This window comes from Cupressus sempervirens, chromosome 11, assembly GCF_028749045.1.
Source record: "Cupressus sempervirens isolate cs-2001-9-10 chromosome 11, ASM2874904v1, whole genome shotgun sequence".
In the NCBI taxonomy this organism is placed as follows: Eukaryota; Viridiplantae; Streptophyta; class Pinopsida; order Cupressales; family Cupressaceae; genus Cupressus; species Cupressus sempervirens.
This window is the reverse complement of record NC_143128.1, coordinates 248,568,780-248,640,868: the sequence shown is the minus strand read 5'-3', so window position 1 is coordinate 248,640,868 and position 72,089 is coordinate 248,568,780. Positions and strand designations below refer to the sequence as shown.

The following is a 72,089-nucleotide window of genomic DNA, read 5'->3' as shown; positions in this document are numbered from 1 at the left end:
ATATAGACTTTGAGGTATGGATTTGGAAATCTCTAGAGAAGCTTTCTTAAAAGTAGCCATCATGGTATATATTGCCTCCTCCACTTGATTCTTCTCAACTTTTCCAAGATTTTCAAAATCAATGTGAGAGAAATCTAATAAACCAACATTGTTTCTAACATTCTCACATAAGTTATTCAAATCTAAAGATGGATTATGACTCACCACTTGGAATTAGTTTTTGTCATCTAATTAAGTCCTTTACTCATTAGATTCAGCCTGAGCAACATATTTTCTTCTAGGTCTTTTTTGTGCTTTACCTTCCTGCTCTCTAGGCTTGCCTTTCTTCATAGCCTTTTGTGTAATGACTCATGTTTTGGCCCTTGTGGTAGGTGTTTTTGGTTTGGGCTAGTTTGGTTTAGCAACATTTTTAGGTCTTGTCATTGCTTGTTCCTTGGCCTTTCTCTTCTTCTAATCAATAGGAATAAGTGCTTCCTTGGCTTCTTCTTCCTCAGCACCTTCTATTGTCCCTGTTTCTTCATCTTGTTGATCCTCACCCTAACCTTGTGTCAATGCCAAGAATCCTCTTCCTCTTCTTCTTCCTCCTCTACACCTTCACCAAATTTTTATTTTAGTTTCTTCACTAGTTTATCCTTCTTCCTAATCACTGAAGCAGTCTTTAACTCCATAGTAATCTTTCATTTGGCCAACTCCTAGTTACCAAAAGCTTTGGCATCTTTGTTCACTTCTTCTGCAAGTAATGTTGTGATTATTACAAAGGCATCATCAACATTAATCTCATAACCTAATGGTCTTAGCCATCTCACTCTAGGAATTGTTTCTTGAACAAATGTTTGACCAACATCAACTAAGAAACAAACATCGTCACAATATATTTCCACTGATGATACTAGAATTCTTAATCTCTTTGTCATGGATTGTTTGAAATCCTCAAAATAGCTAGTCATTACTAACTCAAAGTTATCACCTAACTGTTCAATAAATTCTCCTATTTGAACTGCAATAGACCTATTTGTCTTCCATGCAACATCACCAAATGTAGGAAATGTGTTTTGTACATAAAAGAAGATACATACCAAAATAGATCCAAATTTACATTAAGCACTCTTTGATTTCCTTATTGTTCCTAGATTATCAATCAATTGTTGTAGCTATAGCTCAGCAAGATCATATGTATGATCCTTCTTCATAATCTTGTATCCCATATCCACTACAATGTAGGGTACACTATTCAATCTACTTGATTGATAAAACTTATGTACAATTACCCTCACTGCAAAAGCTATCACAGGATCTATGATTGTGTCTATGGTCATTCCCCTCTTGTTCCACACAACCCCTATGTTCTTTTCAATAACTTCTCTGGACTCACTTCTCATAGTCTTTGGCCGATCTAGGGTTGGATACCCTATTACCCTATGAATTATCCTCTTTTTTATTTTGATTGGCTCATTATCTAACCACACTGAGCTATCATGAATTCTACTCAAAATAATCTTGATCCACTCAGTTTTGAAAATGTTAGGGAAATCTAGGGCACGAGTTGACCCTTTCTTTTCTACAATCTTGAATTCTTTCATCAAAATACTATTTTCACATAATCTTCCATACTCCTCTTTGTTTTCCATGTCACCAATACTCCCTATCTTAGAATTATAACACATTCTAACATCTTGAATCATTAAAACTTGCAATGCTATCATAGATAACGCACTAGAGGGATCTTGTTTGTATGATATGTCTAGAATGACCTTGAAAATAGGTGGTTTTATCTCATTACTAACTAATTGAACATTTAAAAATTCTTTTCCCTCTACACCTTTCACTTTTGAAGAACTAGATGCCATTATATGAATATAGGGTCTACATATTTGAAATAGCATAGCTCGACACATGATAAATACCTTATAAATCCTGATGAAATGATGTCAAATGGCTGCTCAAATCTCTTGCAAACACTTTGGATGAAATTTATAGATTGCCTTTAGCTCTTCTTTCTCCCTCTCGAATTTGAATGATGTTAAATGAGCAAAAATCAATCAAATAGTCCTTTAAAAACTGCAATTAATGCTAAGTGCTTACATAGTTGTAAGCTTGGCATCAACTTATTTATAGCTCACTCAAAATCCACTTGTCTTCCGATTCACTTGGTAACCATTATGAGCTTGGCATCAACTAACCAATCTATTAGCTCAGCATCTACTAGCACTTCACTCGGCAACCATAAGAAACTTTTCATGCTTAGCAATAACATGAAAACTTGACAAAACTTAAAGATTTTTCCTTGATTCCTAATAACACTTTGCATCTTTATTCATGCTTATGTAATGTATTCAAAACTAAATACTTGGAACTGATGTATGATGCATCATTTTTAAATATTAGTCTCACATACCTCTTGATTGCTCAGTTTGATGAGGTGTGATCACCTTACCCATTGGGTGAAGTGATCCCTTCTCCACTTGATGTGTTGCAATCCTCCTTTCTCTTCCATGTCTTGTTCATTTCATTTTTGACATTTTCAATATCTGCCTTGCCTTTACCTCTGTTGAACTCACAACTTGGTGCCTTTAACCTTGTTGGACAATATCAACTGATGTGACTAGTCTTCAAATAGCAAAACCATGTGGTTTGACTCAACCACCTTTTGTAGTCACTTCCAAAGTGTGTTCTAATACAGTTTTCAAGAACGTGTCCATATTCTTGATGGTAGTGACAACTATACCTTGTATTATAATCCCAATTATAAAAGTTTTCATTGTTCTTTACCTTTGTTTGCTTGTTTGATGACCACATTGGTTTGGATCTGCACTCAAAAGCTCTATGTCCATACTTCTAATAGTTATAACAATATCCTTCAAATCTTTGAGTGTGCATGGTCTTAGTTTTGCATTCATGTGCTTGACGGCCTTATTTTTTGCACTTATGGAAGTGACCCATGCTCTTCTACTTAACATTTTGATTCGCAATCTTGCTCTTGCACACATTAGCAGTATTTCCTTTCTTACCATAATTATGATAACTAGGTTTGGAATTCTTGCCTTTATTACTCCTTTCTTCAACACTTTAGGATGATTCTCCTTCTTTAGTACTTGTGTATCCCAATCTAGAGGTACCATTGTTTTTTATTAGATAAATAGGTTTTATAGGGATCCTGAAACCCAAAAGTTAAAACAAAAAAGGTTGATAATAAGCATTAAAGTCCAACCAAAAAAGTATAAGTTTAAAGGCTGATAATAAGCATAAAGCCCAACCAAAAACTAGAGTTCTGAGAAAAGACTAGGAGAAAAAAAAAAAAAAAAAACCATGGCCTAAAGCCAGAACAAAAAGCCAAAAAACAATGAGAAACAAAAGAACAGGTGAGAGTTATTCCTCATTCTTTCGCTCCAGCTCTTGCATAACCTAAGCAGCCTCAAAGGCCAATTGATTCTCCTCTACTTCTAACTGTTGCACCCTTTGGTTCCCCTAGTCCTGATTAGGAATGGTGTTAACCTTTGTAGATTCATCCTCCATTCTGGCTTCATCCCTATCTTTTCCTTCCTCATCATCTTACATTTCTCTATCTTTGATCTAGCCCATAAGAGAGATGATGTTGTTGTTAGTGGAGCTTAACAAAGAGAACATCTAATTCGGAAGGTTGTGATTGTAGTTCTCTAGGTTATGTATCCTTTTTTCTACTAGACTGAGCCTGTCAGTTGAATTCGTCCTCCTATTAGCATCCATCCCTTTCCTTATTGCCTCAAAATGTTTCACTTGGTCTTTAACCTCCTCCAGCTCATGGAAAAGCCATTTGATTGATCTAAATTTTTTAATAATACTGTTACAAGAATTATTTAGGAGGTTCATCCCTGTCTCCCTGGCTCTGTCTGAAATAGCCACAATCATTGGGTCAATGAGTTCTTCCAACCGTTGTTCTTCTTTATTTTCCATGAGGATTTGGGGATTCATGGCCTCCCTGAAGATGCCCATCTTCGAAGTCTTGACATTGAATTTTATCCAAGCTTTCCTCCTATCATTGGTCTGCACTTCCCCTTCCGCATACCTAGCTTTCTCCTCTTTTTTCTCCTTAGATTGGAGATGGACAAGAGATAGGGGTAGCAAGGACACTTCCTCAAACTGAGAGCGTATTTCCTCCAAACTCCCCCTCTTACATTTCCTCCTTCCACTTTCCTCCTTAATATCCTCCTGCATCTCCTTAACCACCTCCTCAGACTCTGGCTCCTCCTCCTCATCCCTATCTCCATCCTCAGCCTTCTCAGGAGGCTTCTACCCGAGATCCCTAGGGCTTTTCTGCTAGGGGTAATGGGGGAGGGCAATTTTTTAGCTTGGTAAGTTACTGCTTTCCTTGAAGAAGAGATCCCACCTTTCTCAGAGCTAAGGCTCTGTATTTCATCCGAGTTAGAGGAGTAACTAGAACTACCAGACTCCACATTCTCTACTTGAGCGAGAGTGATACTTATAGTCTAAACCTTGAAGTTCTCATGGATAAGTAGCAGTAGCCCCTTGTGTAGAGCCAGGTTTGCAGTGGGCTTCTTTTTGAAGTTGTCCACCGCCTTGCTCATAGAGTTTAATAGATAATAAGGAAAGGATTTTTTGGCATTATGCTGGAAATGATTCAATATAAAAAAGTGGTGGGTATGAGCTCTATCAAACCTAGGGTCCAAAGTAATGTACTCGATAACAGCTTTCAAAACATTTCTCCATCGCTTCTTCATGGAGTCGAGGACATAGTAGGTATCAATCTTTTTTAGTACCTTCAATTCCTTCTCACTCTCCACAAAGTCCTTAACCACATTGATCGAGAGCTTCTTATCCTTGAAGAGTTTAAAACCTTCGATAGGGATTTCAGTGACATTCATAATCACCTCCTCTGTTATCTGGAAGTAGACACCATTCACCTTCACCCTACCATCCTTCCAGAACCCCACCATACTTTTGGTCACCTCCTGATCGAATCCATGCAGCTTCATGATATAATTGGTAACCCCACCCTTTTCAAGCTTTTTCCAACACTTTCGGCCTACTTCTCCATTTCTCAAAATCTCCCACTAGATCCTTTCTAGATCTCTCACCTACCATTTCCGTACACTGCACACCCTCTTTACTCATGTGCTCTTCACTCTATGACTGAAATGGACCTCCAAGAGTTAGCAATGAATAGAGAAAAATAACCCTGCTATTGCCCTAGAAGTGATTGCGAAAAATAACCCACAAAGCATGTCGATTAATCAATAATGGAAAACTACATTTACGGTTTCCCATGCTTTCGTCTTGAAAAGTACCCTTATTTCTTAAAACCTTCATATTCATAATTATAGCTTAATTTTCTTTGTACTTCCTTGGATTTTATCCAAGTCGATTAGACTTTTAACGTCTGTCGGCAAACAAGTTTTGGGAAGCCAAGTCATTTTTTGGTCTATGCAGACCCCTATATTCGCAAACCTATCGGCAACCGGGTTTGCTTCCCGAAAAGTATGAGTGATGTGGATTCTATTAAATTTGGCAAGGGTCACACGAGTCTCATCAATAAGATTTGCAATCATCCAGAGGTACCATTGTTAGATCCAGGAGATCTCATCAATTGCTAAAAGTATTTGATAGCTTCATTTGGTTTATTAAAACTTTTAGCAAATTTCTTTTCCCTTTTTAGATCATTGCACAACTATTCATTCTACAACTTCAATGTTGTTATCTCAATGTCCTTGGCATTCATCACTTGACCCAAAGTTTCTAATTGCATGTTAGCAATCCTAGGTACCTCTGACAATTTCTCTTCCAGTTTGTTAGTCAAAACTCTTTTGTCATCTTCGATCATAACTTTTTATTCCATAGCTTTCTTTTTCCTATTCAATCACCTCACATAGTAGTATGGCTTGTGCTTCTTTCTCTAAATTAAGATTTCTAATTTCTTCAGTTTGAATTCTATTCTTTTCCATTAAATCTACAATTGCTGCATCAAATTCATTCGAGTCTCCATTTGTAAATACCTTAGTAGTGTCTATCTCTTTGTATTGTGTGTTATTCTCTTCAATAGAAATTTCCTTCCTTCTCTTTAAATATTTCTTTAGATCTTCTCTTGCTTCATTCAACTAATGTAGAATAAGATGTATTTCAATCTCCTAGTTCTCAATAATCTTTCCCAACTTGTAGACTTCCATTTCCAAGATATTTTCTCAAAGTTGCAAAACTTCACTTTCAGAGAACAAATCTCTAATACCAATTGTTAGAATTACAATAGTATAGGTAAACTTCTGAGGGGGGGGGGGGTGGGGTGAATCAGTGCTTTAAACTTTGACTCATAAAAAATTCACCACACATCCATCTCATGCATTCAACAAATAAGTTGAAATACCATATAAATCATATACATCTAAAGCATGTAAACAAGTAAGTATTGACAGATATATGACACCATATATGATTACCTAGAAACCCTCCAATGAGAAGGTAAAACTAGGGTGGGGATGACACCCACGAATCTTCACTACTATAGTAAAAAAGTGTATCCAATGAAGGTTGCAATGTTTGATCATGAACCATGATCTACCCTATGAAAGGTCTGCCTTGTTAAAGGCTTACAAATATTATTAGATCTCACCCTATTAGAAGTGTGCCTTGTTAAAGGACTTCAACTCACAATTAAGTAAACACCTTGTTAGAGGATTTCAACACGGTCTATTAGGACTACTCTGTTAAGAGATTTAACTAATTCACCTATTAGAATGTCTCAGGATTGATCCTTCAGTTAGCACTTTGTTGCTTGATGACAAATCAGCTCTAAAATAATGTATACTTGATCCTTCTTGATTAGATGTCTCTCTAATGTTCATTATTTCCTTCTTCTGTTCTCCTTTAACTAATTATGCAATACAATCCAGATCATAATACCTTGGCCACCATGAATGTCCTAGTTTGCACATGCAAAAATCTCCTTGATCATTCATTCATTCCCTTTCATGCTCATAGAAAGTTTGGGGTTTTTCTTCCTTAAGAAGACCTAGGTGACTTAGGGTTATGTATGAATCAATGGCTATGATTCACCCATATTGCCTCTTAAACCTTCCCTTTACCTAATTGAGTGCATGTAATACATAGGGATTCCAACGTAAGATTCTTACTTATCATTAGAATATCGTAATTCATTCTTTAAGTTAGCTCAAAAATAGTTTACATAGTAGTGTGTGCCAATACAAAAAACTATGCTAAATTGTGTTACTCAACAATTGAAGTCCTTGGTGCTTGGTACATACTAACTTCAATACTATCACTCAACATCTAAATGACTCAACATGCACTGCTTGCTCAACTCTTGAATCACTTGAAACATACTATCTACTTGGCACTTGAGTGACTCAGCACATGAGTGACTCAACACTCACTATTTACTCAGCATGCTTCAACTTATATGTTGTGCTTGGCATATGTTACCTATTTGGCATGAACTAACTAAATGACTTAAGTGTATAGATAATCACTAGTCCAAACCAATCTAAGATTGTAAAATCCTTTCCATCAACTAAACATACTCTAGAAGCACTACATTCCTTTCCATATGTATCCTGTAATGGCTTCAACTTATGTTTCACTCCATCCTTTGTCAGAGTGTAGGTATTTACATACACATCATGTATAGCATGTATGCCAAATTACCAAGGCCTACCTAGAAACATATGACATATGTCCATAGGTATGATATCATACAGTACCTCATCCTGGTAGCTTCCAATATTGAACTTCATTAGGAATTGGTCATTGACCATGACCTTGTGGTTATCTTGCACATAGGGAATATGGTATGGATGTGGGTTTTTTTGCCTCTTGAGTTTTAAATTTGTGACCATTTTTTCTAACACCAAAATCTTAGTACTACCAACATAAATGATTACATTACAATAATTATCTTTGCATTTGTACCTTGTACAAAATAGGCCCCTCCTTTGACTAGATTCAATCTCACCACTCAATAGGACTCTTCTATTTAAAACTAGGACTTCTCTTCTTTCATCATCTTTAGAATGTGATGATTGCTACCACTGGCCTCATCCTTCTTCTTTAGATATTTATTTCGGCCTTTATAAGACAATATACCAAATCTTCCACTGAAACCTCTACCACTATTATTGTTATCAAACTTCTTGTTCATCTTTCCTCAACTCTTAGGGAAAATAGGTTTTCCTCTTCAATATTATTCATTTGAATTGGACTCAATTCCTCTTGAATACTTGGCCTTAACCCATTAAGATAGTGGTAAAATTTCTCCTTGTTAGCTTCTACATGGCTGATTCTAATGAAAAAATCATAGAACTTTTATCTATACTCCTAAACATATATTCCCACTTGATTCAACCTTTTTTCTTTGGCAAATCAAGATTATAATCCATGAGAATGAATTTTCACTTTAATTTAGCTATCATCTAATCCCACCTTGTGGTTTTTTCTTTCGCTCTTTTTTTTCACTCCAACTAAATCTCCTATTACCAGATCTTTACATGACCCTTCAATTTGACCTTTACAAACTTGACCCTATTAGGATCCTTAATATCTTCATACTCAAAGTATTCCTCCAATTCATTGATCCAATAAATCAACTCCTCTGGGTTAATATTTCCCAAAAATGTTGGAACCTCAAACTTAGGTCTTTTTCCAATCTTGGAGATGGACCTAAAAATTATCTCTGCTTTTGGGTTTAGAACTGCCTCTTCTTTAGAATATTTTTCTTCTTCTCCTCCTTTATCCTCAATTTCATCTCTTACAACAAGATTTATTCCTTTGTGCATTTTTTCTTCCAATGCTTGTATTTGTCTTTGGAGGGTTCTAAAATCCTAAGGTGTTACACTTATGACTCTTCCACCATGCTTTCTTCATGGAGGCATTTTTGCAATTTCACTAAAACCCTAGTGTAAACTACCTCACAATCAATGATATATCTATAGGCTTAACCCAAACCATGACCCTAGTGCATGTAAGGAAACTCAGGTGTGGAAACAACTTCCTAAACTAATCCCTTAAGGAAAGTATTTTGAAAATTCCTATTAAATCCATACAATTTTAGATTTGATATTATGTAAACAATAATATTACAATCAACCATGAATATAGAAAATTGATAGAGAAAGAAAACACATAAACACAAAAATATTCCTGTGGGGAAAAACCTTTCAGTAAAACAACCCCACCCCTCCAAAACCTACACAACTTATTATCTTCAACACAAAGGTTATAACACACTTGCAATGCAATTTCTTTTAGGACATAAAAGACTAATCTAGTAGCAACATATCATACCAACTATACTCTTTCTCACCCTTCTATATGCAACCCTAAAAATTCTTATATCATGTGCTTTCCATTTTTAGGGAAACTTCCAAAGAACAACTGTATTAGGGTTTTACCATTCTCCAAAAAAATAGGAAACCAAAAAAAAATTGAGCCCCATGCATGAGTTGGATACTCGAGTGTACAGTACTCAATGATCAATTGCCACATGTCTTCACGTCTTCACCCATCATCAAATCTTCTAGAGATAGCTCTTACGTGTCATAGGAATCTATCATAACCATTTCATCCATGATCTCCTTACACATAATTCAAGATGTCAACACATACAAGTGGAATGATACATCAACATGCCAACTAGACATGTACACTCACACTTAATTACATTATTTATAAAAAAAGTACATTTACAAAAAAAAATATTAAGAATAGGAATTATCCAAGGTTGAGACACCTTATTCCTAATAGTGCAAACTAACTAATAGTCTATGATATTTTCACACACTCAAGAACTCCTACTCTAATACCACTTGATGAAGAGTTCTCCCCTTAATACCACAAACACATAACACAAACAAAGAAATAGAAACAATCTACGAGAATAAAATATGGGCTTCTTATTATCACTACAAATACAAAATTATAGAATTTTGAAATACAATATGCAAACCCACATGGGCACCTTCCTTAATTTACAACATAGAGTTGTGAAATATCACCCAAATCTATCCTAGAAAATCTACAGACCTTGTTTATATAGGTAATTTTATGTCACCTAGGAAGTTTCTCGACATCAAACCCTTAACCTTGACGTTGACCAACCCTAAAAATACATATAGAGTCAACACAATATAATTATAACATTTATTTTAGAAATTTTGGCTAGACCAGCTTCGGAAGACCACAAATTTTGAACTATTTCTTTGATTGACTATTATAACCCCATTTTGAAATCCTCAACTTCTGATCCGCAAGGCTAGACTTGTGTAAGCTTCAATTGTCCCCATTTTGGAGCCCATTCAGAAACTCTAAGTCCTTTAGAAATGGGCGTAAAGTTTTTTTCACTAAAATTGCACATTAAAAGTCCACAATAACTTCACAAATACTCATGATATGACACTAATCCTCAACTAGAAGGTTGATATATCCAAGATGAACCTCCACCTCTTAAATTAGGACATTTTAAGCTTGAATGATTGACTTACTAAGTAGAAAGCATCAATAAACAACAAATCTACACTGAGACAACCCTTATTCAAGAAACTTAAAGGAAATATTTTTGGGTGATGCAATATGTCTCTTACATGTAGAATTCTCATGCATTAGTTTCATATCTTGTCATATTTAAAATTTATCTTGTATCGTCACGTTAATAGTGACTGAGCTATGGGCATTATGCTTCCACTCCTTCCCTCATTCTTTTATCGTAATGGGTACGCCAGTCTACTAGTGGGTGCACTAGCAACACTTTATTACTTCTTTTAAACCAATTACCAATCAATGAAAACACATCCTACTGACTCAATTCTTGAGTTCTTTGGTCACAACTTACCCAAATGATGTAACTTATTCCAACAATCTCCAACTTTTTTATTGATGGAAAAAACCTTTTAGACATAAATATCATAGGTTAACAAGACTTGTAAGTTGAGACTTAACATATCTTCATGCTGCATGTTTGTGGCCTACTCCCCCTATTAGATTTCTTCCTTGTCTTCACTCCCCAAGGGTTTTTTTCTCCTTTTTTCTTGAGTGGATTTTGTATCTTTGTTCTCTCCCTTTTTTTTCATATGTATATTCTTAATGTAACTCTCCCCCTTTTTCATCAATGAGAACATGGGTAGGTCAAGGGTACCAGTGGATTTTCGGTTCTAGTTTCATACCCCCCTATGATTTTGATCTTTGTTTTCCATATCTCTCTATAGCTTTTCAAAAATATCTTTGTATTTTTCTCAAGTTGAATTCAAAAGAGTTTCCCATGACTCTTTTAAGTGATTGAGTGCAAGTAATATAATCCTAAGTTATCCCAATTTCCTATAGATTGTGTCATCTATCTCTCTTGGTGGAAAGGAAATATGAGCTTATCTTTGCTTTAGATGTTCACTGATGATTCTAATCATTTGAGTTAAGAGACATTGAAGCTCTATTAGTCTGATATTTCTTTTATATTCCTCTACTTGCAACTAATGCACTAGATACATTGTATCCTATATTTTTATGAGAAATTTTGTGACCGATTTAAAGAGTAGATCATATACATAGGTGGCTTCATCATGTTCTTGCTAAGCCTTTATATTTTTCGGCTCCAAATCACCTGTTAAGGTGTGTGACATTCCTGGTGTCTAAATTACTAGGGTAATTTCCTTTAAAGCTTTTGGTATCTCATCCTCTAATGTCAATAGTTCCTCTTTATTCTCTATGATGGTTTTATATTCCTCTTCAAGATGTGTCATTGGAACCTTTTGTTCCATATCATTTGAAGCTTCCATACCATTTCATGAAGATGTCATAGACATATTTGATCTGGCTAATCAGATCATCATCCTCATTATAAGATGCTCCTTCAATAAGTCCTTTCATAATATCAAGAGCATCTACCAGTGTATTGGCCCATTTATACCTTTTTCTATTTTTTTTCATCCACTTATGTCTCTCACTGAGTCATTTTTTCTTGTTAAGCTCTTTTGATTTTATACCTCAAGTTTTCTTGCTCATCTCTTCAACTTTCTCGCTAAGTTTTTGTATTTTGGAATCTTTGGTTGCATTAGTTTCATACAGTGCTCCCTTATCTTCTAATGTGTTAGACTTTTCCTATTCTTGGGATTTCTCTATCCCTTTTCCCTTTTTCTCACTTCTTGATTCCTCTAAATCTCTTTTTTCTCTTGTATTTTCTATTTTCATTCTTTTTGGCACTCATTTATCCCTTTGATGGTGTCAAGGATAGCTCTATCCTTGGTATCTCTTGTAGTTGAGTTAATTACAAGGTTACTTTCCTTTTCATTAGTTATGCCTCCTCTGCTTGTCCTTGTTTGATTTCTTCATCATGGCTAGTTTTGCCTTTTTCTATTTCTTCTCTCCCCTTACTCACATCAATAAAATTGGGTTGTTCTTTGGTTGTCTAGGTATGATCTTTTCATTTCTCTAATGTAGTAGATTTTGTCATTGAGGCTCATTACATTTCCCCATTCTCCTTGAGTTCTTTATTTAGCTCTTGAATGATTGTATATTTTGTTTGAGGTGTGTAGCAGACTATTCTATTATCTTCTTATTTGCACTTATTGGACTTGTTGTTTTGGGTTTCTTTTTTCCTATTTATTTTCCTTCAGCTTTTGGTTCTCAACCTTTCCCTTTCTTTAGTATTTCCTTCCCTTCTTTTTGTAGTTGAGACCACAACTTCTTTTTATTGAAAATGTATCTCTCTTCAACTATGTAGTTATCAAAGCTATATTTACTGGTGGGTTGGTGTTTTGTCTACATGAAACTACAAGATCCATGATGTATTTTCTACTTAGGTTGGGTTTTAAGTTTGCAAGGGCTTCATCCAACATACCCTTCTATTCCACTATGTCTTTAAACCATTTTCTTTTAAGTATCTCATATAGTTCCTCTGGAACTTGTGACTCTAGCATTGTTGGTATTCTATTGAATGCTCTCAGGCTAACTAGCATTGCATGTACAATCTAATTCTTATTTATCTTGTTGAGCTTTGAAAATATATCTCTAATTGTAATATAGTTTCCATTAATTTCAATATCATTAATAATATTTTGAAGTAAAATTTTCTTACCTTCCTTTGTGGATTTGGGGCTTTTTGTCTTAGATTCTTGTTCTTGTTCTTCTTCCTCTGGTTGGGTAGGAGGTTTCCTCTTCCCTTTTATCATATCCTTCATCTTGTAAGTCTCTATTGTTGGAGGATTGGATGTTTCTAGTTTCTTCTTGTTTATTGCCTCTTCTTCCTCCTCTGACTTGTGTTCTAATGAGGATCTATCTTTGATATCAGATTGTGGGCTTTCTCCACTTCCTTGATTTGTCTATTCCTTGGCCTGTTATACAACTTGTTTTGTGCCTTTCTTCTTCTTCTTTTCTTTGGAGGCTTCTACTTCTTGCTCCACTATCTTTTTCTTCTTTTCCTTGATCTTGCTAAACCCTTGTTGATCTTTATCAATAGGTTTCTCCAGCAACTTCCTAATGAGGCTTCTTGTTGGGCATTCTTCAACTTCATAAGTAAATTCAATCAACCACTAAGTTCTTGGTTTGTCTGTCTATACTATGTAGTTTTCTATTGTGGTTAGGAAGAAAATACTGATTTTGTAGTTATTGATTAGAATAATAGGTATTCTTCTCCTTCCTTTCATATCAACTTGGAGTTTCTTGAAGTATTTTGGTTCTTTTTGCTTTCCTTAAGCATCAAATTGTGACAAAAACATTAGTAAAACAATCAAAACAAGTCCAAAACCTTATGGAAAATAACATAATAATATGACATTTTGTAAAATTACAATTACACCAATTTTTATACAAAAGGTTTACCTTCACTAAAGAAAGGTTGGGAGCAACATCACTACCTCTATCATCCGATGGATCCATGAAATTTCTCTATGACAAAGAATATATATAAAAACATCAGCATAATGAAATAAATAGTCAACTTATCAAAAAAACTTATTAATAAAATGGTATATTGAATATTGGAGTTATTAATTGGAAGTAATTAGTTTAATATTACATATATACCACTTACAAGTCCTATGATAGTAAATTTCTTTGTATCTATGTGATTCAAATTGTAATCTATTAGCAACTCTTCCTTTGCACTTATTAATTTTATCGCACATACAAAAATATGATTTACCACATGCACCTTGAAAATGAAATTGGGTTGCCTATTAGTTCACCCAAGACACGTACTATTTATAAAACCTACAATGTTCCCTATTGATTTTGGCCTTCCATCAATGTACAAAGAAAGTCTTTTACTTTGATCATTTTCTTTCCATTGTAGATAACTTGCTGATAGTGCACACCTACACATACTTTTTTTTTATTGAATTATCCACATGCAATTATTGTATTATAACAAGGTCCTACATACTGCATCAATTCAAAAACTTTTTTATAACTGACCTTTATGTCATCCATGGAAAATAGGCCCAAACCATGTAATTATGATGGAGCTATTCGATATATCCTCTCATTAACACAAAAATCCATGTTAATTGGAGGTAATTACTACAAGTTAGAGTTGTAGATGCATCAAAAGATCGACCTGTCAATGCCTGATACAATCACTAGACTTATAGAACACATGAGGTAGTTAAGCCATGTCATGAATCCCAAAGGGGAACATTGGCAGTTAATCTAACAATCCCCCCCTTAGCATTACCCGAGGAGATTCGAACCTATGACCAAGCTCTGATACCACTTGTTACAAGATAGAGTTGTTATTGCACCAAAAGATCGACCTATCAATGCCTGATACAACCACTATACTTATAGAACATAGGAGGTGGTTAAGCCATGTCATGAATCCTGAAGGGAAACGTTGGCAGTTGGTCTAACAGGTAATTCCTTGGGTACCCATTCTTTCTAAAGATGTGTATACCTCAAGAGAACCTTGATGTCTCCTTTTATCTCATCATCATAATAACATAACCCTCCTTGAAAAAGGAAAAATTGCATGCATTTATTGAATTTTCTTCTAATCTTTTGACCTCTAGTTTGTCTCTCTTTTGTATACCTACTATATGTCTCACCATCCTCTTCTATTCCCACATTTCACTCACTCAAGGAAGAAAAATCTGATAGATGCCTATTTGGTGGTATCTATAGCCCATCAAATGAGAGATATAGTTGAAGGAGAAAATTATTTTTCTATAAAATGATGCTAATATTGATGATTTTGGCCTAAAGTTAATGTTGAAGGTAAAGAGAAAGAAAGCATGTAATAAATGTATACCTCTCAATCCATGTCACTGTGTAGGATCCTCATCAAAGGGGTATAGTTTCTTGCATATGTAAATAATTTATCTTAAGTTAGTTAAAAATTACATGATACTTATGCTACAAATTACATAGAACATAACATGAATAATATGCATACATCATAATCATTATATATTTTTAAATTCATTGCCTCTACAAAAAAATATATTATAAGTAATCACCACCAATAATTGAGCATCGTAACACATATTTAAGGATCGTAATATATTAATCATGATAGCTTATAACAACTTAAACAAATTTTCAATGAATATATCAATGCCTCTTACATTTTATTGATCATACCTAATACATTTCCATTGATCATGTCATTGATCATCTCATCATCTTGAGCATCATCATTATTGCTATCATCATCATGACTATTACTATGACCATCGTCATCATCATGATCATCACCATGACTATCATCATCATCATCATCATCATCATCACCATCATCATCATCATCATCATCATCATTATCATCATCATCTTCACCACCACCATCACCACCACCACCACCACCATCATCATCATCATAGTTGTCATCATCGTCGTTGTCATCATCATCATCACCACCACCATCACCACCACCATTATCATCAATGCAATCACCATCATCATCATCATCTCCTTCTTCATCTTCTCTATCAACATCATCTACTTTATCTTCCACTTCGTTGGTATCTTCTTCTTCAATCACATTATACTTTACACATCTTCCTCTTGGATTGTGTCTAACAACAAATGACCAACCCATTTGATGTGAAATGTCAAAGTAAAACACTTTCTCACTTGGGCTTGGAAGAACATGGGGTTCATTTCCAATTGGCTCATATGACCTTGTATTAATCATTATAAATCCATTATCATGTTCAATAACAATTCTATTAGAATCATTTTGATTCAATTGTAAGCTTGTATCATTTGACAACGAATAGAACTAGTTTGAAGGAATTAAAGTCACACTCAATTATATCTTCCAAAATGCCATAGTATCTATTTTCATACTGTTGAGGGGTGAATACACAAAGTTGGGCCGCAATTCTGTGAAAGTCAATTCTGTGGAATGAGACTTCTTAAGAAATGGGTACCTAATTTTTAAAAATGGGCATCCATATTTGGCTCAAGTACCCAATCCTAAATTTAAAAAATGGGCACCCATTTTTTATTTTTAAAAACTGGGCACCCATTTTTTTATTTTTAAAAACTGGGCACCCGTTTTTTATTTTTAAAAACTGGGCACCCGTTTTTTTTTTTTTTTTTTAAATAGGTACCTATTTTTGAAAAAATATTTTAAAATTTGAATTTTTCAAAGTAAAAAATGGGTACCCATTTTTTAATTTCTAAAAACGAGTACCCATTTCTAAAAATTTTAATTTTTTTAGTTTTGGGGGGATTTTAAATGCCACTTTTAATTTTTCAAAATGGCTGCCCATTTTTTGAATTTCAAATAACAGGTGTCTATTTCTTACATTGAGGGGGATTTTTTTCCCTGCCTCAGATTTTGGTTTGGGATAGGCTTGGTAAGACCAAGCCTATTCCTTGACCTCTCAAGATTTGGCTAAGGCATAGAACTGACAAATTCATCCCTTGCCATAATTTTTAGAGGGTCTTCCCGATCAAATTTTTTAATAAAACAAAAACCCATTAGAGCTCTCACTATCCTAATTTTAGAAATATAAATTTTATAGTGTTATGATTTTATTCACTATTTTTGTATTATTTTTTAATCAAAGGTGGTAACTAAATATAAAATAATAACATTCACTTAAACTTTAATAACTTTTTTATTTTATGATTTTTCTTAAATTAATTTATATGTCATCAATCTACATTTAATTATTTTGAAGTTTTAAAATTTTTATAAAAAAATTGAAAAAAGTGAAATTTTGATCAAATTATGGTGTTTGTACATGAGAGATTTAAAAATTTACCTTTATAGCCAATTAAAAATTAATATTAAAAATATTATTCAACAAAAAATGAAGGAAAAATATCGCCATCAATATTTGGTGTGTTAGGTAACATTTTTAAAAATGATTTACAAAAATTCATTTATTTTTGTCAAATTATGGTGTTCGTACATGAGTGTGGTATGGTCTTGAAACAAGCATTTTGAAAAAGTGGTTTTTAAATATCCATACTAAAAAAAAATCTATCAAATGGGTACACAAATAAATTAAATATTCAAAAAGTAGATTCTAAACACTACAATTTTTATTTCTGAAGGTTTTTATATTCAATCTCTAAATGCATCAAATTTTTACATCAATTGACAAGAAATTTCAAAAATAGGAAAAACACTTCCACTTTTTGCCCAAAAGTGAGACCCAACTTCTTGCACTTACCCTGAGGATGCATTTCATTTCTAGATGAAATATTAGTGACCTCAAAGACTGTAGTTACAGAATCACAAGTTCTCTCTGTGTTATCCAGCTTTTTGATGCAAAACTTATGACCATTATAGTACATAGTTATTTGGTGCTTGACTTATTATTTTTCAAACATGTCAAAATTATGCATCCATCCATGAGTTGATATTAAACATATAGTTCATGATAAATTAAGTTATATGTACCTTTCTACCTCTTAAACCATTTTCTAGTTCAATCACCATTGGCATAACATTAGAAGCTCCATTACAATGAAATTTTTTAACTAATGAAGAAACACCTTAACATGTTGACAAGTGATCATTTTGTTGAGATAATTCAATCCATACTATCATGCAATCAAAGATTGTTTGCAATATACAAATTAAGTGCATCTCACTCATGAGCAATTGTATAAAATAAATAGACCAGTTAGAAACAACTTACATTGATGATGGATAAGAATTAATTAATTACAAAAACATCTTATAATTACCTCTTACTTTCCTCAATCTACATTTCCCCATCAAGTACTCCCTTTCGAATATGTTAATGGAGTTGGGATCCCAAATGCGATCTACATGGATCTTTACTGCAAACTTGGGAAGATATTCACTAATGTACACCATGGTTTGGTATACCATATATCCCTCCACAATGGAACCCTTAGGATGTGCTCTTTCTCAAACCAAACCCTTCAAAAATTTCAAGTGCCTCTCAACGATCCACATGAACCTAGTTGGTATAGGTCCACACAATTCAATCTCCTCAACTAGATGTATGAGGTAGTGTTATTGTGCATTGAAAAAAGTTGAAGGTAGACACTTTTTCATCTCACACAAAAGCTGAGAAATTTTGTTCTTCCAATTTTTTATGTCTTTTTTTATCAATTTTTTTAGATGATAACCGCCTAGAAGATATTCATCACACAAAAACATATTAATGAGACTCTACAAAAAATTATACAATAAATTATAGAAAAAGAAAAGAAAGACACAAAAATAATATCTATACAACAAATTTAACAAATAACACTTCTAACCTCATGTATTTCCCAAGATCATTTATAACTTGTTTGACACTCATGTTGTCAAAGTTGTGTGTGAGAGATAGAGGTAGAACATACTGCAATAATAAAAAATGATATTTTCAATATATTATAAAATAATACAATAAAAAATACATGATGTTTTACAATTTTTTTGTAAATAGAGAAGAACATGACTTTCCTTGATGAAGGTATGCCAATCATGTGTTTTCAACCCTGACCCAAAATCACCTTTCTTTGATATGAGACTAGTTAAGTTTGTAGCAAATCTTATGAGAAAATTGGTTTTTTTATGGCTTCAAATATGGCATCAATTTGTTGTTGCATTAATAACCAAGGAATGAGACTTGTATTAATCTAGTTTCTATTGCTATTTGATTCAATGAAAAAATTCAATGCATAATTGGATTCATGAATGTCATTACAAATTTTGATCAATTTTTCTTTGTCACACCTTCCATCCAATATTTTTCATAGTGTCTTTGTTACATTCTTTCCAATATGCATACCATCAAACAAATGCACAATTACGAAGTGTTCATAGTATGATAACCTACTAAATTGTCTAGGATATCTTTTTAGTCCTTTTGGAAGTTGCTCATCAATGCCTTGACAACCTTCATGAACATCAATTACATCATTACTAAACAAAAGATATTATCCACATTTTTTTTATATACAAAAACTTATATCAAATGGAATGACATTACCTCAATGATTCAATCTATCATATTCCAACTTCCACATATGAGGTGTCATTCTTTGTGGCTTTGATGTTTTCTCTTCTTCCCCATTGAAGATATGTTTTTTTGGTAATTTGATACTTGTGATTATTGTGGAGAAAGTGTCTCTACTCATCAAACACCTACTTTCCTAAACTTTTTGAATGACATGATTTCATCTTTGGACCACAAATTGGACATGCCAATGATCCCTTAGTCTAAAGACATACAAGCTTGTGTATAATTGGATGACATGTGTAGAAGATTCATATTTACAATTATCATGCACAACTTAAACATACAATGAAATATGCATTAACATTTTTACATAATAAAAAATATGTGTTAGCACTATTACTTACTAAAAATATGCATTAACATTTTTACATACCACAAAAATGTGTTAGTCCAAGGGCATCATTTATAGTCCATACAAGCATTGCATAGGAGTGAATTTTTTCTTTCACCTATTGGTCTAGAGATGTCGTAAATAGTGACCCTATTTCATAAATCCAACAACTCATCAATAAGGGACTCAATATATACATTCATTCATAAACAAAACATAATTATTATGGTCATTTTGATATGGTGTTTATAAATTAATTAAGATGACTATTAAATGGAAAAACACCTATTACAATCATTCCCAACATTATGTCCTCCCTCTTTATGAACATCCAAGGAGAAATGTTATTGTTAATAACAAAAACAAGCCAAGTCGAGTAAATAGATCTCATCCCTCCAAATGGATTGACACCATCTACTACCAATGAAAGCTTCAAATTATGAGGATCTTCTTTAAATATTGGTCACCTATATTTTATGTCCTTAAATGAAAAACCATCTACAAGTATTTTCATAATGTCATCTTGACTTCTATTGTGTGCATGGTAATCTATAAATTGTGCCAAGCTAGTGCGCTTGAATAATCATTGCAGATGTGGAATAATAAGAATGTACGAAAGAACCTTGTGAGGCACCTTTTTTATTATTTGATCTAATAGATATCTACTAATGTGACAATCAGGACATTCTTCTACAAATTCATTTTGTTTATGATATATAATATGATCATTGGGACATGCATCTATTGTTTAATACTCCATCGCATTATCTTTCATAATGGTCAATAATTCTCAGTAAGAGCAAGGTAGAATTTTTGATGATGGTAATAAACACTCACCTATCAACCTATGGAAAAAAAATTTTAATATAAAGAACATTAATGGTACACTAACATAGAAGATGACAAAAATGACACTATACCTTAGCATACGTGAGATTGCTATGTTGGATATACCATTCATAACCTTGACGTTCACCAACAACAATATAGTAGAAAGAAGAATTTTTTGGGAGCCTTGGTACAAGGGCTCATATTCCTTTTCAATTATAGGTATATAAAGGTTCTCTTCATCATCATCATTGGATGCACTACTACCACCGTCTTCATCATCTTGATCAATTGTGCTAGTAACATCTTCTTCAATCCTGCTCTTCGACACATGATCAGTTGTGCCAATACCAACATCTTCAATTGTGTTCTTTGCCTCAAGATCATCTTATTCCATGGGAGCATTACCTTCTTCTTTTATATTCACACCTCCATGTTCCCCCAGTTGGAAATCCACATTCACCAAAGGATGAAAATCCTTTCCCCTTTCAATGTGATCATGTTGCCTACAATGTCTCTAATTTGTTGTGATTAGAATTCGTTTATTCTTTAAGCCCTTGCATTTTTAGCAAGGACAATAATATTTGCCATCACCTTTTCTTCTGAACTAAGACCACAATCTAGCAATTGTCTCCTTATTTTTTTTTGGGTTCATATTGTTAGGCGTGGACTTTCTTCACAAGAAAATATTTGGGCTATAAAATTATGTCCAATATAAACATACAAGCATTAGTAGTATCTTGTATATAATAGAAAATAATAAAATACTAATACTACTTCTTCTATAAGGGTGACATCTAAATAGATTAGATAAATTATTATTATTATTATTATTATTATTATAAGAAAATATTTCATTAAAAAAAATCACTTTAGAGACATAGATCACAAGGGCACAACAAGAGACAATATATATATATATATATATATATATATATATATTCATTGTTAAATTAGAAATGAATGAATGACTAGAAAATCTAGGTGGGGGCATAGTTTATAACTTAATCAATTAAAATTTGATAACTTTTAGTTTCCCTTCCATTTCCCCAACTCAACAAAAGTTTCCATTGTGTAGCCCCCTAATTTGTCTTTATCATTGATTTATGTCTATGTAATGAGGAGAGAGTGAAGAGCCTATGGTCAGAACACCACATCAAATTTGAATGGCACTTTAGCAATGGCCCTTCCTATAAATTGTTTAGGTAAAAAATTTCTCATGAGATAATGTATTATGAGATCTTCATCGGTGAGATAGAACTTGAATCTAGAAGGCAATTGTGCATCGCTCTTATCATGACTATAACCAAAGTTAAGAGCCTCCATTATTGAATTCTCTTCCCATGTATGCTAAGGTGGCCCTACCCAATTTTCCAAATGCCCACTTAGCCTTTTGCAAAATCTGATATGTATTATGGGGAGATGTTGTGTTGACTTATTGTATGGGTGTTACAAGAGGTGGGAAAATGTCATGGGATGGGATATGTGGAGACGCACATATCAAAGATGAAGATGAATCCTATTGCCTATCTAAAATGGATTCCCTCAGCCCAATGCATATATGTGTGTAAGAAAGGCATTAAGAAGAAGATCCAACTATGTATAAGGATATCATGATCCACTTTAAGGTTTTTTGTTATATTTTATAACAATGGGGTGTGTATTTTGTTTGGTCATACTTTTTTTCAAAGATTTACAATGTATGAAAGTTTTGTGATATAGGTTCTTGGGAGCATTGTAATATCAAGACTATACATTTATATGTTCAAAGGCATTTGTTGATTATTGGAAAAACTTGTGAATCGTATAGGAATGATTATTCCAATGAACAATTTCACAAACTATGTTTTGGTGTTTTACTCCATACCTTGGCCCATTGGCATATTTTAAGTTCCTATTGAAGAAAGATGAAGGTAGTTGGCAGAACAACTTGTATCTCAGATTTGGTAGTTTGGTTTTACACTATATATAAAATTATAATGCTTTATGTTTGTCAAGAAAATAGAGTACAAATGTCTAATAATATGTAACCATCAGGTGTTTTAATGTTATGATTTGATAATATTTGCATGTTGATTTACTGATAGCATGTTGTTTACATTATATTTGGGTGGTTTTCATTATATTTTTGGCTGAATTGAATAATAAGTTTATCATAATAATTGACCCAAAGCTTTATCCTTTCTATCAATTGTAATGTGATCATGCTCTAAAGAAAGTACAATATTCCATTAAGTGTTCTTTAATTTCTCAATCAATGTGTCCTTGATAATGTGCCTAAAGGAAATCATTGCAATAATTGTTCATTGTATAGCAAACAAAAAAATGTTTATGGTAATTGTTGATTCCAATCTATCTACATGCTCTTACACCATCTAGTGGGATTTGTCACATAGCTTAAATCCACCTAATACTAACTAGTTACATAGCACATCTAATTGATTTCTAAATAAATATCATAGGATTTTCCTTTATAGTTATAAATATCTACTATATTATTCAATCATAATTAAATTTGACTTAGAAGTTTGAAGCCATATGTTCATATCATTATTTATGACAAGTATATATTTTTTCACTAAGAAACATTCTCCAAAATATTGGGCAGAGGTACCATCGTAGTTCAATTAAATAGAAATTAGTAAAGGGAAAAGAAAAATATTTAATATTATGTTATAGAATTCCTCTAATTGGCTCTAATATTTGGTCAAATAAAAATTAAAAACTTAGTGTGTACAATGTAGTGGAAACTCTTTAGAATGAATATGGGCCCTACATATCAATAATAAACACCAATGCAACATGGCTTGAAGACAAGTAGAAAATAAACTATTGAGAAGGAAATAAGTTAGGGAAGAATTCAATTAGATGGTGATATTCAATAGAATACTTTTTTATGTTTTGGGGAGGTAGAAGAGCTAGATAAGGCAATAGAAGAAGCTATGGAAAAAATAATAGAAAAATTATTTCCTTCCTTTTAAGTTTTTAACTATGAACTTTGCACATACATTGAGCTCTAAACTTGGAAACAAAAATAGTGGAGGTTGAAGGGGATAATTTAGATACACAATTCTATATGTGGTATGGAGAGGAAAAATCCCTCTCTAGCTCTCATATTTGAATTGTTTTCTAATGACTATATAGTTGGAGTTTTTGAATGAAAGAGAGAAAATGAATCCAAAATAGGGGATTACAAGTGATGAGGATTTAAATGTCGATAATATCTCCATGACAAGTCAAATTTTGATATTCATTAAGAATCAGCTATGTAGTTTTTGAGTCAAACATATTGACCTTTGAGTTTGAATTGAAAACTACACTATTGAATGTTGATAACAACATTTTAATTTAAATTTCATAAAAAACAATTGCAATATTATTGAAGCTCTATTTGTAATAATGTTTAATTTATTGCAAATTGATATGGCACACTGAATCATAAACATAGGGTGTTTTAATCAGAGGATGTCACAAGAGAATAGGTATACAACGCCACCTAGGCTCTTTCACATGATGAAGAGAGGTATAAATGAAGAAAAATAGGGATAGGTAATCAACATAGATCTTGAACTCATTGACTGGTCAGCCTAATACCTTAATAACAAAAGATTGGACATCCTTTCAAAGTGATTCCATGGTCATACAACATCATGTGGTTTACTTAAATTAGTACACTGACTCCATTTAATTTGTCAACTCAAGAGTGTAAACTTGAGAGGATGACTGCAAAGTGTATTCTCTAATTCTCCTTCAAGTCATTACAACTAAAGTGAAGGAAATGCTAAAGAAAACCTATGCTAGAAATGAAAACAACAACTTAACTCAAAGCTTTAAAATAATGATGCAACAGTAAATCTATCTATTCACCTATGTTGCAGGAATAGTTCATTGATTTTGTTATCAATGGTTGCAGGAGCAACATAATTCTACCTTGCAAGGAAAGAAAAAAGGAAATGAAATATATTCTAACAAAACAGTTCACTCACCAAGTGGGCCCCCTTGGATGAGTGAACATAAAAGACAATCAAGATAAAGGAAATAAACTTGAATGACTCATTCTATTCATTCATGGTGAAAGAATTAAACTTGATTAAAAACTATATCACACTCTGCTGCTATGAAAATCAACTTGTCCTCTTCTTCAAAAATTGCACTTAAAGATACAATAGATGTTATTTAAAGGAAACTTCAACTACTTCCTAACTCCATGATCACTCCTTTACTAAGGATCAATTACAGAATCATAAAGTTTGAAACAAAATCAACATTAATCAAGATTAAATCCTCTAAGAATGTAGCAAGTTGTGGAAGCTACATTCATGTGATGTTCCAACAGAAAGCATATAATGACTTGCTCCACTCATGATGGTTCGACAATCTGATTGTCTCTGACTTTAACATTGATGTGTTGACCCTTGAATATTCGTGGCAAGTACCTAAAAAATTTCAATGTGCACACAACTTCCACATACATACATTCATTTCATCATCAATATTAGACAAGGTATAAGTTCAAATTATGACTCTTACAAATCCTATGGCTATAGAAGGAAAACTACCCAAGACATAGCATAAATTGGGAAACATTTATCTGCATGTAATATTACTTCATTATACCATTATTAGCCATAGATTCAAACAATTATAGCATATTTTAACTATCCATACTTCTACTTAATGTCTTAACATATATATAACATATACATAAAAACATAAGTTCATCTACTTAAAACCATAAAGTCGTGACTATTTCTACAAGATAACTACTTAAAAACAAGATAAAAGGATCTTAAAACAATGGCCTTTTAGAGGCCCATCATTCCCCACAACTGAGCTATTGCTGGTCCCCAACAACCATGAAGTTTTTTATTCTAGCTTGAACTCTCCAATTACTGGTTGCCCTCTCCCTTGGCTCATTCTTAACATAGTCAAAGTACCCATAATTTTCCTTGAACCTTCTCCATTGCCAAACTTCTGTTGTCATATCATGATCCTTTGCATTTTCATTTCCTACTAGTAGTGGTTGCAAGAGAATAAGGGGTTGATACTTTAATGGAAGCCAATATTTGCACTGGTTCCTTCCCAAGTCAATATACCATTAAATTCTAATAGTAGCAAGCGTTAAATTGTGAGGAGAGTGGGGTTCTCTTATCTTCAGGTCATGTGGCATCCATGTCCACCTTTGTCTTGAAGCAACAATAGTTGTCTCAATATCTCAAGAGAAGTGTTGTTTCCAATCCACAAAGGCTTGTTCTCTAACTGAGTATACTTTACTAGCTCCAGCAGAGTTTCCTAGAATAGGAATCCAATTTGGAAATGTTTTTCTAGAGTGTTGAACTTCTGGTCTCATGAGCAGAGGAACTATCATTTCATTGTTACTGTAAGGTATAGCTTGATGTTCCCTACTTATCTCATTCTTAATCCAACATATCACTACAATCAGTTGCACATCCCTTATATACAAGAGTGAGTTCCACTCTATGTCATTAGGCACTGCCAAATTATGGAGATATAATTCATACAATAAATTTTGCAAAGGCATTAGAACAGATTGAAATGCATCATAAAACTTGTGTGGGGTTCAAATAGATGGATTAAGCCCTTCCACAAATCTAGCCAATTTAAAATTCACAAGCTTCTCTTTGAGGAACAATGTATACACTAGTGATGGTGATCTACATTCCATTAATTCAAGAATCAATCCTATAACTTGTTCAATCCTCCTTTTTAAAGCTTCATTTTGGTCTAATCTCTATTTCAACTGATAGCTCTATTCATTAATAACATGTTTCAATTTTTCTTTTTCCAGCTTCCATTGAGCTCTTTCCCATAATAACTTTTGAAACAAATTGATTCCTATGGACAAGGGTGTAGATAGATTGGGTGGTGGCAATGGTTTCTGGTTAAAAATGTATATCCATTCAGAGGTCAAATGAGGAATTTTGTTGACACTTTGTGGTGTGGAGCATTCTCCTTCACTTATGGAAATTGTTGTCACCACATTCTCTTCCTTATTAGATTCAACTGTTGTTGTGGCCAGTGTATCTAGTCCATCCTGATTGATCTTTTCCATTACTTCCTCAACAATTTCTTGCTTGAATTCTAGATAGCCCTCAGAAGGAAGGTCTTCTAGATTCTCACCAATATCCAATGTAATAGGGCTTTCTTCAAATTCCTCAGATGCTTTAGGCTCATCAGACTCCTTGTCACTATCAACAAGCACATAGTTAACACTAAGTTCAACTTCAAGTTGTGGACTCTGGTTACTACACTCATTATCAGTGGCTATGTTTTGTTACAATTTTCCCTCTAAAGAGGACTCCTTCTCAACCATAGGAGATTCTAGGTTAACCATTGGAATAGAGGCTTCAATAATCTTACTTCCTTCAAAAATCCTCACACTTCACCTCGTAGGAGGTGTAGATAGGCATGGAGGATTCTTTTTTTCCCTCTTGCTTGAAGACATTTCTATGGTAGGTGCTTCAGGAGGTTTTTTTGAAGCTTCCTCTTCTTGCGAGTGTAGGGTTTCATTAACATTACTTTCATCATCAGGTTGTTGTTCTAATTTCTCTTTGTTAAGCCCATGCCTTCCCTAACAATAGACCCAGTCTTAGCAGATGATGGGGTCTTGGGGGTACTAGCAGCTTCTGTATTTTTTCTTTTCTTTTTGCTAGAGATGGAGGCATCAACTTTATAGATTCTCTTCTTAGTTGGTCTAGATCTAGAGGGAGAGGCCTCAGGAACATTTTTAGTCTTGGGAATAACCTTACAAAAACTAATAGATGTCCTTTCCCTTTGTCCAACCCCTTGGCCTCTAGGGCCAACCAACCTAGGCTCTACCTCTTTTAACAGTAAAAACTCTTCCCATGTCCCAATTGATTATTTGTTCAATTCTCTTTCCACAACTAATTTTATCAAGCAATGATGGGAGACAAACTGATCCTTTCCTAATTGTACTAAAGAAGCTTACTTCTTAACAATGTTAAACAAGAAATTGGGAAGATTTACCTATCGATAATCATATCATGGATGAGCCAAAAAATTTAAAATGTAGGACATGCAGGTATTTGTAACAATCTTCACATGTGAAGTATTGAATGATAAATTTTGTTGGCTAGATAAACTCCAAAGGAAACGATAATCTGGAGGTACCCTTCTTCTTGTCAATGTCTAATGGAGGGTCAAGATGCATAGTGAACTATGCCCTAGTCGTTCATAGGTCAAAATCTTTTGCCCAATTTTCTCCTTCCTGGGGTAACCTAGTGACTTCAGCTACCATATCTTATATAAATTCAATTATGAGGTCCTTAACCATTGCAAAGTCATCCTTCAAGGTGCTCAAAAATTGATATTAAACCTCCTCATAAAATCCCTTAAGCTTGAGGCAATAATCTAACCATCCTCTTCTTGAGAACATCTCGCAACTGATCATATCACCCAACAAAACTCTATGATCAATTGGTTCATACCTCTGGAGACCTCCACCCATTGTTACTAATAGTAGAATTTTGTGTGGTATTTTTCAAAGGTCAACAATGGCAAGTTAATAGAATTTTCAATATTATGGCATAGGACAAATAAAATGGTGTTCTATCACTTTGTGCTTCATAAATATTTTTAATGCATGCAATCTCATGATATCCTTCCTTAGATCTAGTCTCATAATTTTTCACTTGTGTATAGGTCTATCACCTCGAACACGTTGTCAATCATCATTAAAATTTAAGCTCAACTTTAATGTCCTTAACTCCCTTAATGATGCAATCACAAGAGGACAGGTCATCAATATGTGATGACAATAATCTCATAAGATGATAGCTTTTAAAGTTTACATGCGATTTGAAATTTTGAAAAATGAATATCTCCTCCCCCCCCCCCACCAAAAAAAGTATAGGCATGGGTCCCACCAGGCCTAGATATATGCAAGAGTAATAAAGTTAAAGAACATGAATTTCTAATCAAGAGTGAGTAAAATATATGTAAGAGTATGTGGCACATACCTAGTAAGCATTACAGGAAAGTGTGCTGAAAAAGATCATAAAAAATGATAGAGTAATGGGATGGGGTGGAAGGATGGAAAAGAGAAAGGGTGAGATAAAATGTAAGGAGAAGAAAGTGTTTATTATGAAAATCTTGAATGGAATCAAGAGTTGGCAGTAGTCAAGGTAGAAGACCTAGACTACTCGACTACAAGAATGAGTATATCTTTGTTGTGCTGAAATTGCTGCAGGAACTCCTTATGACTTACTGGTTTTTTGTAGAGCTTGAGGTGATGCCCATTGACAATTAAATTGAACCAAACAAGATCAATAGTAGACAACTAGACAACTCCATTTGAAAATACAACAACAATTTCATATGGTCCTGACCAACGAGTTTGAAATTTTCATGGATTGTGTTGACAATTGGAATCATAAAGAAGGGCCCAATATCCTACAACAAACATCTTATCTTTGATAAACTTATCATGCCATGGTTTCTATTAATGTTGGATGAGTTTGGTGTTGTTTAAAGTAGATTTATGTCATTCATCAAGACCATTTAAACTCAAGATTCAGTCTTGTTGTGCAATAGTAAGTTCCATACCGAGCTCCAAAGTGGTCCTCAATGTTTTATATTCAAACTCTACATGCATTACAACTGAACTACCATAGACAAGCTCAAAAGGAGTAAAACCTATTGTAGATGGTGGTTCTATAAGCCCAAAGAGCTTTAGGAAGGCGTATGGCCCAATCCTTTCTATGAAGTGCTACTATTTTGGTGAGAATGGCTTCCAGCTCCCTGTTGGTAACTTTTACTTGGCCATTAGCTTCTAGGTGGTAAGGTGGTGATTTACCATGCCAAATAGTATATTCTTCCATGAGAGTAGCTATTAGATTAGATGTAAACTGAGCTACTTGATTATATGTCAACTCTCTGGGAACTCCAAACCATGTAAAGATGGATTCATACAAGAACTTTGCAACATTGTTATCCATTGGGTATTTCATGGGTTTGGCCTCTGCCCACTTAGTTACATAATCAGTGCAAACTAAGATATAGGATTTACCTTGTGAAGAGGGTTCAATAGGGCCTACAAAGTCAATCCCCCATTTATCAAAGGGTGCAACAACTACTTGAGGCTAAAGGGGTAGTTCATCTAATTTAGTGGGTCTTCCCATACGTTGACACTTATCACATTTCTTGGTGTATCTAGTTGCATCCTTGTGTAAACTTGGCCAATAGTACCCAGTTGTCAATATTTTAAAGGATGTCCTTTTGGCTAAAAAATGACCTCCATAGGGCTCATCATGGCATGCCCTCAAGATATCATATGTTTCATCTTCTCATATGCACTGACGCATTACTTAATCAGGTCTGGTATAAAACATAAATCCAACAACCCAAGAATAGTTAAAGCTCTTTTCAGAGAGTAACTTCCTTTCTTTAGTAGAGAAGTGAGTTGGCATCTTTCCTTCCTATGGTTAGATAATTTGCAATATCTACATACCATGGATTTTGGGCTGACAACAGGAAAATGTGTTCATCTGGAAAACTATCATCAACGGTTACAAGATCATCAAGGACATGCAACCGAGAGAGAAAATCAGCTACCACATTGGCCTTGTTAAGTTTGTCTATTATGATGATATCAAATTTCTACATAAGTAACAACCAATGAGCCAATCTTCCTGATATTGCAAGCTATTTCATTAGATACTTTATAGTAGAGTGATCAATATGAACAAATATTTCATATCTAGTAATGTAGTGCCTACATTTATTTAGTGCATAAATAATTGCAAGTAACTCTTTTCTAGTAACTGTGTTGTTAAACTCTGCACCTTGCAGATTTTTATTGATGAAATAAATAGCATGTTCAACTGAGTCTACCTTTTGGCCTAGAACTGCATCTATAGTATAGTCTGAGGCATTAGTATGGATGTGGAAAGGTAATCCCTAGAATTAGGTCCTCTTAAAACTAGTGTTGTGGTAGAGAACTTCTTTAAGTTGCAAGAAAGATGTAGCACACACAGAGTCTTAGGAAAATTCAGAATCCTTTTTTAACAAGTTATAAATGGGTGTTGCAAGTTGATTGAAATTCTTGATGAATCTTCTATAATATCTAGCATGTCCTAGGAATCTTTGGGCATCCTTCTACTTCTCTGGTGTAGGTAAGGTACTAATGACTTCAATCTTGGTGGGATCTATTTGGATGCCTTTGGATGAAATGAAATGACTTAGTACTACTCCTTCCATCATCATAAAACATTTTTCACTATTTAGGGAAAGGTTATAGTCTTGGCATCTCTTGAGTACCATCTCTAAGTTGTCTTTTACCTCCTCAAAATTAGTCCCATAAACAATAAAACCATCAGTGTAGATCTCCATACAGTTACTAAATATATCTAAAAAGATACTTATGACAGCTTGTTGGAATCTGGTTGGGGCATTACATAGGCCAAAGGATAAGCTTGAGTAGGAAAAAGTACCCCATGAGCATGTGAAAGTTGTTTTTTCTTGATCCTTTGGAGTGATTTGTATCTGATTGTAACCACTAAAACCATCCAGAAAAGAGAAATATTTCTTTCTAGCTAGGTTGTTAAGAACTTGGTCTATAAATGGTAAGGGAAAGTGGTCTTTCTTAATGGTTGAATTGAGCTCCATATAATCTACACAAACTCTCAATTTTCCTCCCTTCTTTGGCACAATAACCAAGGGTGAAACACATTGACTATTAGAGATGGGATAAATAAAGCCATCACTTAATAATTTATGCAGTTCATTCTTAACTATATCTTTCAAAATAGGGTTAACTCTCCTCTGAGGCTATCAAACTGGTTTAAAATTAGGACTGATGTAAATCTTGTGAGTACAAAGAATAGGGTCTCATCCTTTCATGTCCATGTAGTCCCAAGAAAATGCTTTTTGATTCTCCTGTAGTAACTAAAACATAATTTTTTGATGGGAAGGTGATAAGACATTGTTTACATTCAACTCCTTTTCTGGACCAACTTTCATTTTAATAACCTTATCTATCATGAATAACTAGGAAACAAGAGAAGATTTCATCTCATGAGGTAATAAGGAGTGAAGGAATTGGGAAGCTTCTGAATATTGGGGTGTGTTCAAAGGTGGTAATATAGTTTCTAGGACACATTTTGCTTGAGGACGCACTTGAGGTTCTACTCCATATTCATTCATGATAATGGATGAAATGATTTCATCTTCTTCTCAAGAGGCTACAAATGATTCCCAACCTATCATCATTAGTTGATGGATGGAATTCATCTTTGGATCTTTATCACCCAAGTCTGGCCAAATCACTTGGTCATCTAACAACAGTGGCTAAGTAGGGGAGTATAAGGTTAGGTTCTTAGTATGGATACCATTGGATATTATCATCTTTCCATATCAAAAAGCTATATAGGTATCTACAATGGCCAACCATGGTCATACTAAAATTAAAGGATATCCACCCATGTTAGCAGTTGGGAAAAGGACAACAAAATCTATGGGACACTCCCAAGAATTTAAGGTGACTATGACATCTTCTATCATCCCATCTAGTTTCATAGTAGAACTATTAGCAAGTTGAAGTATGGTTGGTGTTTCTCTGAGACCAATGATATATAATTGAGACAATACCTCTTTTCTCATGATGTTTATAGATGCTCCTAAGTCAACTAAAGCATTTTGAACTTGCATCCCATTAATGGTGATAGTAACCATAGGACTTCGAGGATCATAATATTTAGGTACGCTAGTATATGTTAGACAAATAGAAAATATTGAATTATTTTTTCTTTATCATCCAGTCAAATTTAAGTGTAATTTATATTGTTAATATCTTTAGAAATGTTTAATTCTTAAATAGCGTTATGAGTTAAATAAAATTGAGATTTGAGTAAAGTTAATTTTAGTATATTTATATGAATGGGTAGACATGATATTTCTTGTAATTAGTTCTTAATTAGATATTTCAATTAATTTTAACCCAAATTTATTTAAATTGTTATTTATATAACTTTAGTATGTTATTGTGAAGTTAATGTAATAACGTAACTTATGATTGATATCAATCTAATAACAAAAGTTTCAAAATCCTAACAATGTATTTCCTCCACAAGAGTTTATAACTTAAGACGTAATGTAGAGAACCTTTACTTAAACTATTATCTATCATTTCAAACTTAGAGCACTTTAATTAATAAATATAATTATTTTTTTAAAATTGTGTTTTTGGCCTCGTAGTTTGGGCATGACATTTTGGTATCAGAGCCAATGTTTCAACACTAGAAACCTTAAACCATTATGCTTCCTAAACTTAAACTAAACATTAAATTGTGTAGGATGCCTCCTATTACTCGAAGCAACCCACAAGGCAGAGGTCATAGGACGAGAGGTGGTAGAGCAGGACAGGGGGATGGACCACCTCCACCACCACCACCTCCACCTCCACCACCGCCGAAATTGAACCAGGACATTATAGACGCACTTCAAACTTTGATCGATGTAGTTCAGCAAAGAGTAGTACCTGTGGTTCAGCCAGTTCAACAGATTCCAGTAGTGGAAGCAGAGGGACCCAGAGGAGGCAGGCCCAGAGGCAGAGAGAGGACTAGGAGTCCCACACCGAGACAGTTGGAGGGGCAGGATGAGCATGAAGGTCAGTCAATACACCAGAGAAGACCCCCACTTGACAGACCTCCTAGACATGTAGGAGATGATATCAGGGAATTGATTCGACTTGGGCCACCATTATTTATGGGTTCCACTGAGGGGACAGTAGCAGAGGCATGGTTGCAGAGCCTATAGTGGTGCTTTGGATTATGATCCTATGGGAGTAATCTAAAGGCACGCATAGTAGTTCATCAATTGAGAGGGGATGCCTCTAATTGGTAGCATCAAGAGGAGATCATAGGTGGAGTGAGGATGGACACCCTCACATGGGAGTCTTTCCTAGAAATATTTTGAGAGAGGTACTTGTCAGAGCATTTTTGACAGAAACAGATAGAGGAGTTTCATTCTATTTATTAGAGAGGTCTTATAGTGGCTCAGTATGAGAGCAGGTTCCTCGAGCTCCTTCCTTATGTGGAATACATGAAGGACGTGAAACTACGGGTACATCGCTTTATCATGGGTTTGAATTTCTCACTTTAGGGTCTAGTTCGGATGGCCTTCCCTACCACCTTTAGACAGGTGGTGGAGATAGCACTAGTGGCAGAGGATACTCGGGGTAGACAGGAATCACAGGATCGGTCTCAAAATTGAAACTCTACTCAGCAGAGACCCCCTTGGAAAGGGAATCAGAACTATACACCAGGGTCCTCTAAGGGCCAACAGTCTCAACAGTAGTAGGAACTCTCATAGGGTTACCAGGGCTCCGAGCCCAAGCAGTGGTAGTTATAGCAAGATTCGAAAGTACATACCCCATAGTCACAATTAGTGCAAACTCAGCAGTCTTCCAGGGGTGGATACAGTGGGTCTAGTAGGTCAGGGGGCCCACAGCAATCTAGATCACAGGATACACGATCTTATACCCGAGGGCCATGCTATACTTGTGGTGGCATGGGTCATTTAGCTAGAGAGTGTCCGCAGGGACAGTCATCCAGTGGTCAGAGAGAGGCTTTTTTAGAGCCGACAGTTGGAGACATGGGCAGGTCCCACAGAGTTTTCACAGTGGTTGACAACCGCTAGATTGAGCATTAGGGTACAGTTATTGAGGCTATAGGTAGAGTTGGTCAGCTAGTTAGCGCTAGAGACTATCCTTATTATTGCCCAAAAGTCCCTAGCTCCTCGAGGTTGAGAGCTGGACGAAGTTAGGGTCTAGTAGGTATGTTATGATGAGGTCACGATTTCTTGGGAGGATGCAGCACAGATGCGATCTCAATACCCTTATCTTTTGATGAACTCCAAGAGGAAGTTCATGCCTAGTGGGGGAGGATGTGAGGCCCCGCCCCGACCCTTCATAGCCTTAGTTGTTACTTTATCATTTTGATACTCACGACTCGAGATGTCGAGACCTTATTAGATACTTGAACATATTATATTATTTTTATGTTGTGTGATGTTATTTTTAGATATTTGATGTTTATCATTTAATGTTTTATATATATGTATGTTGATGAAATCAGTAAATGTAGGATTGATACTTTGATTTAAGAGATTTTAAATGGTTAAGAATTAAGTAGGATGAAAGAAACCCTGATTGATGTATGTTTCAATTTATGTGAATTTCTGATACGTATGTATATATGTACATGTGATTTTATGGGACTACTAATGTGTGCAATGAGTGTGCAGATATTTTAGCCGAGAAAACTGACAGAGGAACAAAATTGATCTCTATGTGTTAATTTTGGAAACCTTGTTGTTCGTAATTCAAGTATTTTTTAAATTGAGATGTACGTATGTATCCTTATGTGATCAGTAAATGTTAATGTTCGTAACTATGTTCTTTTAGTGTCGCTTGACACTCGTGAATTGTTTGTGCTCTTTAGTGTGCTGATTAGGGTTAGCTGTGTAACCTTTGGACCTAGGTCAGATTTAGTCTGTGTCTGTTTGCTAATTTGGTTCTTAATCGAGTTTAGTCACCCCTAATCTGAATTAGTGCTTAATCTGCATTGTTAGAGTTGTTAGATGGTCCTATTTTATTCCTAGCTTTTGCTTGGCTCTAAACCTATTACTAAGGCTTTAAAACATGGAATATTTATACCCAAGTGGTATGGGTATGGGTTGGGGGTCTTTTTTAACCCCTAAGCCCCTTTTGTTGACTTTTGAGATCACTCAAAAAGTCTCGTTTTACCTTTGTGCGAAAATTGCTAGTGGTTACCATGAGTTGCCTTACCCCCACCTCCACTAAGTGTTTAACCATAGTATGGGTTGAGTTAGGAGTTTCTAGAATTGTAAGTGGGTGGGAGAAGTTATTGATCCTTTTGGTGGTTGAGTTTGAGGCTTATTTAGATGCCCTTCTTGGTCTAGTGGGGGTTGTTACCCAATCTCTACATTTAGAGAGGAGTCTTGGAAGATTGGAGCAAGGAAGGGGAAAGCTCTACTCAAACTTATTCATTGCCATTACCTCTTTGTGAAGGTAGGAATTGTCATCTCCCTTGTTTAGATTTCATTCTTGTTTCATGCTTATGCTACCTTGTTGTTGTTTGAATGTTTGTATGTTTGTGGTTATGTTGGGAAGATTTGAAAACCATGTTATTTTGGATGATTTCTTTTCATGTCTATGTTTGAAATTTTGAGATTTTCTTGCATGGGTGTTTTGGTATTACTCACCCTTGGATAGGGTAGAAGTGACCAATTTTAGGAAAGGTTTATTTAGTTGGACTCCAATCAGTGTAGAGTCTCTTCTCAAGATGAGAAGAGGGAGAAAGGGTAGGGTGTTATGGGGCCCTACCTGTTAGCACAAACCTTGTATGATTATGGTATGTTGAAATGGAAGAATGAAAGTTCTTGGTTTATAGCCCCAATTGGGCATCTGTTTGGTGTTGTGCTTGACTTCTCCTGGTTGGAAGAATCCACATTTTCCTAGTGTTGATTCATTGTGAATCATATAGTGATAACCTTGTGTGAATATGTATGGTTGAATTGTTCTTGGTCATGCTTGTTGTCACCTAATCAGAATTTTGTTCCCTCCATGGTTCTAGAAATGTGTTGCAGAAATTGTTATGAATCCCTTGATGAGGGTCATGAAGAAAATTGAATTAAATTGTTGTAATTTGGGATTGATATCGTATGTAACTATTTCTCAAAACTAAGTTGAAATGGCAATGACGCCGGGTTTTCTTCCTGATTCTTTCCCGGTTGAGCCTTTGAATCAGGTTTGCCAATAAAATTGGTGTTTGAGTATAATTGTCTATCATGTGATTTAATTGTGATTTAAATTTAGATGGATGCACATCAATAAAATAGGATGAAATGACGATGGTTTAATTGAGTAAAATTTTCAAGTTTCCTTATATGTTCAAAATGAAAATTTATGTTAAGGAAAGAAAAAAAATGATTATGGTTAATAGTTCAATTCAGGATGCTTAGGAGATAAAATTAATCATGTAATTATGTGACACAAACTATTGTATCAATGTGTTTAAATCAATTCAAAATATATATATATATATATATATATATATATATATATATATATATATATATATATATATATATATATATATATATATATATATATATATATATATATACACCTTAAAAAAAATAAAAAATACATTGCCTTATATATATCTTTACATAGAAACTTTTCAAAACAAGTGTTTCAAGGGAGTAAAAACACTCTTTGCCTTTTGTATGGGTGAAGCATTTAAATGTCTTTAGTAACAGAGAATCAAAAGATTCCCTAATTATTCTTTTTACCTTTTTGAATATTCAAAATAAATAAAGAAACAATTATAAATTCTTTTAAAAAAAATTTTAAAAAATTCTAACCTAACAAATATCCTAAATATCTACTTTATCACCAAAGAAACTTTTCCTCTTAATTACCCCCCTACACGTCAGTTTTTAGAAGAGTTTTCTTTTGGCAAAGTCAAGATGAACATGGGGGGGTGACATCACCCTGCCCCCATGTCCCATCCACCCATTTCTCCTTCACTTTGGAGTGCTCACTTGTTTTTTTTTTATTCATGTTGATCTTAGCAAGTGGGCATAGTTGTTAGTTTTCTTTTAAAATTTTATGGGGCTTGCGTTCTGTTTGGGCGGCCCTTGGTCCTCACCCATGACAAGATGGGTTGAGGTGGGGGGGGGTGGTGGGGGGGGTGGACAATGCTGACGCAGGGTCAGCATGAAGGGATAGCACGCAGGCCTAGGGAGTGTAGGGAGGTAAGGAGGGGTTAGTTAGGTGTTAAGTTAGTAATAGAGTTAGATAGGGTAGTTAGTATAGGTGTTAGTGTTAGTAGCTAGTTTAAATTTAGTAGTTGTAATTAGTTTAGTTTATTAAAAATGTTATTTATTATTTAGTTTAGTATGTGTTGTTATTTTAAAGTTTTAAGTTAGTATATGTTAAAGTTAATTTATATTCATTTAGTTAGTAAGTAGTTAATTTAAGATTTGTTTTAGATTTTCATTTTGTTTTGTTTTGTTATATAGTTTATATTAGTTTATGTTTTATGTAGTTAGATTTTTATTGAATTTAGTTGTTAAGTTAGTTGTTAATTATGTTTGTTTAATTGTTATTTTTAAAAAAAATTTAATATATTTAGTAGTAATTTTTAGACATTTAAGGTTTTAGCAAACTTATTGTGAACTATGATCTTGTTTCATTACGCTAGTATATGTTAGACAAATAGAAAATGTTGAATTTTTTTTTCTTTATCATCCAGTCAAATTTAAGTGTAATTTATATTGTTAATATCTTTAGAAATATTTAATTCTTAAATAGTGTTATGAGTTAAATAAAATTGAGATTTGAGTAAAGTTAATTTTAGTATATTTATATGAATGGGTAGACATGATATTTCTTGTAATTAGTTCTTGATTAGATATTTCAATTAATTTTAACCCAAATTTATTTAAATTTTTATTTATATAAATTTAGTATGTTATTGTGAAGTTAATGTAATAACGTAACTTATGATTGATATCAATCTAATAACAAAAGTTTCAAAATCCTAACAATGTATTTCCTCCACAAGAGTTTATAACTTAAGACGTAATGTAGAGAACCTTTACTTAAATTGTTATCTATCATTTCAAACTTAGAGCACTTTAATTAATAATTATAATTTAAAAAAAAAAAAAGTGTGTTTTTGCCCTGGTAGTTTGGGCATGACAGGAAATATAGGCTAAGGCTGAGCCTTTCTTGGAGGGGGACCTAGTGGTGGTGGTTGATAGATGACAAGGGAAAGTGGATTATCTTGGTATTCAGGTTCAGCAAAGAGATCATTCAAATGCAAGGATTCATCAAAGGATGGGGGTATTCATTCTTGAGCAACAACGAATGAATTTTCAAAAGGTTCTTCTTCTTTGTTCTCATTGTGAGGTTCTTTAGGCTTAGGATTAAAAATGTCTTCTTGAATATTACAGGGAATACATCTCTCAAAGAGGTCTCTTCTTCTATGCATGCAAAATAATGCAGAATTTAAACAAACATAATGACTTCAGGGTTGAACTAGATTGACACCTCCCTGACAATGGCACCAAAAATGACCGATCAACCTGATACCTTAATAACAAAGGATTGGACATCCTTTCACAGTGATTCCATGGTCAATCAACATCATGTGTTTTACTTAAAATAGTACACTGACTCCATTTAATTTGTTAACCTAGGAGCGTAAACTTGAGAGGATGACTCCAAAGTGTATGCTCTAATTCTCCTTCAAGTCATTGCAACTAAAGCAAAGGAAATGCTGAAGGAAACCTGTGCTAGAAACTAAAACAACTTAAAGCTCTAAAATAATACTGCAATAGTAAATCTATCTATTCACCTATGCTGCAAGAACAATTCATTGATTCTGTTATCAATGGATGTAGGAGCAACATAACTCTACCTTGCAAGGAAATAAACAAGGAAATTAAATCTATTTTAATGGAATATTTCACTCACCAAGTGGGCCCCCTTGGATGAGTGAACATAAAAGACAATCAAGATAAAGGAAATAAACTTGAATGCCTCATTCTATTCATTCATGATGAAATAATTACACTTGACTAAAAACTATATCACACTTTGTTGCTATGAAAATCAACTTGTCCTCTTCTTCAGAACTGTGCTTAAAGCTACAACAAATTGTTATTTAAAGGAAACTACAACTACTTCCTAACTCTATGATCACTCCATTAATGAGGATCAATTATAGACTCATAAAGTTTGAAACAAAATCAACATTAATCAAGATTAAATCCTCCAAGAATGTAGCAAGTTATGGAAGCTATATTCATGTGCTATTCCAACAAAAAGCATATAATGACTTTCTCCACTCGCGATGGTTTAGCAATCCAGTTGGCTGTGACTTTAATGTTGATGTCTTGACCCTTGAATATCTATGGCAAGTACTTGAAAAACATTCAATGCACACACAACTTCCACATGCATATATTTATTTCATCATCAATATTAGAAAAGGTGTAAGTTCAAATTACCACTCTTGCAAATCCTATGGTTATAGGAGGAAAACTACCCAAGACATAACATAAATGGGGAAACATTTATCAGCATGTAATATTACTTCAATATACCATTTTTGTCCATAGATTCAAGCAATTATAGCATATTTGAACTATCTATACTTCTACTTAATGTCTTAACATATATATATATATATATATATATATATATATATATATCAAAACATAAGTTCATTTTCTTAAAACCATAAAGTCGTGATTATTTCTGCAAGATATATATATATATATATATATACATCAAAGCATAAGTTCATTTTCTTAAAACCATAAAGTCGTGATTGTTTCTGCAAGATAACTGCATAAAAATGAGATAAAAAGATTTTAAAACAATGGCCTTTTAGAGGCCCATCACTCATTATATTAAATACTCAAGGAAAACTATGCACTCAAAGATATGCAATGCAACGAAATGAAGAAATAGCAGATAAGATGTCATATAAAACAAAATACATTTTTCTTAAAATTAGAGTTTCTATTCATATATACATAAATAAAGCCTCCACTATACTAAATGAATGACAACACATTCATGAGTCAAAAGATGATATTTGAAAATGGTGGGAAAAAGAGATAAAAATATAGAACAATAATAAAGAATTGTGTATTGAATAAAAACATTGCATTATCTACTTGCTAGAGGATGAACAAAGATTTTGGTAAGTATAGTTGTTGGGATTATGTTTTCCAACACTTGATAATCACAACTATCATCATTTTAGATAGTTAAACAATCTCATAAATATCCAAAACTTTATTTTCTCAATGGCTTGGAAAAATATCTACATATTGATATTTAGACATGCAATATTCCCAATAATTTTTTATTTTTTTAATAAATTCTCTAATGAAATGGTATTTGATGTCTATACTCTTGTGAATTACAAGAATATTACATAGTGTAATCATTGAATTGTTACACATTAATTTATGTTTCTTCTTCCTATTTATACCTCAAATTTGTTAACATTTTTCTTATTCAAATTGCTCAGATTTTCCTATTCTTGATACATACTCTACTTCTATTGTTGAAAACAAAGAAATGAGTTATTCTTCTAGATGTCCACCAAACTATGCTTATTCCAAAATAGATATAGACACATTATTAAATGAACATATCTAATGAGTTTGAACTCATCCAACCTTGAATACCAAGTTACATAATTTTTAGTTCCACTTTCATATCTCAAAATCTGTGTTCTTTCTTTCCAATGAGGGTCTTTTAGGGACTCCATGTACCTTGCAATGTGACTCATGACATGTATTGTATTTGGACTTGTGCAAGTCAAATACATTGAATTTCCAAGAAGTCTTTTATACAATGGTGGATCATCAATGGTTCAATTGTCATCCTTGCTCAACTTTAGACTTGCTACAACTAATGATGGAGCTAACTTATAGATTATCATATTGATTTTTCTTAGAATATTGTGGCATATTTGACTTATTTCTAACCCTATCACCCAAACAAGAAGCTCTACACTTATTTCTAACCATTGGAAAGTTTTGATTTGGTAGCTTCTTAAGTTAAAAGCTTTCAACACTCATAGAAATCTTAAATCCTCTAAATATTATTCATTGCTCGAGAGAGATAGGATGTATAGTAGACAACATTGTGATTCAAATTCAAAGCATATCATGTTATGAGATCTTATCCTAAGAAATTTGGTATTATTGATTGAACTTGCCATTACTTAATAATTGAAAAATCATTGGTTTGGGACTGTTCAAACACTATTCTTTGCTTATGAACTATGGTATTGTATGTACAAATTGGAATTGGATTTTCTAAGTTTAATATACAGTTTGTCTCTTATTGTGCCCTTATAATCCATGTCTCTACTGTGCCCTTGAATACTGCTACTACAACTACTACTTACTGACCTAGCCTCCTGCTACTCTCACTGGCCCATAATGTGGTTGTATCTAAGCTACTTGTACTATATTGTGTATATAAGTGCCTTCCTTTTCCATTGAAAAGATCACTGCAAAGACATTGATCTAACAAGGGCACAACAACAACCAAAATATATATTCACCACTTAATCCTAAATGAATGAATGAATGGAAAATTTAGGTGGGGTAAGAAGTTATAAAACAAATAATCAAAATTTAATAAATTTTAGTTTCTCTTCCATTCTCCCAACTCAACAAAAGCTTCCATTATGTAGCTCCCAGTTTCTTTTTATCGTTGATTAGTGTGTATGTAAAGAGAAGAGAGTGAACAACCTATGGTCAAAACACCACATCAAATTCATAGACATGAAGGAACTGCATTATTCAATGCATGGTCATTCATCAAATCCAAACTATCTTTTAAAAAAAGATCTCAAGGGCCACAAAAATGAAAGTCAGGGGTTGCAGAAGAATGGACGGTTGCATGAATGTGTTGTGCAAGCTAGAGAAACAAATTAGCCCTCAAAAGCCATGACTAGGAGCCACAAAATTATACCATTAGGGCATCTTGACTAGGAGCCACGAAAAAAGTCCTTTACGTAAAACTAATGATTTGCGTGCGCACGTAGTTGAACCCTCTTGCTCACAATCTTCCCAAAAAAAAGAAGTGTTTCACTTTTCTTTTCTTTTGTTTATATCCCGACAACATCAAAATTTCAACAATAAACTTAAGTATCATCAAAAATTTTGACAAAAAAAGCTTAAGTGTCATCGAAATTTTGACAAAAAAATTAAGTATGGTTGAAGTTTCAACCTTATTGGGATCATATTAAAAAAAAGTGAATTTGACAAGCCAAATTGGCCTATCATTGAAATTTTAGGTCAAAAGTTAAGGCCTAATGTACAAGTGTTTCCATACAAGCTTCGATTTCAATGAAATGAACACCATTAGAAAGCTCTTGATGAGCTCTTTAATTTGGTATTTGTTCTGAGCACTTTGGAGATGATGCATTTTTCACCTTTTCTGATATGCCTTTGTATCTAGTTTGACCAAAACTTTGACCGACCATATCTCAACTATATTAACTCCATTTTTGCCCATTCAAGTTGCATTAGAGTTAGAATTTCAAACACTTTGTAATGGTGTTAGTTCTTGGAGCATCGGGGACACTTCAAATTTCATTAATTTTTATTTGTTGGATCACAACTAAGTTGAGATTAAGAGGAGGGAAGGTAGTAGACAATAAATATTTGGTCATTGCAGGCTCAGGAGATGTAGAAGCCATTAATGGCTTGCCAAGGCAGTAAATGAGGGCTCTCTGATTGCAAGCTGTAGAGTCTTCGTCACCTCCCCTCAAGTTTCTCCTCTAATATGTCTACCTGATGTAACTATTTTTTTGTTTACCCCTTATATTTAACAAAAAAATAATAATATTTTTTTATTCAATTATAGAGGACATAATTAGTAAATACAGTAATTGAAATAATCATTTAATTGTGAACACAAGAGTGATAAACATTCGTTCAATTAAACAATAACAATTATTCAATCAAAATTGGAGAAAAAATATTAATCAAATAAAAAAATTGAATAATATTAAGAAGAATTATTAGATGAATTTGGTTGAAAATTAAAAGATTAATGTAGTGGTCATTAAATAATTAAATAATTAATTACAATTATTTAATTATTAATTTTATAGGGAAATGTTGAATTCAAATAATATAAAATAATTAAATAATTAAAGAGTATTCAATCAATTAAGATTAAAATTAGTGTTAATATCAATGGGGCAATTTTAGGTGTCTACATGTGTAAACACCTTGAACTCTCAAATTAAGATTATACTCTTTGAATGTAAATGCTTGATAGTCTAAATGCATGAGGCCTAATCAATACCCTTGTCAAGTACAAAAGCTTGACAACTTAAAAAGAGAGACCTAGATCCTCCTCTAACCAAATTCAACATAATGAATACTCCTAAAACATTGACTCCTAATTGAAAGGGGCAATTATTCATGCACCTAATATCACCTCAAACCTTTAGAAACAAGAGCTCTAAAGGAGGTTGAGTCCTTGCCTAAGAGCTAGAGGGTATGTGGGGCATGTGCATTTTGACTTTATTCTAAGCATTGAGCCCTAGAAATCAGAAGTTCACAAAATTTTATTAATGCACATGAAAATTTGTTTATGCACTTCTTTATAATTTTCTCCTTTTTATTATATTTCTATAAAAGACTAGGTAGAAATAATTTAAAATGAAAATAAAATAATTTAGTTTACATGTTTTTTTTTTCAACTTTTAAATAATTCGTTACTAAGTTTTAATTTTCTAAAATATTTTAAAATTACAATAAGTTTCCCAAACATGTTAAATTTTTTAAATAAATAAAAGGTGGAATCTAAAGTAAAAATTGAATAGCAAAAACAAAAGTAAAAAAATATTACAAATTATAAATTAATATCAACCTTACTTTGTAAAAAGTGACTATGTTTTTTACAAAAGATCTTTATCTTTTGATTATTATTTTTCAATAAAAATATATAGATATCTTAATAACAAAAATCCATTTTTCCAATAAGTTTTAGATGTCACCTAAATGCAAAGGCAAAACTGAAACAAGAGGGACTAGATATCCAATATGAAAGCACTGGATTTTGGCAAAATCTCTTTGATTAAAAGTTAAGAACTAAAAACTACCCCTTAATTATGAGTAAGAAAATGAATTGTGTTGAATTTCTAACCCACAAAATTTTCTTTCTCTCACAAGTAAAAACTTCGTGAGTCCTGAATTTGCAAGACAACAACATAGAAGGCGAAATTCACCCATATATATCACAATAGACTCATGTGTGCTATATATCACAATAGACCCATGCGTGCTACTCAAACGCAACAAAGGTTACAGTCAAGGTGTAATTGATGGTGTTTTTTTCCACATTTTATGCATAGATTTTTCGTGAACCCTTTTTTTTTAGTGGAAGTGGCCCTCAAATCTATGGCTATGCTACCTATTGATCTTCTGCTTCTTGTTAATCTATGATATGTGTGAAAGCTAGATTGAAAGAATGAAAATTCTAAAATTCTCGCTGAAAAAATGTGAAAGAAGTTATCAAAAAAAAAAATTCAATATTTTGTGTCAAAATATCATTTTTACCCCTAGCATAATTGCCACCAGCCAATAAGAAAATATAAATTCCTCATTCAATTTTAATTAAAAAAAACTACATTTCAACTTTAGAAATTAATTACCTTTAATTGTAATAAAAATTAATTGTGGTCATTGTGAAACCCTTTTAAAAACTCATTTTTAATCAATACATACCCAATATCATGAAATACTAAATTAGAAATATAAAAAATAGACACTAATTCACACCATGCTTGCCAAAATTGAACCCTTGTTATAAAGACTCATTTTCATATCAATACATATTTTTTTTAAAAGATCAAGAAAAACAGCTTTCTCCAATAAATAAAATAAATTAAAAAAATCAAGCAAAGTTAGAAAGCTCAGAACTTACCGCCATTCTAGTGTTATGCTTTCCGTCGGCCCCAAGCAAGTGTTGCAATCATGGACTTTCCCCTTATTACCCACGTGACGTAAATGGTCAAAATTGGAACCATCCGAAAGTTACTTAACCCCGGTAAAAGGTCTCCAGGTTTAAGCCTCTCATTAACCATCGTTGATTCATTTAACCACAGTAATTAATTTCAAGCACGTGATTAACCATCACTAGTTAAGTTAACCACACTAATTAATGTTAAGCATGTCATTAACCATCGTTAATTCACTTAACCACGGTAGAGATCTCGAATTTAAGCATGTGATTAACTCAGATTAGGAAACGACAAAATAATAAAATATCGGTGGTGGGTTGTCTTGTGTCTTCCTCCCCGTGCACACGCAGAGCTGGAGGCGCATGCAGTGACGTCAGCGAGACCCGAGCGGTGACGTCACAAGTGGGTCCCACGATGATGAATTTCCGTTCGAACGGGTTAAAAAAGACTATGGCTAGGGGGGATTAACTTAAGCCACGTGGCACGCACCAGTCAATATTCTATTGTTTCTCAGAAATTTAAAACGTCGGAAATAAACATTTTCGATGTTTCCTACTCAGCTTCCTCAGGGTCTTTATTTAGTCCTCTTTACGTCTCTCTTACAGTTCAATCTGGGAGCTCAAAATTTTAGTCCGTCGCGAAGTCTTTCTCTTTCCGCCAGCAAATTCCATTTTTCCCTCACAGAGATCATAAAGAATTTCAATTTCTCCTCTCAGAGATCTCAAAGTTTGCTCTGTCTCGAGGTTTTCCAGTCACAATTTTTTCTTCACAATTTCAATTTCCCTTCACAGATCACATAAAATTTGCTGCCTCGAGGTTTTCCCGTCACAATTTTTCTTTAAATTTTCAATTTCCCGTCACAATAAACACAATTTTTTGCGGAATGAGTTCTGGAACACCAGAGGACTGCTGTGTAGAAATGGACGTCCTGGATCAAATCCGGCTTCATTTGCTCGGCGAATCGAACGGCTCGAGGTGCAGCGAGGACGGAGAGTTCTACACTGCATCCCCTGCGGAGTCGTGCCTGACTGAAAGTTCTCCGTCAACTGACGGCGATGCACATTTCAAAGACACAGCCTCCTGTGGCCTCAGCAGCTACGAGGACGAGATGTTCATCGAGAGCGCTCTGGTCTCCGATCTGGACGAGGACTGCAGACGCGAGACGCAGGTGGAAAATAAAGCAACAATTAACAGACTTTCTCAAAATACGGCAACAGTGAACAGATTTTTTCCAAATACGTCAACAGTTAACAGACTTTTCCCCCGTCCGACGCTTTCCGTATTCGTTCCGCGCAAAGAATGCTTCGCCTGGGAGAGAAATCAAGTTGCCGTCAGTTCAACGTCCGTCAGCCGGTGTCTTTCCGGCGAGTGGGGGAAGCTTCCGTTAGATGAGAACGATTCAGAAGATATGATGTTATACGGCGTCCTGAAGGAGGCTACTCAGAAGGGATGGACGCCCGTGACGCCAAAGGAGCCGAAATCTGTCAGTTGCTTTGAAAAGCTGACGGTTTCCCGTCAGGAGAAGGAGTCAGTGAAAAGAGGGAAACATTACAGAGGCGTGAGGCAGCGGCCATGGGGGAAATTTGCAGCGGAAATCAGAGATTCCGCGCGGCAGGGGGCTAGAGTTTGGCTCGGAACCTTCGATACGGCAGAGGACGCAGCGCTAGCATATGACCGTGCCGCTTACAAGATGAGGGGGGCCAGAGCTCTGCTTAATTTTCCACTCCACGTGGTGTCAAAGTCAATGGATAATAGTGATGGTAATGGTGTGGGTCGGAAAAGGGTTACTGGGGAAAGGGTTAGGAGTAGGGGTGATGAGAAAAGATTGTGTGGTGTGAAAGTAGAGGAACCCATTGTGGTGGATGAATCAGTTTGCACTCTTGCCAGCTGTTCACAACCGTGAGAGGATTAAAAGGGGGTTTTGTATATTGTATATTGTATTTATATTTGATTCAATTGAATGATGTGTTCAACTAACTTCATACTTATCCTCAAGTGCTTATCAAATGATTCTCTGAAATGCCCTTAATAATTATTGGGGGATATTGATCTTTAGTTCCGAGTATGATCTTTTAAATACATTGGGACAGAAAACAACATATAACTATGGGGATATGAATTATTGGGTGGACGTATGAATTATTGATCATTATAAGTTGGGTGTACGAGTATACATGTATTGGGGATATAAATTATTTGATTCGATGAATCATTGATTACTATAATAGGTTTTTTGGTGTATATATACAAATTATTGATTAGATGTATGAATCATAGATCATAGGTGTTGGTGTATAAGCATCTAGGTAGCGGATATACAAATAATTATTAATGGGATATATGAATCATTGATCATTATAATAGGTCTTGGGTGTATGAGTATATGGGTAATGGTTGGATGTATGAAGTATTGATCTTATAATATGTGGTGGGTATATGAGTAGATGATCAATTAGATCATGGGTATTATTATCTTTTATTACATATAAATAATTATCAATTCAATTGAAATTATTAGAGATCTATATATGAATAATTATTATCTAAGAGGTGTTTATTCAAGTATAGATCATCAATTGGATAAAGGGCATTTATTTTCTATCAAATTAAGATCTAAGTCTTAATCTCAACTCTCATTAAGATGTTTGGGTTATGTACCAGCATGACTTGAAAATTAGGTCTTCAATTAATGGGTGCCACTTTATTTGTCAATTTTCACTATTAGTCTCACTTTATTATGGTGTAGGGCCTTTGTACTAACATGACTTGATGTTGGGTCCTAGATTAAATGCCTTCTCTTTTGTCAAATTTGTAGAAGGTGAGGTCTTAGTCTCAACATTTCATTATGGTGTTAGGTGTATGTACTAGTATGAATTGTTCTTGGGTATTAGATTGAGGGGCATTTATATTTTGGTAAATTTGTCAAAGGTAAGATCTCTGTCTCAAATCTTTATTGTGGTGTTGGGTCTATATACCAACATGAGTTGAAGCTAGGTCTCGTAATAAGAGGGGTTTACCTTCTATCAAATTTGTCTACATGATAAGAACTTAATCTCGATTAGTTTTTATAATGTCAAATCTACGCAACAAAATAAATTAATGTTAGTTTTTGGATTAAATGATGTGCCAATATTTTCTATCAATTTTTTTTGAAGATTGTATTATTAACACTTAAATAATGGTGTTGGGTCTATATACCAATGTGACTTGATGTAGGATTATGGATTAAGGAGCATCTATTTTCTATTGATTTTGTTTGGGGCAACATCTTAGTCAACTCTTCATTATAATGTTGGGCCTATGTACCAACGTGACTTGATCTCAAGTCTTGAATTAGAGGGCATATAAGATCTTAATCTCAACACTGCATTATGTTGTTGCATGACTTGATTGATATTGGGTCTTAATTAAAGGATGCATATTTCTTCTCAAAATTTGTTTGGGGTAAGACCTTACTCTCAACTCTTCATTATGATGTTAGGTCTATGAACCAACATGACTTGGTGGCAGTCTTGAATTAAAGCGCAACTATTTTTATCAATTTTTTGGTGGTGAGATATTAGTCTCTACTCTTCATTATGGTGTTGGGCCTATGCACCTGTTGGATACAATTGGTTAATTGTGTGTTGTTTTTGATGTTACACAAATGTCATAATTATTATCAGTCAATAAATGCCGAGCTCACTCGGTCAGTGAAGATAGTTCTTAGTGTCTACTGAGCATTCCTATGTTTGCCTATTTTGAAGGCAGTGTCTACCGAGCTCACTCGGTTGCCAAAGGATTTTCGTAAGTTTGCAGTGTTAACCAAGCTTTTGTTGGTTAACAAAGGAAATCGTTTCAAAGTTAGTTTCTACCAAGCAAGGTCAGCTAGTGAAGGATTTTCTTATTTTGTTGCATTGAGCTTAATTGATCTATCTATTGATTCCAGCCGACTAAGGTGATGAATATTGATTATTATAAGTTGTATTTGAGCTAACTTGACAAAGTGGAAGGTATAAGTATAAGGTCAAGTTGCGATTTCAATGTGTGCAAGCAAGTGTGAAAGTGGGAGTGGAAGAGAATGTGCTAATTATGATGATATGATTAAAGATCTATTAATGACCAGAGAAAGCAAATTTGAAGGATAAGCATAATATCTTTATGGTGCAGCAAAGTCATATTTGATCAGGAAGGATCAAGTACAAGCCAGAATAGAGATCTGAAATCACCAAATTGGTTGTAGTCAAATTAGGTCATCTCATAAACCATTGTAACAGTGATCTAAATCTCTTAACAGAGTTGGCTTAATAGATATTTGTAAATCCTCTAACAAGGTGACAATTCCATTGAATTGTTCTCAAGACCTCTAACCAGGCCACTCCTAATAGGATGATTAAATCCTTTAATAGGGTCACACCTAACAGTGTGTTTTGCAACCTTTAACAGGGCTAGCTCCTAACAGGACTCACTTCAAAAGAGTAAAAATTAGTAACTAGTTGCTATTGGTGGTTTTTCCCAAATTGGGTTTCCACGTTAAATCCTGGTGTCAAATGTGTTCATGCTATTTTCTTTGTGTGTTTGCAATGAAGTTAAAGTAATGGTAATCACAGACAACATCTAATGGTTCATATGTTAATCTTTTACCGAGCTAATCTAGTTACTACCGAGTTACAACATTCTATGTGTTTATCGAGCTTCAACAATATTCAGTTATCTATTTGCACTTTGTACTGACATCTAAGGGATTTGGGATTTATTTTTGTAGTAACTGATTCACCCCTCCCCTCTCAATTACTCCTCTTATATTTCCAACAGTACCAACATAACTTAATAGTGGGTCTTCGATTCAACAACTTTTGTCTCCTATCAACTTTTATTTGGTAAGATCTTAGTCTCATTCTTGATTATGGTGTTGGGGCTACATACCTTACGACTTGATGTTGGGTTGTGTACTAAATGACATCTTTTTTCTTGATAAGTAGGAGTTAATTTCCACAATAAGTCAAATTGTGATATTGCTATCAGGATTTAACTATGTGATTTTGAGTCAAACTCATTGTGATATTGCTAAGTGTTCCATTTATTCTCGTGAGAGATGGATTCATGTTGAATCACTACTCATGAAACATGGGTCAATGAGTTTGACTCAAAATCACACTGTTAAATCCTGATAGCAATATCGCAATCTTTTTTCTTGTCAAATATGTTTGAAGTGAGAGCTAACTCTTCATTATGGCGTCGGGTCTATGTATCAGCATGCTTTGATGTCAGGTCCATGTTCTAAACACAACTTGGTTTTGAGTGAACTTTGTGTGATCCATTCAATTTTACCAATAAAGTAATAGTTACTTGATTATACATATGATTTTTTTATAATAAATTGATAATTAGGTGATAGCTTTTTATAGGGGTTCTCAATATTAAATAAAACCTCAGAAAGTTCTTGCACATTGGAAAATGTCACTTAGTTGCAAAATAATCTTAATTATGGGGGAAATTATCAATGCACAACACAATTTAGATCTATATGGATATACATTATCTATCAACAAAATTGCTACGCATCTTAAGGCCACAATTGCTAGTGATACCTGTATATGAGAAAATGTTAGTATGCTAATAGAAACCAAATTTAAATAAAGCTTCTACAAACTAAACAAAATTCATAAACTTCAAGATAGACTAAGATGAGCTCTTAATTGAGAATATGAGCCATTAATGGGCTCTCTCAATAAGAAGCTCTCTTGTTGAGTAGCTTTGTCTAAATAGATAGGATGTATGCTCAAGCTTTATGCTTCAAAAAGGGCTTCAATGGATGATTGTGGATTTTTGGTGTGGATAGATGGCTTGAGTATGGATTTGGCTCTCAAAATAGCATTATAACTTTACTTCATGGATTGTGTTATTTTGTAAAGGGGAAGGATCCAATTTATAGGCAAGAGGCTTGAGGGATTGAGGGCTAAGATGCAAGGATGGGAAAAAGCTTATGGAAGGCTCAGATTGCATGAGAGGAGAGCACATGGATTGTGCTTCCTTATAGCCAATCAAGGAGTGACACATGTCACATGGTGAGAGGATGGAGGAAAGGGCAAGGATGAGTCAACAAAGGAGGCTCAAGAGATAAAATCTTCATAAAGACCCTCATAATGACTTTGTAAGAGCAATAAAAGGGCTTGTAAGAGTCATTTATGACCTAGTGGACTTCATAAAGTTTTATGGTTGAGATATTTTGAGGGTGATGAGAGCAAATTCGACTTGGACTTGATTAGAAATGTTTTAAGCTTGTTTAGGCTTGTGCAAATGATTAGAGGATGGATTAGGATGGTTTAGGATTAGCTTAAGGATAGGCAAGTGGATGGCATTTAATGAGGGTGGGTGAAGGAAGAGATATTTGTTAACTTTGGCTTGGGTTAGTAAGTTTTAACCCATGTTTAGGGAATGTGACAAGGTTAGGAGGGGATTAGGATTAGGTTTAAAGACATCTTCTAGAAGAGTCTAGATTTTGGATGAGGATAAAGACTTTCTAGAATAGTCTAGAATTTCCTAGGATGAGGATGAAGACTTTCTAGAAGAGTCTAGAACTTCTTAGGGTGAGGATAAATTAGATTTTTAGGAAATAAATAAAGTTTTATTTATTTCAAGGGTTTGGGTTGAGGAGATATTTATTAAAACTTTTTTAATAAACATGAGGATTAATATTTAATTTTAATTAAATATTTTGAGTTGGGGTTAGGGGTAGGAAATGATGAGATTAGCCTTTAATCGAAATTAAAGAAGGATTAGAAGATTTTGGAAGAGGTTATTGGTCATAAGGAAATTGGCCAACTTTTGGGATAAAAATAAATCTTTTATTTATTTTAAGATTTTTGGTCAATTTATTAATTAAATAATTAATAAATAAGAAAATAATGTTTAAATAAGATTTAAACATTTTTGGGAGGGATTTCTTAATTAAATATTTTTAATTAAGATAAAGGGATTTAATGGCATAAAAATTAATTAATTAATTAAATAATTAATTAATTAATAAATGATGATGTCATCAGGACTTTTTCAGAAAATAAAAATACTTTATTTTCTAAAGATTTTTAGGTGTCTACATTTTGCCCCTCTTTGATGTGATGCCGCAAGTGGCATGGCATCAAAGATAAGAAAATAAGATGCCCAAGGCTAGAGCAGAAGAGGAGAGAATGGACTGTGAGATGCCCCCCTCAAGAAGGCAGCGGGGAGAGAAAGCGAGGCTCGGTGGCTTCTTGAAAAACACAAGAATCTGGGATGAGCAAGGAGACTCAGATTGGCAAAGAGAAGGGGCTGAATTAGCTCAAACTCTCACTATGGGAGAATGATAAAGGAGAATCAGATGCACAAGAGGAAGCAAGCTTAAGACCTTAGGGAAGGTGGAGGATGAAGGAGCAGAGCGCTATAAAAAGGAATCCAGGATAGGGAGATGGATGAGGGGATTATAAAGCTGATGGAACAGGATTTCAAAGAGTTAGATTGGCGGAAGATGGGTTTCGGAGATCCCTAGGACTAGGATTGTGGATCTCGAAAGATGAGGCTTGGTGGGTTGATTTGGATTGGTGGATCCCTAAGACTAGGATTGTGGATCCCTAAAGCTAAGAGTGATGAGTGATTCAAAGAGATACTGATGCATCAGCTAGGGTAGGAGAGACAGATGCTGGATATGGATGGGGGATAATGGAGATGAAGGAAAACCATTGAAGCTTTTTGAGCGGGGGGATACTTCAAAGAGAAGTACCACCATGTAGTTGAGCACTAGATTTGCTATAGGACTATTGGTTAATTGCCAAGGTTACCAAGAACATCAAGGCCTTTTCACCAACCGTCCAAAGGACTGACAAACTAACCCAAAACAAACACACAAGGATTGCCCCAGCATCACACATGAATCCTAGAGGAAGCAGCGTGGAAACGACACTGGAGAACCCACAAGCAGAAAAGAAAAACAAACGAAAGACCTGATCAAGACCTTACACTCTAATTGCCCCATTCGCAGCATACCATGATATGGAAGATCGTGGCAACCTTGAGGAGGGAACAAGGAGATTGCTTGGAAAAGATACTTCAAGACCCAAAAGGGAAGATCCCAAATCAAAAGAAAGTGAAAATTCAAAAGAGAGCCGTTTGCCAATGAGATGGGTAGGACAAGGCACTAACGGACCAAGATCAGACATGAGGAAAGCTATATCCTGCAAGGACCTATTGGAGAGCACCGAAGCTGGTGGATTTGGATGAGTGATGCATCTGGCAAGCTGAACTAAGAAAGATAACACTTTGGTGACAGGAAATCTAGCTAAAAGATGCATTGGAATAGCTAACCAAGATGTGTGATGGGTGCAAGATGCTGATCAAGGACAAACTGACATGAACGCTGGATAGATACAATGGTACTAAGTTAAAGAGGATGTACAAGCTGATGGACCAAGATATGTTACAAATGTACAAGTTTGTTCATGTTTTGGTTTTTGTGAGATGGAAATGTTTGTGAAGGATGGGATGTCTATAATAGGTGATAGGTGGATAGGTAGATAGTTTGCGAAAAGATTAAGTGAAAATGGGGTTTTGTTTGTGCACGTGATAGTATACAAGCTAGGATACAAGATTATTTATAGGTTGGAATATGGTACAAACCTTGGACAAGATTCGGATAGACAAGGTATGGTACAAGATTTACAAGGTATAATACAAGCTTTGGTACAAGATTTACAAGCTGTACAGGAGGTATTTACAAGCTTCATCAGATTTTGGATATTTGGTTGGAACACCAAGGGAACAAGCAAGTGTGTCTTATGGGATGGTGGGTAAATGGATGAGGGATAGGATAGTGATAGATAATGGATTAGTCTTTAGTACACAAGGCGCCAAAATTACCAGGTTTTCACCAAGGTACCTATCCAAGGTGCTTGAATTGCCAAGTTTTCACCATTGGACGCTTATTTCTCTTTACTATTTTTTTCTTTTGTATTTTTCAAAAGCTAGGTATACCAAGGATCTTCAAGCATAGAACTTCTTGAGATGAATGATGTTAGTAGGATCATTCAAGAGTTCTCCTTCTGGTGTAGATAGCTGATAAGCTCCAGAGCCAAAGGAAGCAGTGACAACATAAGGACCAAGCCATGTAGGTTCAAACTTGCCTTTCTTTTCTCGATCTACTTGGACTTTCATGTTTTCTTTGAGGACCATGTCACCTGGCTGAAAGTGTCGTGGAAGCACCTTCTTGTTGAAATTTCTTTTGAGACGAGTTTGATAGACTGTGAGATGATCATAGGCTTGTTGCCGCTTCTCGTCTAAGAGATCTAGCTGGGTGAGTCGAGCTACTCTATATTCTTCATCTGATATTTGCCCTTGCAAAGATATGCGCAAGGAGGGAAGTTCAACCTCTATAGGTAGTACCGCTTCGGCACCATAGACTAGGGAGTATGGAGTTGTGCCTGTGGATGTACGGAAGGAAGTTCGATAGGCCCATAAGGCTGGATTTATTTGTAGGTGCCAATCACGGCCGGAATCATTGACAACTTTCTTTAGAATTTTGAGGAGGGTTTTGTTAGTTGCCTCTGCCTGGCCGTTACCTTGTGGGAAATATGGGCTAGAAAAGCGGTGATGGATGCGGAGGGAAGTGCATAATTCTTCCATGTTGAGATTTTCAAAGTTACCTCCGTGGTCGGTGAAGATGGTGGATGGGATGCCAAAGCGGCAAACAATGTGGTACAAGATGAACTTGGAGACCTGAACTCCTGTAGCTGAGACTAGGGGGACTGCTTCCACCCATTTAGTGAAATAGTCTGTAGCTGTTATTATCCATTTATGTCCATCAGATGAGAAGGGTGTGATAGTTCCAACTAGGTCAAGGCCCCAACAAGCGAAAGGCCAAGGTGGTGCAATAGGCTGTAGATCCTGTGCCGGAGCATGCACAAGATTTGCATGCTGCTGACATGGGAGACACTTTCTGACAAAGTCACAGGAGTCTTCTTCAATGGTAGGCCAATAGTAGCCTGCTCTAAGGATTTGTCGCGCTAGGACAATACCACTCGTGTGGGCACCGCAAAGTCCAGAGTGTACTTCCTTTAACACCATCGCGGCCTCATTTTGGTCTAAACATCGAGAGAGAGTATCGTGATAACCCCGACGATATAGGGTATTGGCTATGATAACATAGCGGGATGATTTTCGGATGAGGTTCTGGCGTTGGGTACGTGTGAGGTGAGGGGATATGATACCATCGTTAAGGTAAGCATGAATCTCATGGTACCAAGGGGATTGGGGACCAACCAAGATACAAACACGGTTTGAATCCTCATTCGCATAGGCGGGTGTGAGGAGCTGCTCCACTAAAAACTCATATTGTGTAGCTGCTTGGGGAATTTCCAAGAGCGAGCCTATAGTAGCCATAGCATCTGCTGCTTTGTTCTGTATTCGAGGCACTTGTGTAAACTGAAGCTTTGTAAATTGTTGGGTTAGCTGATCAACTAGCTCTTTGTAGGGTAATAGCTTTTCATCTTTGGTTTGATATTCATTTAGGGCTTGCTTGATGATGAGCTGAGAATCGCCAAAGATTTGTAGCTCAACAATGTTCCATTCTACAGCTATCTTTAATCCTGCTATGAGGGCCTCATATTCAGCTATATTGTTGGTGCTAGGGAATTGTAGCTTGAAGGCTTTTGGAATGTAATCTCCTTGAGGTGTGACCAACAATATTCCTGCCCCTGATCCATGAGATGTGTATGAGCCATCAAAATAAAGTTTCCATGGGGGTTGTTCTTCAATTAGACAGATATGCTCATCTGGAAATTCTGTGATCAACGGATAAACATCTATTAGAGGTGCATCAGCTAGGTGATCTGCTATAGCTTGCCCTTTGATTGCCTTTCTATCCACATACTGGATGTCAAATTCACTAAGGAGCATAACCCATTTGGCCAAACGGCCTGTAAGTGCTGTTCTAGAGAGCATATACTTGAGAGGGTCAATCTTGGAGACTAGTTGGATGGTATGACTTAGCATGTAATGGCGAAGTTTTTGAGTTGAGAAAACAACTGCCAAACAAGCTTTTTCCATAGGAGTGTAATTGAGTTCATAACCAACTAGGGTTCTACTGATGTAGTAGATGGCTCTTTCTCTGTTGTAGTCATCAAGCTGTGCTAGAAGTGCCCCTAGAGCAGTAGGTGTTGCTGATATGTACAAAATCAGGGGACGACCAGGAACTGGTGGAACCAAGATAGGGGGATTGATGAGATATTGCTTGAGATGGTCGAAGCTGCGCTGACATAAAGGATCCCACTTGAAGTTCTCATCCTTCTTCAGTAAATGTGAAAATGGTGTACACTTATCTGCAAGCTGGGAGATGAAGCGCCGAACAGATTGGAGCTTTCCTTGAAGAGAGCGAAGCTGTCGCAGTGTCTGGGGAGGAGGCATGTCTAAGATAGCCTTGACCTTCTTGGGGTCGATCTCTATACCTCGTTTAGAAACTATGAAACCTAGAAGCTTGCCAGATGTGACCCCAAAGACACATTTCTTGGGATTCAGCATGAGATGATATTTGGCTAACCTATCAAAGACTTTCTCCAGGTCAGCAAGATGATCCATGAAGGTATCAGACTTGACCAAGATATCATCCACATAATCCTCCAAAATGTTATGGATGAGATCATGAAAAATGGCTGTCATAGCTCTTTGATAGGTAGCCCCAGCATTCTTTAGGCCAAAAGGCATCATGTTGTAGCAAAAGGTTCCCCAAGGGGTAGTGAATGCTGTCTTATGCTGATCCTCTTCTGCAATCTTGATTTGATTATACCCAGAAAATCCATCCATGAGGGACAAAATTTCATGTCCAGCTGTAAGATCTACAATCATATCTATGTTGGGCAAGGGAAAATCATCTTTTGGACAAGCTTTGTTAAGATCTCTAAAATCAGTGCAGATTCTGATGTCACCGGAAGGTTTAGTGACAGGGACCATGTTGGAGATCCACTCTGAGTAGTCGATAGTTCGGATAACCTTAGCAGCTAGCATTCTTTCTAATTCAGCTTTGACCAATAATGCCACCTTGGGGTGCATTTTCCTAAGCTTTTGTCTGACGGGCTTGATCTTTGGATCAACTGCAAGATGATGAACTACAAGCTTTGGATCAAGTCCTGGCATGTCCTGATATGACCATGCAAATCGGCCAATATTCTCTCTTAAGACCTCAAAGAGGAGGTCAGCTTGGTCTTGTGATAGGGACGCAGCAATGTGAACAAGTCTGGGGATCTCTGAAGAACCAATGTTGACTTCTCGAGTATCCTCAATTAGAATAGAAGACACCTCTGGTCGATTATCTTGAGGAGGCAATGCTAAATCCTCATGTTCTTCTTGTGGCTCTGGATTTTCTTGCTGAGGGGTTCTCTTCGTTGCCTTAGCTAGTCTCAGATTCACCTTAGTTCCAATTTTGGGTGTATCGGAACTAGGTTGGGGATTTTCTCCAAAATACCCCTTGGGATCTAGCTTGTAGATATAGGCAGAATCTGGCTTTGTTTTCTTGTGAGGAGTTTCAGCTCCCATGAATCTTAGAAGTGCCTCCTCTGATGTGAACTCATCGGTGTGTATGACACTTGGTTGGTCCCAATCTATGAGTTGTGGATGGGTGAGTGGTAGGTCAATCAGGTGGATGGATAGTTCTTGGAGAACAGAGTCTCCGAGGGAGATTTGGTCTAGGATATCGTCGTAGGCTCTCTTTTCAACTTCCTCAGGAATGTCTTCGATTTCGACAAGGTTGCGGTGAATGTTCGAAAAAGCGTGACCGTTCTCATTGGTGCCCCCAGTTGTGGATATGCCAAAGCCAAGACCTGACTTCGATTCCCACTTATGTGCGTCGATGGGGCACTGCATGCCTCTTTCTTCTGGTCCTAGACCACCACCTTGATAGTTCCATTTGTCAGTGATGAGCTTATGTTCTTGGGGATACTTTTGGCTGAAGTGATCAAGGCGTGCTTGATTTCTTTGAGGTGCATCCTTATGTAACCATTTGTTGATATCTGGAGTGAGCTCCTCATGAAGAGGGATTTTTGAGGATACAAAGGTTGTTGGGCCAAACTGTTTGTATCGAGGAGGTGGAACCTCCTTAGCTTTGTGATATGTCGGTTGTCCATGGGCATGTGGATCAAGTGGGAGTGCCCCGACAACAAATGCATCTGACAGACTATACTCTCCACAACCTTTGTTATTGATCTTCACGGTAGACAGGGTAGAGGCGAGGATGGTTTCTGGGTCATTATAAGTGTGGGATGAGCTGGCGATGGATGTGCCAATATCAATTCCAGGGCAATGGTTTGTATATGAAGCTTCAACCGCATTGCAGTAAGCAAAGGGTTCTGGATCGGCATGGATGGTTACCTCAGTGCCTTGATGCGGAAATTTGATGCACTGATGGTAAGTGGATGGAACGGCTTTCATGGCATGAATCCATGGGCGACCAAGGAGGATGTTAAATGGTAGGTTTAGATCAATAACATGGCAGAGTGTCTCTTGGATGACTGGCCCAACCTTGATTGGCAGCAAAATAGTTCCTTCTGTGGTTCTTTCCAAGTTGTCATAAGCTTTGATGGTGATAACCTCACTGATGATATCTGCCTCAGTATACCCAGCTTGTTTTATGAATTTTAGGGTGCAAATATTCAAGGCTGATCCATTATCTATCATTACTCTTTTTACAGCAAAGTTGGATACCATGATGGCTATGCGAAGCGGAAGGGTGTGATCTGGCTCGACCACGGGTATGTCGGTGGGTTTGAACGATAGGGCACATGAGGATGAGAGGTGTCCAAAAAGATTACGAAAATCAGTAGCATTGATATCAAAAGGGACACGAGATTCTATGAGAGCACTGTCAAGGATGTTCTTGTACACAGGACTAGTGCGAAGAAGGTCTAAAATGGAGATTTGGGCTGGCATGTTCCCAAGGTGTTCCAAGATATTGTACTGGCTTTTTGATGGAGCTGATGGTGTTGGTGTAACAGGTGGGCCTGCGATGTTAAATCGCGCTCTTCGAGTGGTGACTGCACACTCATTGATTGGTCCTTGGATATTGATAACATTGACGGAAGGCTCTTTCTTGGATATACAACCTATAAGGCTACCATAGTCTATATAGGATGAAGTGTGGTCATTGTTCTTCCCATGCTGTTGGTTTGGCTGACGGTTGTTGGTGTTGTTGTTGTTGGTTTGGATAGGTGCTTTTCCAGGATTTTGGTTGTGGTGTGGAGGAAAAGCATTTTGATAGATCTGTAAGCCTGCATTGGGAGAGGTTTGGGCACCAACAGTGATTTCCTTCCGATCAATGAGGTCCTGCACATAGTCTTTTAGTTTCATGCATCTGAGGGTAGTGTGACCTTTTACCCTATGAAATTTGCAGTACTCATTATCTTTGTACCATGTAGCTTTGGATTGGCTTGGGTCAATTTGCTGGGTAGGAGGAAATTTGATGAGGTTTTCTTTGACTAATTTCTCAAAAATGACATCCAATGGTTCACCAAGGGGTGTATAGTTTCTAGGTGTAGGTTGGAATCTAGGCTTTTGTCCTGCAGCTACATTGATGGCATTAGCTTGATTGCTAGACCCTTGGAAGTTGGGTCTTGGATTGTGGTTTTGATAGCTTTGGTTATTCTGTTGTTGGTAGTTGATAGCTTGTTGATTTTTTGGTTGATATGGTGGGTTGGACTGGTTGTGAGAAGGACCAACAATATTCACATGTCTGGTGTCAGTGACGCCATCTGTTGCAACGTGCTTGTTTTTGTTCCAATACCTAGACTTGTCATTGGAATGTGATTGATTTTGGTTGGCTTCCTTGTAAAGCTTGACCACACCATCTTTAATGAGTCCTTGTTCAAGGATCATTCCTTTCTCTTTGATATCTTTGTAGGTTTGCAAACAGTTCATGGTCATGTGGTGAGCCAAGCTAGGATGGGCATTATCAATAAACATTTTCACAACATGGCGTTCTGGCAAGGTGCAGGATATGTGGGTGGTAAGGGTTTGCCATCTTTGCAGGTATTCGGCAAGGCTTTCTCCACCTTTTTGCTTGGTGTGGACAAGATCAACTATTGATAGCTCTGTTTCAACAAGATGGGCATATTGGGCCACAAATGCCTCAGATAATTCAGCAAAGTTTTTAATTGTGCCATAGGGGATTCTATAAAACCATTCAAGAGCTGGTCCAGCTAAGCTTTTGGGAAAAAGGCGCAAGAGGAAGACATCATTGTATGCTACGTCCTGGCAGTGCATGTAAATTCTTTGATATGTGTGACAGGGTCTCCTTTTCCTCTGAATTTGTCAAATTTGGGTACCTCAAAGTGTTTGGGAAATGGTGTCATGGTAATGGCTCTGTCAAATGGGTAAGGACACACATTCTCAAACTTGAATGTCTTCGGATCATTCCCTTCTTAGATGGCTTTCAGAGCTATCTTCATTTGCTCCCATTCTGAATTGATAGGTGATGGCTGGGGTGCCCCCAATGTAGGAGTGCCTTGAGGTAGGTATGTGCTGGATGGGGCCACTGAATATGGATGGCTATGAGGGATTTGCTGATAGGGATTGTACATTGTTTGGGCAGTTGCATGATGGATGACAGGTTGCTGAGGGGGAGGTGGCGCATATTGCTGCATGTGCTGCGAGGCTTGCTGTTGATATGGGATTTGAGGTTGGGATTGAGGAACATAAGCTGGCTGTGGGATAAATGGATTGCTTTGTGGAGGTAAGGTATAAGATGGTTGAGAGGCTTGGGGAAAGGATCGGGGGGCTTGTGGGGTTTGACCAACATATGTGGGTTGTGCCCCCATTTGGGATGGTATCTGCAAATAATTGGTGGTTGGCTGGGGTGGTGGATTACCTCCTAGAAGTGGCATTGAAAAGTAGTTGGTAATTGGAGGTAATGGATTAGTTGGTGGTGGAGGTGGTGGGAATTGAAAGCTTGGGAATGGAACTGATGGGGTTTGATAGCTTTGTGGTTGAATTTGGAAGCTTGGTAGAGTGGTGGCAGGGGCTGGGGTCACTTGGGAGTTTGGTAGAAAATTGGTAGTAGCTTGTGGGATTTGATAGCTTTGTGGAGTGAGGGTAGTAGCTTGTAGATTTGTGGCTAATGGTATTGAGCTCCCAAGACCTAATGGAAATGATGGGATTGTGCTTTGGGCTACAGTGAACAAGCTGGGGGTGATGAAAGGTTGATTACTTGGCCCCATGGGTGGCATCCCTGTTGTATATTGCTGAGGTTGGCCAAAGATGCTAGCACTAATTTGGGAGATGGGTGGATTTGGAAGGCTGGGTTGGGGAGCAGCAGCAGCAATAGTGAAGGGGGTGAACGATGATCTGTTTTGGGTAAAGGGGGTTTGGAGCGGAGAGGTATGAACCAAGGATGGAGTGGTGGTGGCTGGGTTGGCTTGCGGCATGGAGATTTCAACTTGGGTGGATGATGGTATGTTTGGGTCTGTTGGATCATATGGATTGGCTGGAGGCTCTTCTTTTGGCATATATTGAGGATAATTTGGATCATAAGAGCCTATGGGTGGTGGTAGCTGCCCAAACAATGGGTGAGATGGATCTGATAATGGAGGGGGTCTTCCAAAGTCAAAGGTTCCTACATTTTCCCTTCGAAAATTAGCCATGATTGTCTCTTTGTTCTTGTCTATAATGGCATTTACCAATACTGCATTTCCTGGTTGGTTCATGAAAGCTTCAATGTCAGTACATGATGGCATAGCTTTCTCTGGGCTGAAGGATGGCTGAGTGCTCAAGGGGGGTGAGGTTGTTCGATCCAAATGATAGGGCTCCATTGTTTCTTTCTTCTTGGCTAAGCGAGTGACGGGTGGCATGAAAAATGCTCCTAGGGATGAGATGCAATAATGCTGATGGATGCAAAAGCGGGAAGGCTTCTCTATGCAAATGATTTCCTAGGTTAAGGCAAAGCTATATGACAAAACCTAAGGAGGATTGGGTTGGAGATTCAAACTTCAAAGATACGTTGCCAAAGCACGAAAGGTCTTCTTTCCTATGTGCAAGCTCGGTGGTGATTGTGTCAACTTAAGGATAGACTGATGATCCTTTAGGAAGAACACGAGATTGACCACTTGTGGATCCCAACCTTTAGCTCAAGGTGATGAGGGATAACAAGTGACAAAGCTGGATTACCCTAGACAAAGCTCTGTCAAAGGGATAACCTTGGTGAGATTGATGGATTTGGAAGATTTTTAGGAGTGGCAAACTTTTGGCAAAAGTGACAACAATTTTTAAGGCTTGGATGTGAGGTTTTGATTGCTGGCTAGATGGTTTGATTCTAAATGATATGGATGAGCTAATAATGCTTAAGGGGATAACCTAAGATGGCTGGCTTTTCTACAAAAATGACTCTAAAGTGAAGCTTATCCAAGAAGATGTGGAGAAACAAGGGTGTCTAATCATAGAAATCATGCCTAGTTGGTAAGGCATAAGCAGGATTAACTCCTGGATGTTGGCTAAATTTGATGGTGCGCTCTAACCAGGCCTCTTGAAGTGCTTCGTCGGTAGCTTTTGCCTCTACTTTGTGGAGTTTGGCAATTCGTGGGCTTGGTGTTATTTCTTTTCTCTTGGCTGAAAGTTCTTGGTATGCTAGAGATGGTTTGAGTTTAACTTTGTGGAACTTCTGTTTGGGTTTGGGTTGCTCTGACATCAATTTCTGAATCTGCTTGGCTTTGAGAGATCTTGGTTGTTTTGCCTCAACTCATTCAACTTCTGGAATAGGCAGTGACTACGCTAAGTATGCCCTAAGCTAGGATTGACCAAGTTTGGCAAATATTTATTCAACAAATAAAAGATCAAGCAATAGATAGAAACAACCAGATAGAAGTTTTTGATTCTCAGAAAGTGATACTTGCGCCAAGGAGTGTGTATGTTCTACAAATGTTTCGATCAGTCACCTCAAACACATTAACATCCTAGATGGTTGTCTACAGGGTTGACAGTTGGCTTAGCTAAGGAGTCCTCGATATACCCAAGGTACGTGAGGCCCAAATCCGTAGATGAGACCAAAAAGATGTCACACAGCCGAGAGGAGCGGTAACCCACTTCTCCTCTTTCACTTCTCAAGGGTATAAAGTTCCTTGAGGCTTAGCCCGAGTGACAAAATCTTGACCCCAAGAGAGGTGTCTTTCGATTCACCTTCCGATTCTTATACTCCGCCAGAACGCTGGAGTTGAGGTCGTCCAAGGGGTGATGAAATCCCCAAGCAGGCCTCCTAAAAAGAAACAAGGTTTTGGATCCTAATCTTATGCACCCAAGATGGCCTCGAAAGACGACAAGGGGAGAGAAGACTTGGATGACCTTGGGCTAAAAAACACACTTGTTTTTTTACCAACTGATGCTTAAGTTTTCTGAACTAGACTTTGCAAGCACTCATGTTTAAGATACAATGTTTATTCCAACTTGAAGCGCCAACAAAAGTAAATCGATCGAAGAATGAAAACAATAAGAAGAGTTAGGGTCAACAAAAGCAAACTCGCGCGCCCAGAGGCCCTCCACGTCAAGTATCGATTAATTTTCTTTAAGGCATTCAAGATTGAGTGTGAGTTTGTTTTAAGCCCAAAACAAAAGTGTGTGAGATTCGATTTCAAGCGCACGCCCGGAGGCTCTCCACGTCAGTTGTTGTTCAATTTTAGTGCCCAAACTTGAAGTGTGATCGATTTAATCTAGAGTTTTGATCATTTAAAAATTTTGATAAAGTTAAAGCAAACATTCAAAGACCAAGTGAGTGAGTTAGATTGTGGAACATTTAACACCTTTTTCAAGTAGACCCATCCCCATAAATGGCGCTGAGATTGCAACCAATGGTTAATATTTGATGGGTGATTAGAAAAGAGGTGAGTCCAAGGAACTACTCAAATTGATTTTTGCAAATTTGTATTTTAACTTAACAAGGTTTCTTAAATGTCCAAAAATCAAACTTTACCTAGATTGCGAAAAGAGATTTGTTTTGTTCAATTTTTAGAAGCTCCAAATGAAGTGTTTGATATTGCAATGGTTAATTGATCCTTAGAATTCAAGATTGGATTTGTTGTTTTAATCATGCATTCAAGGAAAATTTGATTTTAATCCATGGCATTCAAGAGTGATTTTAGCAACATGCATTCAAGAGTGATTTTAGCAACATGCATTCAAGGACAAGTGGTTAAACATTCAAGTGTTTTCTTTTGAGCATTCAAGATTGAGATTTTGTGTGTTGTTTTAAGAACTTTGAAGTGCTTTGTTTTAACCTTAGATCATTCAAGATTTTGTTTTGGACTCAAAAGTGAAAATGACTCTTTGGACTTTGGTTTTCATTTCAAAATTTTGTGTTCTAGTTTGCATGTTTTAAGCCCAAAAATGATATTCCTAGATTGTTTTGATGCATGAAAATCCTAAGAAACATTCAAGATTTTGCAATAAGACATTTGTTTGGAACAAATAACAAAGCTTTTAGGACAATTTTTGGCAACCATTTAGGACTCTTAGTTTTCATGAAATTTTTTAAAAGAACTTTAGTGTGCACTTAGTGTTGATTTTGAACCTTTTGAAATAGAAACTTGAAGTTCTTTTTAAATTCCCAAAAATGAAGTGTTCCTAATTTTGCATGAATGCATCTAAAACCTTGATGTTGCAAGGATGCAAATGATTAGATTGGTTTAGTTTCACTTGTTAAAAGATTTTTTCTTTTTTGCAAATTGTTAGTTTTTCAATGGATTTAAGTATGATTTGGGGGTTCATTTTAAGCACTAAAAAGAAGTGTGTATGATTTTGCTTCCTTAACAAAAAAAAAATGGCCAAGATCTCCCACAAGAAGAAGAAGAAGAAGTAGATGGAATAAGAAGAATATAGACAAGAAGAGGAAGAATAATCCCAAGTGCTTTCTCCACCTATAAGCTTGAAAAATCTGCAAACACTATGAGATTGACTATGAGTTCTTTTGTCTTCTTCATGCTCATGTAGACCTACAAAACCAATTTATACAATCCTACCAATCACAAAAACAAGAAAAATTAGCCAAAATCAGCAAATGACATACAAAACTTGACTAAAAAAGCTAATGAAGATGACCCATGCGGGGTCCCACCGGGCGTGCCAAAATGTATATGAGAAAATGTTAGTATGCTAATAGAAACCAAATTTAAATAAAGCTTCTACAAACTAAACAAAATTCATAAACTTCAAGATAGACTAAGATGAGCTCTTAATTGAGAATATGAGCCATTAATGGGCTCTCTCAATAAGAAGCTCTCTTGTTGAGTAGCTTTGTCTAAATAGATAGGATGTATGCTCAAGCTTTATGCTTCAAAAAGGGCTTCAATGGATGATTGTGGATTTTTGATGTGGATAGATGGCTTGAGTATGGATTTGGCTCTCAAAATAGCATTATAACTTTACTTCATGGATTGTGTTATTTTGTAAAGGGGAAGGATCCAATTTATAGGCAAGAGGCTTGAGGGATTGAGGGCTAAGATGCAAGGATGGGAAAAAGCTTATGGAAGGCTCAGATTGCATGAGAGGAGAGCACATGGATTGTGCTTCCTTATAGCCAATCAAGGAGTGACACATGTCACATGGTGAGAGGATGGAGGAAAGGGCAAGGATGAGTCAACAAAGGAGGCTCAAGAGATAAAATCTTCATAAAGACCCTCATAATGACTTTGTAAGAGCAATAAAAGGGCTTGTAAGAGTCATTTATGACCTAGTGGACTTCATAAAGTTTTATGGTTGAGATATTTTGAGGGTGATGAGAGCAAATTCGACTTGGACTTGATTAGAAATGTTTTAAGCTTGTTTAGGCTTGTGCAAATGATTAGAGGATGGATTAGGATGGTTTAGGATTAGCTTAAGGATAGGCAAGTGGATGGCATTTAATGAGGGTGGGTGAAGGAAGAGATATTTGTTAACTTTGGCTTGGGTTAGTAAGTTTTAACCCATGTTTAGGGAATGTGACAAGGTTAGGAGGGGATTAGGATTAGGTTTAAAGACATCTTCTAGAAGAGTCTAGATTTTGGATGAGGATAAAGACTTTCTAGAATAGTCTAGAATTTCCTAGGATGAGGATGAAGACTTTCTAGAAGAGTCTAGAACTTCTTAGGGTGAGGATAAATTAGATTTTTAGGAAATAAATAAAGTTTTATTTATTTCAAGGGTTTGGGTTGAGGAGATATTTATTAAAACTTTTTTAATAAACATGAGGATTAATATTTAATTTTAATTAAATATTTTGAGTTGGGGTTAAGGGTAGGAAATGATGAGATTAGCCTTTAATCGAAATTAAAGAAGGATTAGAAGATTTTGGAAGAGGTTATTGGTCATAAGGAAATTGGCCAACTTTTGGGATAAAAATAAATCTTTTATTTATTTTAGAATTTTTGGTCAATTTATTAATTAAATAATTAATAAATAAGAAAATAATGTTTAAATAAGATTTAAACATTTTTGGGAGGGATTTCTTAATTAAATATTTTTAATTAAGATAAAGGGATTTAATGGCATAAAAATTAATTAATTAATTAAATAATTAATTAATTAATAAATGATGATGTCATCAGGACTTTTTCAGAAAATAAAAATACTTTATTTTCTAAAGATTTTTAGGTGTCTACAATACCAATGTCTACAAAAAGTTGAAAACTACTCATGAGCAATAAAAGCATAATAAAAACAAGGACTAAGAATAAGAATAATTTTAGTAAACCTTGAAAAAAAACCAAGCACTAACGAGAAAAGAAAAAAAAAACAAATCATATATTTTGACATCTCACATATAACATTATATTTATTGCTCAACTTTAAGGCCACTTCATGTAGAGATAAGAAATGAAAAACAAAAAAAACAAAAAGTGTAGAGCATTTTAATAATAGAGTCATCCCACTTTCTTATTTAAACATATGTATAAAATAAAATAATAATAAATTTCAAAACACATATCGTATCCTATGATCGCTTTGTGTCTCACAAGAGAACATAAAATGAATGAAAATATATCTATCTAAGTGGGAAGCATTTTAGAAACACGACGTTTGACAAGGTAAGAAAATCAAACATCTTCAAAAGAATCAATCTCTATAATCCTCTTATTTCAAAATTTGGAGAACTTCAACCTTAATGTAAAGATTATATTAAGACGATACATATACATTTTCTATTAAAAGATATTTTATAAAATGGCATAAGCACTATCTATTCTACCATAAACACAACTAAATGAATGAGCTCTTTGATGAGAGACACTTGATAAAATGACCCATATACTATCTGTTCTACTATAAACACAAATATAAATAATTAGGCATCTTTGTCTTCATAAAAAGGTTCCAACAATATGAATAAGCATGCATCTAGATCATAAATTAACATTTGAGTAACTAATCACATATACATCGCTGGTATTTATCAAAACCATCTAACAAAAAATAGATTATGTCTTATTAAATAATTAAACTTTTTATAATTATTATTATTTTACATACTATCATCCTCATCAATTATACTCGAATGAAATACTCTCCTACTCCATAAAATGTCAAACCCACTTTGACAGCTTACTTGTTGATAAGTAGGAGATGATTTCCACAGCTAGTCAAATTGTGATGTGAATATCAGGATTTAACTGTGTGACTCATGAAACATGGGTCATCGAGTTTGACTCTAAAATCACACAGTTAAATCCTGATATTCACATCACAGCTTACTTGTTTTTAAATGCAAAGTATACCTTTCCCTAGGTCGATGGGAAAATGTCTTTATTATCAAACATTAATGGAGAAAACAACTAAGTCAAATGGTGGACTTATTATTATAGTTCGTTGTTCTTCAATCTAGAAGATTATCATAAAGTAGCGGGACAACTTAATGGCAGTTCACATTTATGAAGTTGTACATAGTGTTGGGGAATCTGTTTTAAATGCTTGGCGGCAAAATTCATGTAGTACTTCTTTACTTTTCATCAGACAGCCTCTCCCAACTTGCAGTCTAATAATACAACGGTCGCTTTCCTATTCTTGTCATTTTATTTACACACGTTTCTCAAGGCCATTATTTCACATTTAAAATTCGATACTACGAAATAATTCAGGACCGTTAACCCCAGGTATTTTACAAACAGCGGCACATTAATTCAGGAGCTATGTATTTTATTAATTTGGGAGGATTTTGTATAATAGTTTAAAGATGGTTTTGATTCGGATTATGATGTTTTTTAATTAAAAGCACTTACAATTTGGAGGCTGGCCCTTACACAGTCAAATTGGTCAAGTACAAGTAGAAAACCAACAACCAAAACTACGGCACTGGTTAAATAGCCACGAAAATGCACCAGGCCGTTTATTTCCGTCAGTCTGCCTTCCATGTCTCCCTCTGACATGTATGCTGCTTTCTCTTCCGTAGTACGGTGTGGTTTACAAAAAGTATTCAGTGTAAATAACTTGAAGTAAAAACACATGTTATGTATTATTGTTACATTTCTTTTCAATTTCTATATAATTTTAAAATCACATTTTTTTAATATGTTTTACTTGTTTTTTTCAATTTCTAAATAACTTTAAAACCACATTTCTATTTTTAGTTTTCTCCTTTTTCCATTCGTAATGTACTAATTTTTTTTTTAAATTTTGAATGATAAGAAATTTATTTAATTAAAATAATTTATTTAAAATATTATCTTAAAAATACTTTAACTTTTAAAGTAAAAGCATATGTTATGTATTATTGTTACATTTCTTTTCAATTTTTATATAATTTAAAAATCACTTTTTTTATGTTTTACTTTATTGTTTTCTCCAATTTTTAAATAACTTTAAAACCACTTTTTTATTTTTAGTTTTCTCCTCCTTAATTTCTAGTGTACCCCAAAAAAAAATTTATTTTGAATGATAAGAAATTTATTTAATTAAAATAATTTATTTAAAATATTATGTTTAAAATAAGCAATCTTTTTATATTGTAATATCATTATGTTATTTTTTTTAGCTATGTACTCTTGATTTGATCCAATTAAAAATGTATAACTATGTGACCTAAATACTATAATAAAAATTAATTCCAAACCTTATAATTTTAGTTTATGACTATTATTTTGGTAGTTTGATTTAAAAAATAAAAATAAACAACTATGATTCTTGTTTTTCCATAATAATACTTTTATATCTTTCTAATTTGTTTTTTGAGTTAGAGGAGTACAGGGGGCAAGTGGCCTCTTGAGAAGACCTAGTGTTTCACTTATTGAACATCATCCCTAGATGCAATGAACGCTAAAAGGTCATTCATTTTCATGAAAAATGTGAAATGGCTATTATTTAATTTTCTAAAAAAAAAACTATCATTTTTTATTATTTCCATCATAATACTTTTATGTCTTGTTTTGTAAGAATAATAAATAACATATGTTTTTACTTTAAATTATTTACAATGAATACGTAAATTCTATGCATTTTTTCATCATAATATTATTTTTTAATTTAGTATATTTAAGATTACAAATTGTATATTTTTTATTTTTTATTTTTTTAAATATCTATTGAATAAAATATTTCTATTTCTATTTAAAATTCTAATTATATTTATTTTGAAAGGTTAAATAATAATGTTAATAATTAATATAAATTTTGATAATTAATATTAATTATTAACATTAAATAACTATTTATTATTTTAAAAACTCAAATAATATAATCTTATAATAAGAATTACATGAAATCTAAATAATAAAAAAAACTATCATTTTTTATTATTTCCATCATAATACTTTTATGTCTTGTTTTGTAACAATAATAAATAACATATGTTTTTACTTTAAATTATTTACAATGAATACGTAAATTCTATGCATTTTTTCATCATAATATTATTTTTTAATTTAGTATATTTAAGATTACAAATTTTATATTTTATATTTTTAATTTTTTTTAATATATATTGAATAAAATATTTATATTTCTATTTAAAATTCTAATTATATTTATTTTGAAAGGTTAAATAATAATGTTAATAATTAATATAAATTTTGATAATTAATATTAATTATTAACATTAAATAACTATTTATTATTTTAAAAACTCAAATAATATAATCTTATAATAAGAATTACATGAAATCTAAATAATAAAAAAAACTATCATTTTTTATTATTTCCATCATAATACTTTTATGTCTTGTTTTGTAACAATAATAAATAACATATGTTTTTACTTTAAATTATTTACAATGAATACGTAAATTCTATGCATTTTTTCATCATAATATTATTTTTTAATTTAGTATATTTAAGATTACAAATTTTATATTTTATATTTTTAATTTTTTTTAATATATATTGAATAAAATATTTATATTTCTATTTAAAATTCTAATTATATTTATTTTGAAAGGTTAAATAATAATGTTAATAATTAATATAAATTTTGATAATTAATATTAATTATTAACATTAAATAACTATTTATTATTTTAAAAACTCAAATAATATAATCTTATAATAAGAATTTACATGAAATCTAAATAATAAAAAATACTAATAGAATTAGAATTTAATAATTATATAACCTTACAAATTTATTAAAAAAAACCTTATTTACAATATTGACTTCCATACTTTTCATAAATAAACTCTTTAACTTTTCATTAAATATTCGTACGCTTATAATTTTTATGAGTTGTAAGGCACAAAGCGATATATGAAGTCTCACCTAACCTGATATTAAAAAATTTAAAAATGCCACTCTTCAAAAAAGGAATTGTATACTTAAAGAAAAAAACATATAATAATAATAATAATAAAGCCTCTCCTTGTGTCTTAAAGCTACCCATCCATGTTTTATAAATTATAATTTATTCTAAGTGCCCAAAGGAATTATCTAGGTCGTTCTAAAATCTTGATCATCAAGTTACGTTAAAGCGGAAAATAACTTTTAAATTTATTTTTTATTTAGGGATTTATAATTTTATAAAATAGAAGAGTATAGTTAATATTTTAATTTAAATTGTTTTATTTTAAGTTGACTCTTATATAACTTTTAATCTATATTTAATTATTGTTATATTTATTAATTAGAGATTTAATTTATTAAATGAGAGTTTATCTAGTTCAAAGTTTATGATCACTAATGTCATTTTATTCTCCCACATCTATATTAAAAGAGTTCATTTAAAGGTCAACATTCTTATTATTTATTAGTATGGATATACAAAATTAAATTCTTACATTATGATAGATATTTGAAGACATTGTCTCCAATCCTTTGCACATCATTGAATCATTTAAAAAAAAATTTAAAAAATTGGTTGAGGGATAAGGAACCCAATACGGGCCCACATGTGCACCTTTAGCTTAGGGCCAAGGATTGAGGGGTATCCATGCCATCAATATCACCTAGGGCACGATCTCATCCTCATCCCTTATGGTGTCAGGTCTTGCACTCAGCAAGACTTGATTCCCAATGGGCTCTTTCTAAGCCATTCAATTTCACCAGTGCATCAAGGGCCTTTTGACACCATTGAATGATTTTGAAAGAGTGTTTACAAGAATATACAATCTCGTATTTCTTAGCAAACAAGTTAGCCGACATTTTTTTATGTCAAGCACCAAATAACACTTAATTTTTTTAACAAATAACACTCATACTCTCCTCTCTCTACAACTTTCATGCTCCTTCAAGTTTTGAACTTGTTCTATGCACGTTGCTTGTTATAGGGGGCACCTACTCCAACATTGTGTGCCCAGTGAGACTCTTGTGGTTGCCCGTGTGTCTTCACGTAACAATCCCACCCTATTGGGAAAAGGTGGTGTGTGTCTTACATAATATTTGTAATAGGATATTTTATTATTATTTGTGTTACACCTAGAAGCTCTTGGTCATTTGTCGCATAGAGATTCCTTAGCGATTCCATAGGAATTCCATTCTTGGGGTCACTTCATGAG

The 72,089-nt window shown here is 34.7% G+C and overlaps 1 protein-coding gene across 1 annotated transcript; it reads left to right on the top strand.

Annotated features, from left to right (window-relative positions):
- The first annotated feature begins 45,697 nt into the window (after positions 1–45,697).
- LOC149529084 (uncharacterized) lies at positions 45,698–47,144 on the top strand. The gene has a single exon (XM_089810271.1). The coding sequence runs from the start codon at positions 46,051–46,053 to the stop codon at positions 47,068–47,070; it is 1,020 nt and encodes a 339-aa protein (XP_089666397.1). The 5' UTR covers positions 45,698–46,050; the 3' UTR covers positions 47,071–47,144.
- Positions 47,145–72,089: the final 24,945 nt, after the last annotated feature.

Coding starts and splice junctions, on each gene's coding strand:
- LOC149529084 (XM_089810271.1), top strand. CDS start 46,051: ATGAGTTCTGGAACACCAGAGGACTGCTGTGTAGAAATGGACGTCCTG.